Genomic DNA, 72,089 nt, shown 5'->3' with positions numbered 1-72,089 from the left:
CTGTTAGTATCATGTTCATGATTGCTTTAACCTGCTAATGACATGTTGTTGTTTGTCTTGACTACTTTTGGTTATTGTGAGCTTGCAAGTACATTCAATGTACTGACCTGGTGTGTCATGCCAGTTTGCAGGCCATTCCTGGTTTGCTTGCTTGTTTGGTGTGGTTCCTGTGTTCGCGAGCTAGGATAAATGTTCCAGCCAGAGTCCCTGCGGATTGGAGTCCATCACCGTCATTCGTTGTTCCACTGCCAGTAGTTGTTCCGCTGCCTCAAGTTGTGATAGAGGCAAAGGTGTCCCGATGTTTCGATGAGATGGTGGCTATCGTTTTCTGTGGGAGTCGACCTTGACGATCCGACTACGAACGTGCGAGACGTCGCGCCTTAGCAATCGCTAAACCAACTTCCGAGGGGTTATTGACCACGCCGGAGCACGATCAACCTGACCACGAGGGCCTGTTTCCTGCGAGCAAACGAAGAACAAGCAAGAAGCTGAGATTGCAATCTGGATATTGCGAATATAAGATGAAAGCTTTATTGATCAAGGTGGGGTTCTGTGACGTCTTGGTCTGGTCGTTGGACACAAACGAAGTACGCGAAGTTGCAGCTATGGCGAACTTTTAATCTAAACAAAACCCAAAGTCTAAACGACGCCCTAAGGGCTGTATATATGGAGGAAGAGAGAGGAATTTCGTGGCCCTTGAGGGTGGGGTCCGAAACCAACCCTAACTCTTGTTTCCCCACACATACGGACTCTAAAAATAGCCTATACTTAAGTATTTCGAAATTACATGGGCCTGGCTCCATTAATAAGGTGACACAGCACCTAGAATAGCCTATGGACGAATATTATGAAGTGGCATCTTGTATATTTCGTCCAAGGCTTCATGCACTCCTTATGGCGGCTTCAAAGTCCTGAAATCATCACTTGTAACTCCGTTCTTGATCCCCTTGCGCATACCATCAACTCCATTCGTATTCTTGCTCCAATGTTCATCCTTCTCCAAGCTAGGACCTTCATTTGTAAGCAAAACAAATGTATCCAATTTAGGCAGCATCATAATCTCATGAACATTAGAATCATTACCAAGAAACGAAAGTACCTGGTAATTTAATTGGCGTGCGCGAGCTCTAGTAATTGGTCCAGTATATGTAACAGTAGGGGCTGTGGGTGTAACAATGGTATTGATGTCCTCATCATCCTCCCCTTCTTGAAATGAAGTCGTCCTCGACGGAAGCTCATCTTCCTCACCCAAATAAGGCTTCAAATCTGCAATGTTAAAAGTGGGACTAACCCCAAAATCTGCAGGTAGCTCAAGTTTATATGCATTATCATTTATTTTCTCTAAAACCTTAAAAGGACCATCAGCACGTGGCATTAGCTTTGATTTGCGCAGATTAGGAAATCTATCTTTACGCAAATGTAACCAAACAAGATCTCCAGGTGCAAACACAACATGTTTTCTACCCTTATCTCCAGCAAGTTTATATTTAGCATTCATACGCTCAATGTTTTCCTTAGTTAACTCATGCATTTTTAAAATCAATTCAGACGTTCTTTAGCATCAAAATTAACCTTCTCCGAAGATGGAAGAGCAACAAATCAATAGGTGCACGAGGTAGGAAACCATACACAATTTCAAAAGGGCACATCTTAGTAGTAGAATGCAATGAACGATTATAAGAAAATTCAACATGAGACAAGAATTCTTCCCACATTTTCTTGTTATTCTTCAAAACATCCCTAAGCATAGTAGACAATGTCTATTGACTACTTCAGTTTGTCCATCAGTTTGGGGGTGACAAGTAGTACTAAAAAGCAGCTTAGTCCCCAACTTAGCCCATAAACATCTCCAAAAGTGGCTAAGAAATTTAGTATCACGATCTAAAACAATAGTATTTGGCACACCATGTAAGCGAATAATTTCACGAAAGAACAAATCAGCAACATTAACAGCATCATCGCTTTTATGACATGGTATAAAGTGTGCCATTTTCGAGAACCTATCCACGACAACAAATATGCTATCCCTCCCCTTCTTTGTTCGAGGTAAACCTAAAACAAAGTCCATAGATATATCCTCCCAAGGAACACTAGGTACAGGCAAAGGCATATATAAACCATGAGGATTGAGTCGTGACTTAGCTCTTTGACATGTAGTGCAGCGAGCAACAAAACGCTCAACATCCCGTCTCATCTTTGGCCAAAAGAAATGTGTAGCAAGTATATCCTCCGTCTTCTTGACGCCAAAGTGTCCCATTAATCCTCCTCCATGCGCCTCCTGCAATAACAAAAGACGAACGGAGCTAGCTGGAATGCATAGCTTGTTAGCACGAAACACAAATCCATCGTTAAGAACGAACTTGTTCCAAGTTCTCCCCTCCTTACAATTCTGCAATACATCTTTAAATTCAGCATCATGAACATATTTATCTTTGATGGTCTCCAAACCAAATATATTAAAGTCAAGTTGTGAAAGCATAGTATAACGACGAGACAATGCATCAGCAATAACATTTTCTTTACCCTTCTTGTGTTTAATGACATAAGGGAAAGTCTCAATGAATTCAATGCATTTAGCATGTCTACGGTTCAGTTTTGCTTGACTTTTAATGTGTTTCAAAGATTCATGATCAGAATGTATAACAAATTCCTTGGGCCATAAATAATGTTGCCATGTTTCTAAGGTCCGAACAAGAGCATATAATTCTTTATCATAAGTAGAATACTTCAGACTAGGCCCACTCAATTTTTCAGAAAAGTATGCAACAGGTTTTCCATCTTGTAATAACACACCTCCTAATCCAATTCCACTAGCATCACATTCAAGCTCAAAAGTCTTATTGAAATTAGGAAGTTGGAGTAAAGGAGCATGTGTTAACTTATCTTTCAATACCGTGAAGGCTTGTTCCTGTGCGGTACCCCAAACAAAAGGTACATCCTTCTTTGTGAGCTCGTTGAGAGGTGCAGCAATGGTGCTGAAATCTCTCACAAAACGCCTATAGAAACCAGAGAGGCCAAGGAAACTCCTCACTTGTGTGACCGTTTTGGGCTGCGGCCAACTCTCAATAGCTTCAATCTTGGCTTTATCAACTTCAATTCCCTGTGGAGTAACAACATAGCCAAGAAAAGATACTCGGTCGGTGCAAAAGGTGCACTTTCCAAGGTTACCAAACAAACGTGCATCACGTAGAGCAATAAAAACAGCACATAAATGTTCCAAATGGTCCTCCAAAGATTTGCTATAAATCAATATGTCATCAAAGTAAACTACCACAAATCGTCCAATGAAGGCACGTAAAACTTCGTTCATTAACCTCATGAAAGTACTAGGTGCATTAGTTAACCCAAAAGGCATGACTAACCACTCATATAATCCAAACTTAGTTTTAAATGCTGTTTTCCATTCATCTCCCAATTTCATACGAATTTGATGGTAACCACTACGCAAATCAACTTTGGAGAATATTGTAGAGCCACTCAATTCATCAAGCATATCATCTAGCCTAGGAATAGGATGACGATAACGAATAGTAATATTATTAATGCCTCTACAATCAACGCACATACTGCGACGTACCATCCTTTTTCGGCACTAAAATGATAGGAACAGCACAAGGACTAAGGGATTCGTTATATAACCTTTGTCGAGCAGCTCCTGGATTTGACGCATAATCTCCTTCGTCTCCTCTGGATTGGTACGGTATGGTGCATGGTTGGGTAATGATGCACCGGGAATTAAGTCAATTTGATGCTCAATCCCTCGAATAGGTGGTAATCCCGGTGGCACGTCTTGTGGAAAGACGTCGGCGAACTCCTGCAAAATGTTAGTGACAGCAGGAGGCAAAGAGGAAGGCACGTCCTCGAATGAAAATAATGCCTCTTTGCACACAAAAGCGTAGCAAACAGATTTGCTAAAATCTAGATCTTCAATATCAGATTTGGTGGCAAGTAAACATGCACTTTTCAATTTAATTTCAGAAGCAACACTAGATGGTTTATTATTAGGCTTCATTTGTTGCTCAAATTCTTTTGCCACAATCTGATTTTCACTCTTAGTTTTCTCCTGTTTTGCTTTATTAGCTCTATTAATATCATCTTTCAAAATGGAATCAGGAGTCATAGGAAGCAAAGTAATATTTTTATCCTTATGAACAAGAGTATACTGATTGTTTCTACCATGGTGAATAGAATTTTTATCAAATTGCCATGGTCTACCAAGTAATAAGGAACATGCTTGCATAGGTACCACATCACAATCAACATAATCAGCATATGTAGAGATACTAAAATGCACACGAACAGTACGTGTTACCTTAACCTTGCCGCTGTTGTTGAACCATTGGATGTAGTAAGGATGTGGATGTGGTCTTGTGGTGAGAGATAGCTTCTCCACCATCTCGATGCTAGCCAAGTTGTTGCAACTCCCTCCATCTATGATCACGCGAACAGAACGTTCCTTCACAACTCCCTTTGTATGGAACAAATTATGCCTCTGATTTTGCTCAGCTTGTGTAACCTGCACACTCAAAACACGTTGAGCAACTAAACATTCATACCTGTCAGCATCTTCAGGAGCCATGTATTGCGTCTCATGATCAGAATCGTCTCCACCGTGTTCGTCACGTGTAACAAGAGCCAAAGTCTCCTCATCATAGTCACTAGCGGACTCATACCCACCATCCTCAGTAACAATCATCACACGCTTAGATGGGCATTCTCTCGCATAATGACCTCCACCCTTGCAACGTCGACAAATAATATCATGTGTCTGCCCTGTTGATGCCATGGATGAAGAAGAGCTCTTTGCAGGCCCAGAAGGTGTGCTCTTGGCAGATAGTGGTGATTGTGCCTGCTTTATTGTATCACGGTTGGAGGTGGCAGCCGACGGAGGCGCCGGTGAAGCAGAACGTGTGGAAGTAGATGATGCACGTGGTGTCCATGAAGAAGGTCGACCTGCAGAAAAGTTAGTCCGCGCCAATGCCTGTCGATCCTGCACTTCACGTTCAGCTTTACAAGCAAGATGGAATAAACGAGTGATATTAGTATACTCCTTATACTCTAGGATCGTCTGAATCTCTCTATTTAATCCACCCATAAAACGTGCAAGCATAGCTTCATTCTCCTCAACAATACCACATCTAATCATGCCAGTTTGCAATTCCTGATAATATTCTTCTACAGAATTTTTTCCCTGTCTTAAGCGCTGCAATTTTTGAAGTAATTCACGTTGATAATATGGTGGAACCCAACGAGTACGCATAGCAGTTTTCAAAGCAGCCCAAGTAGCAGGAATGGGATATAATCTACAATGCTCAGACCACCAAACACATGCAAAGCTAGTGAATGCACAAACAGCAGCAGGAACACGTCTCTCCTCGGGATATTGTAAACATGTAAATCGTTGTTCAGTTTCTAACTCCCAAGTAAGGTATATATCAGGAACATATCTACCCTCAAATGGTGGAATATTCAATTTTAGTTTAGGGAGATGGTCATGATCTCGTACCTGAGGGTGAGCCCTACCATTGCCATTATTTGCATGTGGACGACCTGATGGTTGCTGTGCTGGTGGTGGCACGTAGTTCTGATTTTGATCAACCTCATCCTCGTAATCGCTAGCAAAATCATCCTCCGCATCAGCAGCAGGAGCCACAGAAGTAGCAACAGCAGCACCAACAGTTTGGCCAGGTGCAAGAGGGAGACGGCTCGCTCGGCGGAGGGCTGTTTCACGATGTGTAGGTAGTCGTCGTTGTTGTTGTTGTAGAGGTGCGTTAGGTGCAGCCGGTGGTGGTGGTGGAAGACGCGCGAGCAATTCATTAAACCTGTTATCGAGCTTTGTTTCGAACGTCTTCTCCATGTCAATCTATCTTCTCCATGGCCTCTTCAAATCTGTTTAGCACATCCTGCACCTGTCCATTCATCATTTGCTGAAATTTATCATGCAACTCCTGATTCGTCATGTTCTCCCAGTCAGTCTCGTCGGCTTGTGATCCTGCCATGGTTAGCAACAATAGAAAACACACAAGAATATGATCCTACAGAATACTAACAAGAGGTGGTGGTGGCGGGTGTCACAAATCCGTCAAGCAAATCTCAAATTCTTACCAGTTCTTACCCAGCAGCAGGCGGTGATCGGCAACCGTTGTAGTCAAAACTCTCAAAAGCTTGGATAGAGCGATTGCCAGGGAGAGTCAAACGCACGACGTAGAGGTATGTGGAGCTGGGAAGGCTTATAGTATGGTAGCAAAAAGGGTCAGCAATAATCAATTCAGAGATGCAAAGTTGAATAAACGCTCAACGACGGTACTGTGCTGGTCCTAGGCTAGACCGTGCTAGAGACGCGAGCCTAGAACACTAACAAAATCACGGCGCTGCACGTAAATAAGGGAAAAGCACACTCTGGAACTTTTTTTTTCGCTTTTTTTTTTGCGCTCCTTTTTTTTTTGCGCTCCTCTTTTTTTTTGCGCTCCTCTTTTTTTTTGCGAAAAATTACTATAATGGCGAGTGTCTCAAAACTCTTCCCTCGTCAAACTGATAGATGGGCACGAAATTTTTTTTTCCACTTTTTTTTCGGAAATCAGGGCAGCGACGACGAAAAAGTGCGACAAAAAATCACTATGATGGCACGTGGCTCAAAAGACTCAGAAAAGCCTAAAAATAGGATAGGGAAAAAAAAATTTTGCCCGAGAAAATTTTGGCCTAAAAACTGCCCGGGGGTCTCCAGACTCTTTTTTTTTTTTTTTTTTTTCCGAGACCTACGCAGGCAAGGAAACACGAATCGGAATTGAGATTGATCTCAAGAACAAACCTAATATGAGAAGAACTCGGATTGGTGGTGGATATATGGTTGTGGTATATGGCAGCGGTGGTGGTATATGGTAGCGGTGGTGGTATATGGATACAGATTGGTGGTGGTATATGGATACGGATTGGTGGTGGTATATGGATAGATTCAGAGCGGTGGCGGATAAGCAAAAGTGGTAGATGGGCGATGATGATGGTGCGGCGGCGGCGTGACAACTTATGACCAGAACTCGAAACTCTAAAAGACTAGACTCTAAGACCAGCAACTTGACACGACGATGCAACCGCAAATTCAACAAAGCAAAAACCCTAAAAAGATTATGCAAAGGCTCAGATTGGTTCGGATATGATGAACTAACCCTAATTTTTTTGTGTGGCTTTTTTTAGACTGTAGGTATGAAGAACAGACTCGATCTAATCTACGAAAAACTGTAAAAATCTCACCGAGCACCTAGAAATCTGATACCACTTGATAGGGGCTAAGGTGTCCCGATGTTTCGATGAGATGGTGGCTATCGTTTTCTGTGGGAGTCGACCTTGACGATCCGACTACGAACGCGAGACGTCGCGCCTTAGCAATCGCTAAACCAACTTCCGAGGGGTTATTGACCACGCCGGAGCACGATCAACCTGACCACGAGGGCCTGTTTCCTGCGAGCAAACGAAGAACAAGCAAGAAGCTGAGATTGCAATCTGGATATTGCGAATATAAGATGAAAGCTTTATTGATCAAGGTGGGGTTCTGTGACGTCTTGGTCTGGTCGTTGGACACAAACGAAGTACGCGAAGTTGCAGCTATGGCGAACTTTTAATCTAAACAAAACCCAAGTCTAAACGACGCCCTAAGGGCTGTATATATGGAGGAAGAGAGGGGAATTTCGTGGCCCTTGAGGGTGGGGTCCGAAACCAACCCTAACTCTTGTTTCCCCACACATACGGACTCTAAAAATAGCCTATACTTAAGTATTTCGAAATTACATGGGCCTGGCCCATTAATAAGGTGACGCAGCACCTAGAATAGCCTATGGACGAATATTATGAAGTGGCATCTTGTATATTTCGTCCAAGGCTTCATGCACTCCTTATGGCGGCTTCAAAGTCCTGAAATCATCACTTGTAACTCCGTTCTTGATCCCCTTGCGCATGCCATCAACTCCATGCGTGTTCTTGCTCCAATGTTCATCCTTCTCCAAGCTAGGCCCTTCATTTGAAAGCAAAACAAATGTATCCAATTTAGGCAGCATCATAATCTCATGAACATTAGAATCATTACCAAGAAACGAAAGTACCTGGTAATTTAATTGGCGTGCGCGAGCTCTAGTAATTGGTCCAGTATATGTAACAGTAGGGGCTGTGGGTGTAACATGGTATTGATGTCCTCATCAGGTCCAAATTTGTTCTATGATAGATGGGCCCCTCGGTGTGTAGTTTGTAGCACTTTAATTTGTGGGTCGAAATTTGTTCCATTATAGGTGAAGTATCGCTGTGTAGTTTTGTAGCTTATTTGTAATAATTAAAGAGAACAACAAAGTTTTTTTTGCAAAAATACCATGTTGTGATGTGGAAGGTGAGAAAGGACATGCGAGAGAGCAATGACCGAGCTAGAGGGAAATCAATTGGGGGAGGTGCGGCGGTTGCACCGGTGTTTGGAGTAGTTGTGGGCCGAATGCTACGAAAATATAATATAAATGCAACAGAATAGATGCCTTCACAAATTAATCCAAGGTTGGAGTCCCCCTCGCAATGTAAATAGCTCCGGCTCTGCGAGGATAGAGAGGTAGCTTCAATGTGTGGAAGATACGGCGTGAGAAAGCGAGGTTAATCGAGACACAGATAGATAGAGAGACAAAGTGAGTGTGGTCCGGCATTCGTTGAAAAGATATATATGCTCTGGAGAGATATTGTCTGATTGAGCTTTTTGGGAAGGGTGAGGGCTGTAAGATAGAGATTGAGAGATGATCCAGTCACAGAAATGTAGATATATTTTGTGCATGGGAGGAAGCAAGGTCAATCGATTACATATATAAACAGAGAGAGATTGAGCGAGTGTGGGTTGTCGTGCGAGCGAAAGAGTGAGACGGGTTGGAGAGAGTGACCTAGATAGACAATGTGCGTGCATGGAGAGGGAGGATCTAGATAGGCAATGCATGTATCTAGCGAGAGAGGGTGGGAGGGAGAGCGAGAGAGCTCGGCATGGAGTGCAATGGTGGGTGTGTGAGGTAGATACATTTGGTAACAGAGTGGGAAAAGGGGGTTGTGTAGTTGAGAGAGTTAGAGATCGAAACATGGAGAGAAAGAATGAACGCGTGTCAGAAACCGATAGCTTCCTAAGGTGGTTAGGAGAGGAAGATTGATCAATATAGGAAGTACGTAGCGTGTGTGCCGGGGGGGGGGGGCTAAATACAACATTTGAATGTAGATAGTACGAGACTTAATATCGACATTTCAATTTAGTGTACATTGTAAGATTTGAATTGAGGACCATGCATATGGCTTCTGTAATTATTTCGAATTTATGCCATACTAGGTTTGGAAAAGTTGACATTGACTCAATTGATGTGCTATGTTGTAGGTCATATGTTTGAATCCATCCAAAGTTTTCTCACTACCATGGTGTTCATCTTATACATATGAATTCGTATTAAAAAAGTAGTGTGGATACCATGAAAAGCCAAATCCACGTTAGAATTGGAGATCGCTATGTGACACACACTCTAATTCAAATAACTCCTCATTAATTAATTTATAGTATCTCATTTTGAATGACTAATTATTTGCAAGGAAAACACGGGCATGGTAATACATATGAATTTGTTTGCAAATGAAAGAAGATTGGTTTGCATTCTCAAATGTAGGCGCACCAGACAAACTAGGGTCGTGTCGTGGTGGTCGCATGTGTCCTACGGATGCTAGCACCCAGCCACCCACCCCCTCCCTCACTCCCTCCCCCGACCCCCCAAAAAAGAATGACGACAAAATAAGTTCGCGCTTCCACACTTTGGATTGAAATATCTGGCGGCCCCAATTCCATCCCTACAAAATCTCCCTTCTCCATCGTCCCCTTCCGCACCAGAGCGCTTAAATCCCTAATTCGCCGCAAACCCAAGAAAATTTCGAATCGCCCCTTGTCTCATCTCTTTCCCCACCTCTGTGCCGGATGACGACGATGAATACGAGGGTCGTGCTTCACCACCGCACCGGAGCTACCTCATCTACGCCCTCGTCCACCGCACCAGGTGGTCCACCAACAACGTCGGCCGCCGCAACCGACGTGCCTCACAGACACCGACTTCCACCGCATCAGGTGCGCTTCATTGATGCTGTCTCCCACCTCACTGGGGCTACTTCCCCGAGCACATCATTGCACCTCCCCCCGAGGCCATTGGGACTTCACCAACGGTCTTGTCCACTGTCGGTGTCAAAACCGGCGGATCTTGGGTAGGGTGTCCCGAACTGCGCGTCTAAGGCGGATGGTAACATGAGGCGGGGGACACAATGTTTACCCAGGTTCAGGCCCTCTCGATGGAGGTAATACCCTACTTCCTGCTTGATTGATCTTGATGATATGAGTATTACAAGAGTTGATCTACCACGAGATCAAAGAGGCTAAACCCTAGAAGCTAGCCTATGGTATGATTGTTGTTGTCCTATGGACTAAACCCTCCGGTTTATATAGACACCAGAGGGGGCTAGGGTTACACAGAGTCGGTTACAAGGGAGGAGATCTACATATCCAAATCGCCAAGCTTTCCTTCCACGCAAAGGAGAGTCCCATCTGGACACAGGATGAAGTCTTCAATCTTGTATCTTCATAGTCCAACAGTCCGTCCAAGGGATATAGTCCGGCTGTCCGAGGACCCCCTAATCCAGGACTCCCTCAGTAGCCCTGAACCAAGCTTCAATGATGATGAGTCCGGCGCGTAGATTGTCTTCGTCATTGCAAGGCGGGTTCCTCCTCTGAATACTCCATAGAAGATTTTGAACACAAGGATAGTGTCCAACTCTGCAAAACAAATTCCACATACCACCGTAGAGAGTATAATATTTTCACAAATCTAATCTGCTGACAACTTTTCATAACGTGACATCACGCCATGGCCCCGGTTATTATTCAAACCGTTTTTCTCAACCAGCTACTGCACATATTGCGAGGCGGTTTTCTTGGCACGTCTTGTCGAAGCAAAGATCGTGTCCCCTTATCCCGGGATCCTCATCAATACGGGCGTGGGTAACCCAACCACGCCATCAATCACGATGCTTGGGGAATAAGTGAGTTTTAACAGGCAAGTGGGGAGGCACGCAGTTTCTACCGCCCTTATAAAGGGATAAGGACTCCTCTTTTTACCCACGCCTTCTTCTTCCCTGCCTATCCATTCTCGCGCACTCGAGCTCCAGCGGCCAAGTTCGCATCTTCTCCGCAAAAACACTCCGAACATGTCCGGAGCGGGAGGCAAGTGGATGGCCTCCTCCATTACGGAGGAGAACATCACGAAGCTCTGGGAAGCCGAATACCTGGCCACAGATATCGCGCACCGGCTCCCTGGCGCGGGGCAGATAGTTCCTACCCCTGAGCCCCATGAAAGGGTTGTATTCCTTACCCATTTCGTCCGCGGGCTGGGATTTCCCCTCCACCCATTTGTTTGCGGGCTCATGTTCTACTACGGGCTGGACTTCCATGACCTGGCCCCCAATTTCATCCTCAACATCTTGGCGTTTATCGTCCCGTGTGAGGCTTTCCTCCGCATCAAGCCCCACTTCGGCCTGTGGCTGAAGACCTTCAATGTTAAACCAAAGGTGGTGGTCAGCCAGCAAGTGGAGTGCGGAGGCGCCATGGTGGGCAAAATGCCCAACGTCACCTGGTTCGAAGGATCCTATGTGGAGACCGTGAAGGGGTGGCAATTAGGGTGGTTCTACATCACCGAGCCGCGCGACACCAACTGGGTGGCGGCCCCCGAATTCCGATCCGGCATCCCCATGTGGCTAACCTCCTGGAAGGAGAAGGGCTTATCTTGGGGTTCATCGGTGGAGCTGACCGGACTCTAGAACTATGTTAAAAACATTATAAGCAAGAACATCAAGCTTGTCAATGTGGTCCAGGTCATGCTCTTCCGCTGGATCCTCCCGTGTCAAAGACGGGCATTCAATATGTGGGAGTTCGACTCGGCAAGGCACCAGACGCTGCGAGAGCTCTTCGACACGACGCACCAGGACATCTGGAGGGTGCTATTCAAGTCTGCCGAGGTACCTCCTCCCCTTACAGAGCAGCGCGAACTCAGCGCAAAGCGCCCTTCTAATCTGGTAAGCTCCTTATATCCCATAAGGCGTTTCTTTCCCTAGTATAATTATGTGAGGAACCTGAGCCTCCACATTATTTGACAGGAATGGGTCGCGACAGCGGAGCGGATCAACTGTCCGGCCCCACTGCCTGAAGATCCAGCAAGCACTCTCCTGACGGAGATGCTGGTTCCGGGGCCCTATGAGGCGCCGGAGAAGAAGGCCAAGAAGAAGGCCGCGGGGACCAGGAAAGGTCTTCGGCGCAAGGTTGTATCGGACTCGTCGTCCAATAACACCGAGACGCCCTCCTCCCACGAAGACGAGGAGGAGGAAGAGGAAAATTCTCCCCCTCCAGCCGGGGGAGATAAGAAAAGGAAGGCCACCCCATCCGTGGAGGCCGAAGGGTCCAAGAAGGGAAGAGCCCTCCTTCCGGACCGCTCCACCACGGCCGCATTCAACGACGAGGAGTGGTTGCCCAGGGACAAGCCCCTGGCGAAGTCGTAAGTATCCGGATACCATAACAGTTCTGGTATATTTCATTTTATTGTTTCTTATCATGCCGAACATGATCATGCAGCCCACCCAAGGGCCGTCTCGACATATCCTCTTCGGATGGGTCTCTGGGCCTGTCGGAGATGAACAGTGATTTGCTCCCGACCGCCTCCTCCCCCCGCCCTACGGACGATGCCGAGGTGTTGTCCCGAAGGGCACCAAGCCAAGGGAAGGTAGTTCTGGGGGCACCCCAAGGCGACCTCCCAAACGCCGGGCGCATGGGAGGCAAGGCTCCCATGGGCCCTAATGACGGGGGCAGCAAGCCCGGACCCGGGCCAAATCCTGCACCGGAACCTCCAGTGGTTCCGGACTCTGTCGGGCGACCCCTCTGAGGGATATAGGCGGGGGCACGATCAGGACATGCCCCGCATTGTGGCTTAACCGCACTAGGGGCTGCATACCTTTGTCATTCCTTTTCTCTTTCAGGGCCTAACTCTCTAGAAGCCCTCTCCGGCAATACAATTGCTGGACACATTCCGGAAGCAACAACCAAGGCGGCAAGAAGCTAAGATGAACACGGGAACCGCCAGATGACAATCGTGCTACACCCGTCTAGGACACGGCACAACGGAGACACAGGCGCAGACATGCAGCAGGGACCCGCCCAAAGGTTTCTTGCGTAAACCTTTTTTACTGTCTCTTGTTGCTCACATCCTCCGGATACTCCACACAACCGAGAAGGATGCTAGTGTTATTGGCATGTGGCCACGCCAGGATTTTGCACGTACCTAGACACATGGGGTTTCTTATTAAGGGCATTGTTTGGCCCGGTATATGTTATAAAGACCGAACACCTTAGGGAGTGTTCGGCGTCGCGAGTTTGGCCCTATATGCGTCAGCTCCGAATCATGTCTTTGGTCAAATGTTGGGTTTGCCTGGCTCCCACGTTTTGGTACCTTATGTTCCGTTATATCGGCTAAGGTAGCACTGGGAGAACTACTGCGATTGTGCCCTGGTTCATCCGGATGAGCACCTCAGTAGAGAAAGCCGAAAACTGATTGTCATGATATAGCGAGAGACTGGTCAACCACTCGATGACTCATCGGAATCTTCAGGATTCCTCCGCATTAACAAAGGGCCGTTTTCCGGTCATGTACGTATGTGCCCCGTATTCGAACGAGCGCGGAAGTACCAGGGGCTATATAGTAGCCTCACTGTCAAACTCCTATGGCTAAGTGAAAGTGTTAAAGCAATATAGTCCGATTGCCTCGTTCGTTGCGCTATCACCTCCTTAACGGACCAAGACGTTGGATCAAGTGTGGATATAAATTTTTTGCGAACAACCTCGCATTATATGCGTGGGGCGGAAGCCGATGACTGCAAACTTTCAGGTTATATACATATATACATAAACAGCCGCACATGAGGCATCATAGTACTTTTGGGCAAAAGTATAAATACAGCCTTGATAATTCAATAAAACATTGTTTTTACAATGGGAATACATGTCACTACAACATAATATTCTTTGAGCACCGAGCCTCTATAGAACGAGCACCTTCAAGAACTTCTTCAAAGTAGTGCTCGGCAGCCACTCGGCCTACGGCCGAACCCTGTGTCGCAATAGTGGTGGCCTCCATCTCCGCCCAGTATGTCTTGACACGGGAAAAGGCCATCCGCGCACCCTCTATGCACGTCGTTCTCTTTACAGCATCGACGCGTGGCACAACACCAAGGAATTGTTGCACTAAACTAAAGTAGCTATTCGGCCTTGGCCCTCCCGGCCACAGGTGATCCACAACGGACCTCATGGCAAGTCCGGACAACCTATGGAGCTCGGCCCACTCATCCATTCGCTCATTCAACAACAACGGATGGACTGGAGCATGAAACTGTGACCAGAAGAGTTTTTCCACTTCGTGATCTTTCCGATCCTTGAAGTACTCTGCCGCATCAGCAGCACTTGTAGCCAAATCCACATAGGCGTCCGCAGAACTCCATAGCCTGTACAGAGGTGCATACTTCGGATCTCCGAACTTAGTCCGCAGCAAGAAGGGCTTCCCAGACACGATATATGCAGCTTGATTCAGCTCCTTCTTCTTTGCTCTAATTTTGGAGCAGGCTTCCTTGGCAGCCACCAGGGCCTTCTCCAGGTCTGCCACCTTCGCCCGGTTTTCTTCTTCAAGAAGCTGGTAATGGCCAGCGGCATATTTTTAACTCTACAACCATCTTGGCTATTTTTTCCTTGCTCTCGCAATGCGCAGCCTGTTCGGCCCTTATCTCTTCGGCCGCCTTTAGAGCGGCCGCATTGCTACTCCTTGCTTGCTCCTTGGCTCGGGCAAGCTCTGCCCGAAGGGTCTCCACGATGGCAGCTCCATCTGCAGTCACAACATATTAAAGATACTGGCATGATGCTCCTCTCACTATGTGTTGATCACCGGAAAAATCATTTACCCTGTGCCTCGTCGAGCCGCTTGTTGACAAGCATGATGTCGGCATCTGCCGCATCCAATTGCCGCTTTAGCTTGGCAAACCCATCAGTCCGGCTAGCCACCGGAGCTTCAGCCACCTGCACATCAAGGCGGTCTGGTTATTACCTGGGACTATGATCCTCTGTTTGCCGCCGTTTTCGATGACAACCAGAGTCTCAGGGGCTACTATCTGCATAGGGCACACCGAACATATGCAGTACTATAAAAAACATACACTATTTCACGTACCTCGAAGCCTTTCAGCAGACTCATAAAGGCTTCATGCAAACCGCTTTCAGCGGATGAAATCCTTTCAATTACCGTACCCATTAGCGTACGATGCGCTTCCGAGACGGCCGCTTGCCCCAGAAGATCCTTCAGCACGTCCGACCGCATACTGTACGGACCCTTGCTGTCGCTCTCCTTAGGAGCCGGATACTGGGGATCCCGGGTAGCCAAAGGGTTATCCTCTGGCCTTAGTGGATCCGGAGATACCCTTCACGACGACACTTCAAGGTCGCCTACTTCACGAGGCGGGGTGTCGGGGGGAGGCGTTTCGCTCTCCATCATCTCCGGAAGAAGATCCCTTGAAGACGAACTCTGTCGAGATGGGCTATGATCCGGACTACAATTTATAAGCACTGGTTATTGTCTTCGGAAGTAAGGTAGGATATTTCCACTATTAAGTACTTTTCGACTACTTACAGCTCGGTAGAGGGCTGATCCCCGCACGGACATTGTGCGGCAAGAATACCCTCCGAGGCAGGACCCTCTGATGAAGATTCGTTCTCCCGTTTGGAAACCTTAGTTTCCAGATCTTCAGAGGTAGTCCTCTTCCTTCCCAGAGGAGCGAGAATGTCAGATTCTTCCCTTTGGCTGTCCTCCCTCGCGGAGGCGCTCATTCCCCCGGCTGGAATAAATAGCGAGTGAGGCCCGCTTTCGCCCTCTCTATTCCCCCCATCATCTTCCTTTGAGGGCACTGGATACGGCGCCGGCTCGAGCATCTTGTCCAGCACCGGATTGTCTAAGCCCTCAGGAAGGGGGGACGAACACCTGATCATCATTGCCTTTGTTATCCAGTCCTGGTTAAAGAGCGGCTCTTTAGAATGATGCCATGATAAATAAAAGGACAGCAGGTTCGGCATGGGTTTACTTACCTGGGCAGCGGGGCGGTTGCAGCTCAGGCCCACGTCCTTGGTGGTGTCCGGACTGTCTATTTGGGGTCCGAAGAACGATTTGTACATCTCTTCGTGCGTCATGCCGAGGAAATGCTGACTAGCTCGCGGTCCTACCGGGTTGAATTCCCACATGCGGAGGGGCCGGCGTTTGCAAGGCTGGACTCGACGAACTAGCATAACTTGCATTACCATAACCAGACAGAAATCTCTATCAAAGAGATCTCGGGTACGACTTTGTAGTATTGGCACGTCCTTGGTTGGACCCCAGCTCAGCCCCCTGCTGATCCATGACATCAGTTGTGGTGGGGGGCCCGAGCGAAAGGTGGGGGCAGCTACCCACTTGGCACTTCGGGGAGCTGTGATGTAAAACCACTCCCACTGCCACAATCCGGACACCTCTAGGAAGGAACCCTCAGGCCATGGAGCGTTAGCGATTTTGCTTATTAAAGCGCCTCCGCACACTGCGTGCCGCCCCTCGATCATCTTCGGCTTCACATCGAAGGTCTTGAGCCACATGCCGAAGTGAGGGGTAATGCGGAGGAAGGCCTCACATACGACAATAAATGACGAGATGTGAAGAAGGGAATCCGGGGCCAGATCGTGAAAATCCAGCCCATAATAGAACATAAGACCCCTAACAAAGGGATCCGGAGCGAGGCCTAGTCCTCGGAGGAAGTGGGAGATGAACACGATGCTCTCGTTGGGTTCGGGAGTAGGGACGACCTGCCCTCGGGCGGGCAGCCTATGCGAAATTTCGATGATCAGGTATGTGTCCTCTCTCAACTTCTTGATGTCCTCCTCTGTGACGAAGGAAGGCATCCACCGACCTTGAAGGTTGGATCCGGACATAGTTGAAGGTCCGACGCACCTGACCTGAGCTCTGGGTGTTAGAACTTGAGGCGGGGGAAGGATTCTATTGAGCACGGGAGGAAAAAAAGAAAAAGGCTCGTCCCCTTTCTAAAGAGGGTGAATATCAAGCGTCCTCCTCGTGGCCATTGGGACTTGCCTAAGATCTAGGAGTCATACCAACAGGCATGGTTGGGTTACCCATGTCTGTATTGATGAGAATCCTGTGATAAGGGGGACACGATCTCTGCTTTGACAAGACGTGGCAAGAAAACCGCCTTGCGTTATGTGTGGAGCTAGTTGAGAAAAGCGGTTCGAATAAAGACCGGGCCATGGCGTGATGTCATGCTGTCAGAACGTGTCAGCAGATTAGATTTGTGGAAATATTATTCTCTCTACAGTGGTATGTGGAACTTATTTTGGAGGGCCGGACACTATCCTTGTATTCAAAACTCTTCCATGGTGTGTGCGGAGGAGGAACCCGCCTTGCAATGCCGAACACAATACAGCATGCCAGAATCATCATCATTGAAGCCTGGTTCAGGGGCTACTGAGGGAGTCCTGGATTAGGGGGTCTCCGGACAGCCGGACTATATCCTTTGGCCGGACTGTTGGACTATGAAGATACAAGATTGAAGACTTCGTCCCCTGTCCGGATGGGACTCTACTTGGCGTGGAAGGAAAGCTAGGCAATACGGATTTGTATATCTCCTCCTTTATAACCGACCTTGTGTAACCCTAGCCCACTCCGGTGTCTATATAAACCAGAGGGTTTTAGTCCGTAGGACAACATACAATCATACCATAGGCTAGCTTCTCGGGTTTAGCCTCTCTGATCTCGTGGTAGATCAACTCTTGTAACACTCATATTATTAAGAACAACCAAGCAGGACCTGGGTAAACATCGTGTCCCCTGCCTCCTGTTACCATCTGCCTTAGACGCACAGTTCGGGACCCCCTACCCGAGATCTGCCGGTTTTGACACCGACACCCTCACTAAGGGGGGCGAGCCGTCTATGCCGATGGCCTCTGTCCATACAGAGGCACCTGACAACTTGCTGGAAGCGCTTCACGGCGCTCCCATTGATGAAGAGCACCGCACTGTCATGAGTGCAGTGGTAGAGAAGGTTAAGTCCGCTAAAAGCGGACTGACTGAAGCCTGTGCCAGCCTCCTAACAGGCTTTGAGGTAAGTAATCAATTTATAAGAAAATTTTATAGCATAGATAGTAGCCCCCGATGCTCTGTTTGGCGTTCGCAAAGAAAGGCCGAACAGAGGATCAAATAATAATCACAGGAGTCTAATCAGAATGTGTCTTATGTGAATTAGCAGGCTTGCTGCTGGCCGCTGCCGCTCGCACTGCGGAGGTCTCCGTACTGAAGCGGGACCTTGAGCGGTCCGAAAAAGAGCTCGGCCTTACCAAGAGGCAGCTCGAAGAGAACAAAGGTAAGTAATACCCGTCCGTATATAGATAAGGAATAAAAAAAGAATGTGGTTGTTAAGTCACGGAATCATCATGAATTTTGCTAGGGGCCGCGACCGAAGTGGCGGCCCTGAAGGAGGCGCTGTCCGAGGCCGAAGACAAAGCGGCCAAGGAGCACACCGAGCGCGAGAAGCAAGAGGCTCGGGTCGGCGAGGTGCAGCAAGAGCTCCAGGATTTCGTCAAAAAATACGAGTCCTTGGAGCGTGACTCTAAGACGCAAGGGTCTGAGCTTGCGAAGGCCCTTGAGAACACAAAAAATGCCAAGGCCGAAGCCCACAAGGCCCTCCAGGAGCTTCAGGCGGTCCAGAAGATAGCGACAGGTAAGGAATACATTATGCAAAGCAAGCATGTGAAGGAAACTTTCCTTTTACTTACCCGAGTTCGAAGCTCTGCAGGAGCGTTCGCAGATCTTCCCCGCAGTGTGTCCGATGCCGCGGAATTTTACCGGGCCGAGGAAGGGAGCTCGATGGAGAAGTTGTTCTGGTCTCAGTATACTGGGACCGAACATCTGATGCCCTTGAGCGACCAGTTGAAGCAACTGGTCGAGCTCCACAAGGCGGCCGAACAGGCCATGAAGGACCTCATAGTCCGGATGTGGCCTGGCGAGTCCCTGCCTGGCAGCTACTTCGGCCTGGTGAGACGGCTTGTGAATGCCTGCCCACGACTTGAAGTCATAAAGCGGTCCGTCTGCATTGAGAGTGCGCGCAGGGCTTTTGCCTGAGCGAAAGTGCACTGGGCAAAGATGGACGTCGAGAAGCTGGTGAAGGAGGGGCCACTGGAGGGCAAGGAGCATCGCTGCCCCGAAAAGTATTATGACAGCGTCCTGAAGGGTGCCCGCCTTGTGGCGGAGGAATGTTCTAAGGATGTAATATTTGAATGAATGTACTCATGTGATCCTATAATATGAAAACGAGTTCATCTGCGCTATATAACGCTTGTGGATTTAAAATATTACCTTCTGTGCGACCGTTTATAAAATCTTAGAGTTGGCTAGTCGTCGGCTTTTGCCCCCATGTAGCTAGTACTGAGGTGTTCGGGATAAATCTGATCACTCTTTATCCCAGTTTTGGGTCCTTCGAAGGAGGTGTTCAGCACAATGAACCAGGCAATCGGACTATAAAGCTTTATCACTCTCACTTAGCCATAGAAGTCTACAATTTTAAATTTTGGCGAAGCCCCTAGTATTCGGAAGGCCGAACATGGGGCGCTATGAACGTCTAAATCGGATAAGGCCGACTCCTCGCCTGAAGCGGAAAAAATCTTTTGGGATTTGGGACCTCTCGAGCAGCGACCAGCTCTCGCCGCATCATGACAGTCAGTTTTCGGCTTTCTCTACTGAGGTGCTCGTCTGGAAGAACCGAGACACAAATGCAGTAGTTCTCCCAGTGCTACCTTAGCCGATATAGCGGAACGTAAGGCACCAAAACATGGGAGCCGGGCAAACCCAACTATTGACCCAAGACATGATTTGGAGCTGATGCATATAATGCTATAAGTTCGGGGTGCCGCACTGTGGAAAGTGTTCGGACTTTTCTTGCCGTCTTATGGGGTACACTGAAGCCCCTGGCGTACTGAACGTACCATAATGTACATGAGCAACTTGTCGTGAATAGACAAACAAGGAAAAAAACAAGATGAAGAAATGTAATAATAAGCTGACACTGTGCATGGTTATTTATAGGATACGTCAAAGCGTATGTGTATAAGTAGTACAATAAGGAAAAATAGGACTATCTGACATGTCCGATCCAAGGGTGAGCTGCGTGCGGGTATGTAAAACAGGTATAACGATCGGTATGAGAGACCACCTCAGGATTCCCTTGTACATCAAAGCTTCTTGCTCCCTTGGTGCTTCCCTCCCGTGATGGGTCCGATGATCTAGCTATCGGAGAGGGCCTCCAGAGAATAGGGTCTTGAAAGGAAGAAAATGATAAAGATATACTGGTCCCGAGGCGGTTGAACCGCATTGTGGGACGTGCCATAGCCATGCCTACGCCTATACCCATGGTATCTTTAGTGCATAGTTATGTACGCGGGTGCAAATTTCGTCGCTTGACTAGGACTAGGACAGAGGCCGAATTGCTAGGCGATCTCTGAATGCGCCTGGTGATTCTGTTGCAGGTTATTCCGGACTCACTTGAATGTGTGTGTGGACCTTGTCGCCGGATTGGCGGTTTGCCTGGAAAGGCTGCTTTGCACTTCTGTTGCAAGGGCCGCAGTGTGCTCCTCCATGTAGAGCAAGCGTTCTGTGTTTCCGTTAACTGTTATAACCCCGCGAGGTCCTGGCATTTTGAGCTTGAGGTATGCATAATGCGGTACCGCATTGAATCTAGCAAATGTTGTTCGTCCGAGTAGTGCGTGATAGCCACTGCGGAAGGGGACAATATCGAAGATTAACTCTTTGCTTCGGAAGTTATCCGAAGATTCGAAGACCACTTCCAGGGTGGTTGAGCCCGTTCAACATGCCTCTACACCTGGTATGACAGCTTTGAAGGTGGTTTTTGTGGGTTTGATCCCCAAGGGGTCTATACCCATTTTGCGCACCATATCCTGATAAAGCAGGTTCAGGCTCCTGCCACCGTCCATAAGGACTCAAGTGAGGTGGAATCCGTCAATGATAGGATCAAGGACCAATGTGGCAGAACCGCCATGACGGATACTAGTGGGGTGGTCCCTGCGATCAAAAGTGATCGGACAAGAAGACCATGGGTTGAACTTTGGGGCGACTGGCTCCATCGCGTGGACGTCCCTGAGTGCATGCTTCCATCCCCGCTTGGGGATATGGGTTGTGTATATCATGTTCACCGTTTTCACTTGGGGAGGAAATTTCTTCTGTCCTCTCGTGTTCGGCGGCCGAGGCTCCTCCTCGTCGTCGCTATGCAGCCCCTTTTCCTTCCTTTCGGCATTCAACTTGCCGGCCTGTTTGAACACCCAGCATTGTCTGTTGGTGTAGTTGGCTGGCTTATCGGGGGTGCCGTGAATTTGACACGAGCGGTCGAGTATGCGGTCCAAACTGGACGGGCCCAGATTGTTTCTTTTGAACGGCTATTTCCGCTGACCGGATTTAGAGCCACTGAATCCGGCATTGACTGCCATGTCTTCATAGTTATCGCCGTTGTTGCGGCGCTTGTATTTGTTGCGACGTGGCTTGCCGTTGCTGTCTCTGGCATCCGATGTGCCAGGGTTGCTTGCTATGTTGTTGCTACGGGCCAACCAGCTATACTCGCCCGCGCAGAAGCAGGTCATGAGTGTTGTGAGGGTTGCCATGGACTTTGGCTCCTCTTGGCCGAGATGTTGTGCGAGCCACTAGTCACGGATGTTATGTTTAAAGGCCGCTAGGGCTTTGGCATCCGGACAGTCCATAATTTGGTTCTTCTTGGTTAGGAACCGTGTCCAAAATTTCCTGGGTGACTCTCCGGGTTGTTGTGTTATGTGACTTAAATCATCAGCATCCGGTGGTCGCACATAAGTGCCCTGGAAGTTTTCCAGGAATGCGTTTGCCAGGTTCTCCCAACTTCTGATGGAGTTTGCTTGCAAGCTATTTAGCCAATGCCGAGCTGGTCCTTTGAGTTTTAACGGGAGGTACTTGATGGCGTGTAGATCATCCCCGCGGGCCATGTGAATGTGGAGGAAGAAATCCTCTATCCATACCGCGGGGTTAGTAGTACCATCGTATGATTCAATGTTCACGGGTTTAAACCCTTCTGGGAATTCATGATCCATTACTTCATCAGTGAATCATAGGGGGTGTGTGGCGCCTCTGTGCCGGGCTATGTCACGACGCAGTTCGTACGAGTCTTGTCTGCTGTGTTCGGCCCGGACGGATTTGCTTTTGGTATATCCGGCATGACGGTCGTTGTCATGTGTTGGGGCGCGCCCTCGTGATCCGAAGACCGATCTTTTGTGTCCTGCTTTGTTTTCCAATACGTCTTGCAGGTCCTGCGTGTTACCCCGGGCCTTGCTGTTTTTGTTTGACTGGCGACGGGGTGCGAGCTGGACTTCGGGCTTATATGCCACTTTGTCCCGGCCACGAGGTGGCTGGTCTGCCGCATTATACGCTGGAAGCACATGCTTTAATGCTTCCTCTTCAAGTTGGGGTAGCAACCTGCGCTTTGGGAAACTTTTGATTGGGCGCTCGAGTTCGTGTTCCTCAGCTACCAGGACCTCATTCCATCTATCCGCTAGCATATCTTGCTCAGCTTGAAGCTGTTGTTACTTTTTCTTCAGGCTTTTTGCTGTGGCGATAAGCCAACGCTTGAAGCGCTCCTGTTCGACGGGATTCTCAGGCACGATAAATTCTTCGTCGCCGAGGCTCACCTCGTCTTCGGAGAGAGGCATGTAATTGTGATCCTCTGATTCTCCGTCTGTTGCCTGTTCCTTAGGGCTGGCTTGCCCATCCTCCTGCTCAAAGCCTTGCTGGAGGGGATTGTGTGTGCGTACTCCTTCTTTCTCAGCCCTGGTTGACCTATGCCTGCTTGCCACAATGGTACTACCGCTCCATCTATGGTAGGACCGCCCAGATGCGGGCTACAGGCTGCATAACGGTTGGATGTGTCCCCGCACTATATAAAGGGGTCTTCTTCTCCAAGAAGACTTACCGCTTTTCCCCCAAACTCCATTGTTGATCCACAAGCTCATTTTCGCCTGAAATCTCTCCCTAGCCAATTAAACTTGTTGATTTTCTAGGGATTGGTTGAGACGGCCCATATCTACACTTCCACCAAGAGAAATTTGATTCCCCCCTAATCCCTTGCAGATCTTGTTACTCTTGGGTGTTTGAGCACCCTAGACGGTTGAGGTCACCTCGGAGCCATATTCCATTGTGGTGAACCTCTGTGGTTTCATTGGGAGCCTCCAATTAAGTTGTGGAGAGAACCCCAACCTTGTTTGTGAAGGTCCGGTTACCGCCTTCAAGGGCATCAATAGTGGAATCACGGCATCTCGCATTGTGTGAGGGCATGAGGAGAATATGGTGGCCCTAGTGGCTTCTTGGGGAGCATTGTGCCTCCACACCGCTCCAACAGAGACGTACTTTGTGACGCCCCCGATTCAATCGTACACTAATCATACACGCAAATGTGTATGATCAAGATCAAGGACTCACGGGAAGATATCACAACACAACTCTACAAATATAATAAGTCATACAAGCATCATATTACAAGCCAGGGGCCTCGAGGGCTCGAATACAAGAGCTCGATCATAGACGAGTCAGCAGAAGCAACAATATCTGAGTACAGACATAAGTTAAACAAGTTTGCCTTAAGAAGGCTAGCATAAATTGGGATACAAATCGAAAGAGGCGCATTCCTCCTGCCTAGGATCCTCCTAAACTACTCTTGGTCGTCGTCAGCGGCCTGCACGTAGTAGTAGGCACCTCCCGTATAGTAGGAGTCGTCGTCGATGATGGCATCTGGCTCCTGGACTCCATCATCTAGTCGCAGCAATCGGGTATAGAAAGGGGGAAAAGGGGGAGCAAAGCAACCATGAGTACTCATCCAAGGTACTCGCAAGCAAGGAGCTACACTACATATGCATGCATTGGTATCAAATGGAAAAGGGGTAGCGTATGTGGACTGAACTGCAGAATGCCGGAATAAGAGGGGGATAGCTAGTCCTATCGAAGACTACGCTTCTGGTAACCTCCATCTTGCAGTAGAAGAAGAGAGTAGATGGTAAGTCAACCAAGTATCATCGCATAGCATAATCCTACCCGGCGATCCTCCCCTCATCGCCCTGTGAGAGAGCGATCACCGGTTGTATCTGGCACTTGGAAGCGCGTGTTTTATTAAGTATCCGATTCTAGTTTTCATAAGGTCAAGGTACAACTCCGGGTCGTCCATTTACCGAGGGACACAGCTATTCGAATAGATAAACTTCCCTGCAGGGGTGCGCCACATTTCCCAACACGCTCGATCCCCTTTCTCTGGACACACTTTTCCGGGTCATGCCCAGCCTCGGAAGATCAACACGTCACAGCCCTACCTAGGCACAACATGGAGGTCAGCATGCCGGTCTAAATCCTATGGCGCAGGGGTCTGGGCCCATCGCCCATTGCACACCTGCACGTTGCGAACGTGGCCGGTAAGCAGATCTAGCCTCCCTGATACAAGAGCAGGTGTTCCAGTCCAATCCGGCGCACGCCGCTCAGTCGCGGACGTCAAGAAGGCTTCGGCTGATACCACGACATCGAGTGCCCATAACTGTTCCCGCGTAGTTGGTTAATGCGTATAGGCCAGTGGCCAGACTCAGATCAAATAACAAGATCTCGTTAAGCGTGTTATTTTTAAGTAACCGCGAACACCGGCCAGGGCCAGGCCCACCTCTCTCCTAGGCGGTATCAACCTGCCATGTTGCTCCGCCACAAAGATCCACCCAGCGGGCCGTCGGGACAAAGGTCCTTTCAGCCCCCAATCCGTGAATCACTCGCAGGTACTCTACGAGCCGACCCGACTTTAGTCACCACATTTATCATGTATAAAGTATATAGTATATACCCATGATCACCTCTCGAGTGATCACGGCCCAATAGTATAGCATGGCAGACAGACAAGAATGTAGGGCCACTGATGATAAACTAGCATCCTATACTAAGCATTAGGGTTGCAGGTAAAGGTAACAACAGTAGTAGCAAGGATAGGCTATGCATCAGGATAGGATTAACGGAAAGCAGTAACATGCTACACTATTCTAATGCAAGAAGTAGAGAGAAGAGTAGGCGATATCGGGTGATCAAAGGGGGGGCTTGCCTGGTTGCTCTGGCAAGGAGGGGTCATCTTCGATGTAGTCGAACACACGGACATCGGCAGCGGTCTCGGAGTCTACCAGAAAGGAGTAACGGAGGGGGAACACAATAAATAACAGAGCAATCAAATGTAACACAAAGCATAACATGGCAATACGCGGTGCTAGAGGTGACCTAACGGTGGGATAAGTGATACCGGCAAAGGGTGAAAACAACCGGGAAAATATCCCCGATGTTTCGCGTTTTCGCATAGATGAATCGGAGGGGGAAAGTTGCATGTTCTCTATGCTAGGGATGTCTGGTGGACGAACGGGTTGCGTATCCGGATTCGTCTCGTCGTTCTGAACAACTTTCGTGTACAAAGTTTTTCCATCCGAGCTACGGTTTATTTTATATTAATTTTAAAAGATTTAAATCATTTTTGGATTTATTTAATTGTTTTAAATCAACATTATCCAGAATAGTGTTTGCTGACGTCAGCATGATGTCAGCATGACGTCAGCAATCAACAGGGGGTTGACTGGGTCAAACTGACGTGTGGGTCCCGCTCGTCATTGACTAGACTAACTAATCATGATTAATTAGTTTAATTAGTTGTTTAGTTTAATAATCAAAATTAATTAAGTTAATTAATTCTTTAATTAAGTAATTAAGGGGCCTGGGCCTCACATGTCATTGGCCTGAGGCCATAGTGGGTTCGGCACTAGCGGTTGCCTGGAGCGGGCGCTGGGTACCCGCCCAGATCGACAGGGAGGAAACGGCGCTGCCGCCGGCGGCCACAGCGACGAGCGGCCGATGTGGCGCTGGGGTCGGAGCTGCATGCCGGTGCGGTGTAGTAGCAGGGCCGCCGCGGGACGGACATGGGGCGGCGGTCCGGGTAGTCGACGAGTGGCCTGTGGGGGCGTGTGAGGTGGACGAGGCTGTGGCCACGGCGGGGCGACGGGCGAGCAGCGGGGCTTCGCGAGGCCGCGGCAGAGCAGCCAGGTGCGGCCGAGGCCATGCGGGGGAGGCGCGGCCGGGACGAGCTACCGGCATCCAGTTGCAGTGTGCAGCAGGGAGTGGGGGAAGAGGCAAAACGCGACGGCGGAGCAAGCGAGCCACATCGGTAGGAGGGTGGCGCTGGCAACACGGAGGAGGCGCCCACGAGGAGGACATAGTCGATGCGCACGGGCGCAGGAGCCAGCGTGCGCGGGGCGACGGTGAGCGCGCGCAGTCGGCCTGTGGTGACCAGATGGGGGGAGCGAAGAGGGCAGAGGGGGGAATAGGCACAGGGCCTCACCGGCGGTGTAGACGACCAGGGGCGGCGAGGCTCGAGGGGGTCCGGTGAGGGGGAAGCCGGGGACGACCGGCGAGGTAGCGAAGGGGACGGCGACACGCGCCGGGGGGCGATGCGGGGATGAGGTGAGGTCGGCGGGGTCTGACAAAGAGGAGGTCGAGGACGGGACGGCGTCGGCATGGACTACAGGTGGCGACGGCGACGGGGCCGTGCCGTGCGAGGGAGGAGGAGAGGCTGGGGGGCGACAGGCCGTGCCCCGTTTCCGATCTGGTCGGGGGAAGGAGACGAGGGAGCGTGAGGGGTTCATGGGGGTAGTGGGGGTCGTGCGAGACAAGTGGGGGGATCATGCGGGAGGAGTAAAGTGGCACTAGGGTTAGGGCGCTCGTGGTGGGCGGCTGGGCCGGCCAGCTAGGCCGGCTTTGGCCAACTGGGCCAGTCGGCCCACTTGGGGGGAGGGGAGTCTAGTGTTTTTTTCTTTGTTTGAGTTTTAGTGTTTATTCATTTTTCCTTTCTCATGTTTTCTTTTAACTTCTTATCTATTTTATTCTTATAATTTATAAAGTGGATCCCTAAATCACTGTTACAACATAATCCAATGCCACAAAAAGTTTTACCCCAAACAAAATAGTTTAGTATTTTATAAAATATAAAAGGCATCTAATTAATGGGTTTAGCTACTGTTTTAATTAGTTTAGTGCACTAAATCTTTTTACAAAAATGTGGTTCCTCCACCTCTATGACTTAGGATTTATTTGTCCCATTTTGAACATTTTAGTTTTAACGTTTGAAAACTTTTGATGTCTGCCTTTCTTTAAATTTGAATTTGGACAGGATTTGAACCTACGCAAGTTTAGCAACAGTAATACCACTGACGTGGTAACGTTTAGCAGACGGTTACTGTAGCTTAACTCTCCAGGCGTTACAATTCTCCTCCCCTACAAGAAATCTTGTCCCAAGATTTAGGAGGGGAAGTGAGGGGGAAAGATCTGGTTACGAAATTCTAACGAATCTTCTCGGTCTTGATTGCCCTTCTTGAAGAGGTCGATCCATTACTTTGATGTCTTCCTTTCTCTGCTTCAGGTCAACATGATGTAGTACGCATCCTTTCTTCGGGAACTCCGTCGTACTTACGAAAGAATAAGGGGGTATACCGGAAGAATGGACCTCTGCAAGGTAGACTATCTAGTAGATATCATCGGGGAAGGTGGCAGAGAGTAACTCTCGAATAGAAACTTAAGAAAATATCGAGAGCAAAGTAAGGAGGTATCATTGGAAGTTTCAAGCAGGTAGGCAGTCGTTCGTTGCCTGAAACAAAGTGTGAAAGGGGTCTAGAGCAACGATAATAAGCATTGCGTCTGATACTAGAATAGATTATCTATAGGACGGTGACTCGTGAATTACATGTGAAGTTAAGTCCAAAGGATACTTCAATATCAAGGATGTACAAGAGAGTCAGGTTTCGATCTTGGGACCTATGGGTTATGGGCCCACCATGTGGGTTAAAAGTAGGAAGGGCGGTGACGTCTTGCACGATCATGTAAGCAAGGCATGTCAGGGAATAGTCTGTCAGTTATGTCGGCAACAACATCGGTACCAAGGGCGATGGATGAAGAGAACCATTTCCTGCTCGTTGAACGAGGCGGACCAATAGGCAAAGTTCTCGTCCATCGGTGGTTACCGGAATGTCACCAACATTATAAACAGGGTCTCACTGACAGAGTTGTATACTGAGGTGTTTACATAAGCAGTGAATTATTACTGCTTAGATTATATAGATCACGAGAAAGGTCAAAGAAACCAATGGAAAGGAAAATGTGTTTAAACACACAATTCAAGGGTATATCCTTCCCAAGGACAAACAAAGCAATGATATCCATGACAGGATATAACGTAGAAAACCCTTTAGGAAAGGGGGGAGAAATATCATGACATTACCCATACAACAGTGTTTGGGTAACTAATAAAGAAATCTTAGCATTGTGCTTCAAATGTTCTTATTGAAAATCGGAGTACCACATACATGCATCGGGATAGCATTGACAAGATCATCAGGTGAAGGTCAGACTTCGGATACACAAAGGATTTATTAGGAACAAATTATAGAATAAGTCTTCAATTTCCTCATGGAAGAAGGGTTTAACATTGCCAAAAGGAAACTGTAACAATAGGTCCTCCGGCCAGGGGTGCTAGGGACGACATCACCTTACCGGGTCACATGAAGACCAATGTTATAACTCTTGGAAATATGTCCCATCCATCATATCTGACCGAGATTCAGATCGGAGTGGTGTCAGGATATATCAGACTCATGATGCCTGAGAAGTAAAGGTGCAACAGAATTTGACGAGATGACATAGCAAGTTTCTTGGGAAATGAACTATGGAAGCGAGTTTTGAAACAAGAGTTCATCATTAAACCAAGGAGAGGATGAGGAGGTAGCTGATGAACTCAGTGCCAATTCACTGAGATTTCCAAAAGATGGATTCCCGAAATTAGGTGAACAAGGAGATAACATTTGTCAGATCAATGATATAATAAGGTATGCTCGAGGAAAACATAGACAGTTAAATATTGGTTGAAAGGTGCACCCAAAATATGGGCTTAGGTAGTATGATCAATGTTAGAATGGTGATTCGATAATCAATTGTATAAGAATGACATATCAACCATTAACTTCAAAGAAGTAGGGTTGCTAGAAGTACATAATCAAAGCAGCATCGTTCACTTGTTGGTATCCCGGTTAGAATAACACGGGGACAAAGAAAGAATGGTGATGGTGAGAAGTATCACTATTTCAAGAATTCTTAAGAGGTGGAGCAATTCTCACAACATTCTTGGCATAACCGATGGTAATACTCCAAGGTAGAACATAACACAAGCTGGATCGCAAGTTGCATCCATATCATGAACAAGTTTATGATGAAAGAAAGATAAGGATGTTGTCGAAGGTAACTCAAATTATCAAGGGACGAGGATGGTACTTACCATCATGAATTCGGATGATATCCTGGAAAGAGTCAAAATGTTGATGATGATCACGACAAATTTGTCGAGAGGTTTCATGAAGGTGTAATCGATCATCGACGACATAAAGCAAAAGGAATGATGTAGTGAAAGATTATTGGAACTAAAGATACGACACAAACTCGGAATCAAGCTTGTTGCTCAAGGTGAAATGATGTGACGAGGAAGATCGACGTAAGCTTAGATCATCGTCGAAAATTGTGCTCCAGGAAGGACCATGTAGCATAGTTAAAATTTAGCACGATAATGATATAGCCGACCAGGCTTGGGATGAATTGAAGGATTATTAAACTCGTAAGCAACAAAAATTACTTAGAGTTATTGAATCAAGGTGCGGGCTCAATTCACTATTCGGTGTTCTCAGTTGACGACAACCCAGAACCCAGGAAAATTGGAATCGATGAGAAATAATAGTTGAAGAAGAACCCATAATAAGTTATGCAGTTCTATGATATTCTTGACATAACAGAGTGTAATACACGACGGTAGATCAAAGTAAAGGTTCGACAGGTGCAATGATCTGTAGAAGACAAGTACTTCAACTTGTCCGAGAAATGGTATTTAAAAGAGAATATGGCCGGAACCACGATTGCAAAGGATCAATTCACAGATACCAAATGATATTATACCAAGGGAATAGTTATTATTACAAGAAGCTTCCATGATAGGATATACATCGTGTCCATGGGCATGAACACAAAGTTCAAGGTCGACTCCCACTTCTTCAATGTATAACCTTCCATTCACCTCTCACTTTCGAAGAAGTTGTAGTGTTGAAATTTTATCTAGCAAAATACCAGAAGAGTATGACTCGTGAAAAACTTTTGGTTCACACAAACAAAGGAAGGCATAGGTTCAACCCATCGGGGCGTCTTAGAAACATATACCACAAGCTTCAAGAGTAATTATCACTAGCTCGAAAGCAGAGCAATGGTTGAGAAAATAGAGGGTACAATTTTGCAAAGGCATTATGTATCCTAGGAAAGTCTCACAAGGTTATTGAATATGAAGGATGTTGTCGGATAAAATCCAATAAAGGATCTGGTGGTCCACAAAGGATTTGATGTGAGTATCGGCACACAACCAGAGGAAGAATCAATGCAAAGACATTGGATTATAGAAACAACTGACTAACTCAGAGCTCAAATGTAAAGGAGTTATGATTTCCAAATCAAGGGATCAGAACAAGCACTCTAATTAAGAATGGATAAGTTGAATAGACTTAGGAGTGCATTCGACGACAACTTGATTGGTCGAGGACCAGCTCATGTTCAAAATGACGCCTGAGCCGGAAGGATGAATGCTAGGATCTGGTTCAGGATTGCGAGCATTCACAACATATTGAATCAACAGACTCAAAATGATAATGACAATGAATGCCAATAAGATTACCAGACTTATGGGATTAATCATAATGCAGGAAAGCAAGAATTTCAAGAGCAATAGGTTACTGAGGATTTTCGGGAGATTGAATAGCATTTCGAAGACTTTTGTGGCCACAAGAACAACTGGGAAGAAACAAATCCTCGGTAAGTGTGAGGATTAATTTATAGATGTATTCAGGCGACAAGGAACTACAAGGCAGTAAGCACAAAGTTTTCTCGGAGCAATAGAGAGAAGTACGGGGTATATTGTAATAACAAGATCAACTGGGAATAAAAGTTAGAACGACGGGTGTATGTATTTATCCATAGGGATATTTTGGTGGTACGGAATTGCAAAAGCAATGGGCACAAAGTCTTGAGAGAACATCTAACAGTATCTTCGGAATCTTCTGATGCAACAGGCGATTATCTGTAATAATGGGCTCTCCGGGTGGATGTGATCATGAGATGCTAATGTTAGAGGTACCAAAATCTTTAACCCGAAGAGAAGAGAGAACAAAGTCCCAGAGTATAGACGAGGAATAAAAGATCCTAATGCCACCCAATGGCGACGTGGGCCCATGGGCCGCACAGCCAAGTTAGTAAAATAATTTTCATCGACTAGACTCAACTTCGGCCAAGGAGTGTGGAAGGGGAATTCCTACAGGCAGTAGGCTCTGATACCAACTTGTGACGCCCCCGATTCAATCGTACACAAATCATACACGCAAACGTGTACGATCAAGATCAGGGACTCACGGGAAGATATCACAACACAACTCTACAAATATAGTAAGTCATACAAGCATCATATTACAAGCCAGGGGCCTCGAGGGCTTGAATACAAGAGCTCGATCATAGACGAGTCAGCAGAAGCAACAATATCTGAGTATAGACATAAGTTAAACAAGTTTGCCTTAAGAAGGCTAGCATAAATTGGGATACAAATCGAAAGAGGCGCAGGCCTCCTGCCTGGGATCCTCCTAAACTACTCTTGGTCGTTGTCAGCGGCCTGCACGTAGTAGTAGGCACCTCCCGTGTAGTAGGAGTCGTCGACGGTGGCGTCTGGCTCCTGGACTCCATCGTCTGGTCGCAGCAATCGGGTATAGAAAGGGGGAAAAGGGGGAGCAAAGCAAGCATGAGTACTCATCCAAAGTACTCGCAAGCAAGGAGCTGCACTACATATGCATGCATTCGTATCAAATGGAAAAGGGGTAGCATATGTGGACTGAATTGCAGAATGCCGGAACAAGAGGTGGATAACTAGTCCTATCGAAGACTACGCTTCTGGTAACCTCCATCTTGCAGCAAAAGAAGAGAGTAGGTGGTAAGTTAACCAAGTATTATCGCATAGCATAATCCTACCTGGCGATTCTCCCCTCGTCGCCCTGTGAGAGAGCGATCACCGATTGTATCTGGCTCTTGGAAGGGCGTGTTTTATTAAGTATCCGGTTGTAGTTGTCATAAGGTCAAGGTACAACTCTGGGTCGTCCTTTTACCGAGGGACACGGCTATTCGAATAGATAAACTTCCCTGCAGGGGTGCACCACATTTCCCAACACGCTCGATCCCCTTTCTCCGGACACACTTTTCTGGGTCATGCCCGGCCTCAGAAGATCAACACGTCGCAGCCCTACCTAGGCACAACAGAGAGGTCAGCACGCCGGTCTAAATCCTATGGCGCAGGGGTCTGGGCCCATCGCCCATTGCACACATGCATGTTGCGAACGCGGCCGGTAAGCAGACCTAGCCTCCCTAATACAAGAGCAGGCGTTCCAGTCCTATCCGACGCGCGCGGCTCAGTCTCTGATGTCAAGAAGGCTTCGGCTGATACCACGACGTCGAGTGCCCATAACTGTTCCCGCGTAGTTGGTTAGTGCATATAGGCCAGTGGCCAGACTCAGATCAAATACCAAGATCTCGTTAAGCGTGTTATTTTGAAGTAACCGCGAACGCCGACTAGGGCCAGGCACACCTCTCTCCTAGGCGGTCTCAACCTGCCCTGTCGCCCCGCCACAAAGGTCCACCCAGAGGGCCATTGGGACAAAGGTCCTTTCAGCCCACAATTCTTGAATCACTCGCGGGTACTCTACGAGCCGACCCGACTTTAGTCACCACATGTATCACGTATAAAGTATATAGTATATACCCCTGATCACCTCCAGAGTGATCACTGCCCAATAGTATAGCATGGCAGACGGACAAGAATGTAGAGCCACTGATGATAAACTAGCATCCTATACTAAGCATTAGGGTTGCAGGTAAAGGTAACAATAGTAGTAGCAAGGACAGGCTATGCATCAGGATAGGATTAACGGAAAGCAGTAACATGCTACACCATTCTAATGCAAGAAGTAGAGAGAAGAGTAGCCGATATCTGGTGATCAAAGGGGGGCTTGCCTGGTTGCTCTGGCAAGGAGGGGTCATCTTCGATGTAGTCGAACACACGGACATCGGCAGCGGTCTCGGAGTCTACCGGAAAGGAGTAACGGGGGGGGAACACAATAAATAACAGAGAAATCAAATGTAACACAAAGCATAACATGGCAATACGCGGTGCTAGAGGTGACCTAATGCAGGGATAAGTGATACCGGCGAAGGGGGAAAACAACCGGGAAAATATCCCCGGTGTTTCACGTTTTCGGACAGATGAATTGGAGGGGGAAAGTTACGTGTTCTCTATGCTAGGTATGTGTGGTGGACGAACGGGCTGCGTATCCGGATTCGCCTCGTCGTTCTGAACAACTTTCATGTACAAAGTTTTTCCATCCGAGCTACGATTTATTTTATATTAATTTTAAAAGATTTAAATCATTTTTAGGATTTATTTAATTATTTTAAATCAACATTACCCAGAATAGTGTTTGCTGACGTCGGCATGACGTCAGCAGTCAACAGGGGGTTGACTGGGTCAAACTGACGTGTGGGTCCCGCTCATCATTGACTAGACTAACTAATCATGATTAATTAGTTTAATTAGTTTTTAGTTTAATAATCAAAATTAATTAAGTTAATTAAGTTAATTAATTATTTAATAATAATAATAATATTTTTTAATTCATTTTTTATAAACGTTTTGGGGCCTGGGCCCCACATGTCATTGCCCCGAGGCCATAGTGGGTTCGGCACTAGCGGGTGCCTGGAGCGGGCGCTGGGTACCCGCCCAGATCGACAGGGAGGAAACAGCGCTGGGTGCCGGCGGCCACAACGACGAGCGGCCGAAGCGGCACAGGGGCCGGAGCTGCGTGCCGGCACGGTGCAGCAGCAGGGCCGCCGCGGGACGGACATAGGGCGGCGGTCCAGGTAGTCGACAAGCGGCCTGTGGGGGCGCATGATGCGGACGAGGCCGTGGCCACGGCGGGGCGACGGGCGAGCAGCGGGGGGAGGGGGGGTGGACGAGCAGCAGGGCCCCGTGAGGCCACAGCGGATTAGCCAGGTGCGACCAAGGCCGTGCGGGGGAGGCGCGGCCGGGACGAGCTACCGGCATCCAGCTGCAGCATGCAGCAGCGAGCTGGGGAAGAGGCAAAATGCGGCGGCGGAGCAAGCGAGCCGCAGCGGTAGCGGGGCGGCGCTGGCAAGACAGAGCGGGCGACCAGGGGGAGGACGCAGTCGATGCGCGCGGGCGCAGTAGCCAGCGTGCGCGGGGCGACGGGGAGCGCGCGCGGTCGGCTCGTGGTGACTAGACGGGGGGAGCGAAGAGGGCAGAGGGGGGATAGGCATAGGGCCTCACCGGCGGTGTAGACGACTAGGGGCGGCGAGGCTCGAGGGGTTCGATGAGGGGGAAGCCGGGGACGACCGGCGAGGTAGCGAAGGGGACGGCGACATGCGCCGGTGGGAGATGCGGGGATGAGGCGAGGTCAGTGGAGTCTGACGAAGAGGAGGTCGAGGACGGGATGGCATCGGTGTGGACTACAGGCGGCGACGGCGATGGGGACGTGCCGTGCAAGGGAGGAGGAGAGTCCGGGGGGATGACGGGGCCATGCCCCATTTCCGATTTGGTCGGGGGAAGGAGATGAGGGAGCGTGAGGGGTTCGTGGGGGTCATGCGAGACGAGTGGGGGGGCTCGTACGGGAGGAGTAGAGCGGCGCTAGGGTTAGGGTGCTCGTGGTGGGCGGCTGGGCCGACCAGCTAGGCCGGCTTTGGCCAACTGGGCCAGTCGGCCCACTTGGGGGGGGGGGGTCTAGTGTTTTTTTCTTTGTTTGAGTTTTACTGTTTATTCATTTTTCCTTTCTCCTGTTTTCTTTTAACTTTAAATCTATTTTATTTTTATAATTTATAAAGTGGATCCCTAAATCAGTGTTACAACATAATCCAATGCCACAATAAGTTTTACCCCACACAAAATAGTTTAGTATTTTATAAAATATAAAAGGCATTTAATTAATGGGTTTAGCTACTATTTTAATTAGTTTAGTGCACTAAATCTTTTTACAAAACTTTGGTTCCTCCACCACTATGACTTAGGATTTACTTGTCCCATTTTGAACATTTTCGTTTTAACGTTTGAAAACTTTTGATGTTTGGCTTTATTTAAATTTGAATTTGGATAGGATTTGAACTGACGCAAGTTTAGCAACAGTAGTACCACTGACGTGGTAATGTTTAGCAGACGGTTACTGTAGCTTAACTATCCGGGCGTTACATACTTCCCCTCAAAAGGAAGGAACTTCGGTAACACATCTTCGTCTTCACCGGCTCCACTCTTGGTTATCTCGTGCCTTTACTTGTGCAAGCTTATTTGTGTTATATCCTTGCTTGCTTGCGTGCTTGTTGTTGTTGCATCATATAGGTTGCTCACCTAGTTGCATTTCTACACAACCTACTTTGATGCAAAGTTTAAATTGGTAAAGAAAAGCTAAAAATTGTTAGTTTTCTATTCACCCCCTCTAGTCAACTATATCGATCCTTTCAATTGGTATCAGAGCCTCGTTTCTTTACTAAGGACTTTGTCGTTCGAAGAGTATGGTTAACATCGTAGACGGTGTGGAGGAGCACTCCAGTGTGACTCCGATCTCGTCTACGGGCGATGGGGGAACCGCAGTCTCTCGTGAGGAATTCAATGTGGCTTTGGAAACATTGAAAACCTCCATGACAACCGAGGTTGAAAGCATGTTTAATAAATTCATATAAGGGCTTAAACTATCCACCGCACCGTTGAAAGTGAGTGATCCCACTAACAAGGTGACGGATGCTAACTCCGACAAGGGGGAAGCTACGAGTGAAAAGATTCCTTCTTCTAGTGGTAAAAATGGCACCGGCATCTTTGCCCATGTGGAACCTCCACTTGTTTATGGTGGACCGATTCCTTCCAGTCATTTGAATCATGCTGGTCCTCCCCCTAAGATTGTGAAAAATGAGGACTTTGATTCTTGGGTCTATCGGTTTAAGCATCATTTAAATCATGTGAATACTAATCTTTGGAGAATCATTGGAGAAGGTTTCTATCCACATGACTGACGCAACTTCACTCCAAGAGAAGCCGCTGATAATCAATTCAATGAGAATGCTCTCTTCATCATCCAATATGCAATTCCACCCGAAGATCTTCCTCACCTCCGGCCCTATGCCATGGCCAAAGATGCATGGCACCAAGTTGTTTCCCTCTACCCGGGAAGCGCAAGCATTCAACGCTCCAACTACGAAGTGGTGGAAGATGAAGCCACGAGTTTGCAATGAAAGAAGATGAAGAACCTCGTGAGCTTTATCGAAGAGTAACCAAACTCACAGCTTCACTCCGAGATCATGGGAGCAAGGACACGGATGACAATTGGGTAAAGCACAAATTCTTCAAGGCAATGATGCCTTACCACAAGGCCATGTCCTCCGTCATTCGTCAAAGGTCGGACTTCCACACCTTGTCCTCAAGTGAAGTGTTGGATGAGTTTGTGGCTATGAGCATCTTGGACAAGACCGCTGACAATGCGGTGCTTTGCTCTCAAAGGGCAAAGAAGCCCAACCTTGCATTGAAGGCCAAGGTTTGTGTTGAAGAAGAAGAACAAGAGGAAGAACAGGAAAGCAACCCCGAAGATACCAAGTATGCCTATCATGAACACATGGCACTTGCTTCAAGGCAATTTTGGAGCAAGAGAAACAAGAAAAACTCAAGTGGCACGAAGAGCAAGCAACGTGTGAGGACTTGCTATAATTGTGGCAATGTGAGCCATTTTGTTGCGGAGTGCCCATATGAGAAGAGGGAAGACAATGGTGGCAAGCTCATCCGAAAGGACAAAGCCAAGTCTTTCCCAAACAAGAGCAACTTCACCAAGAAGACTCCTCACAAGGCGTTGGTGGTACAAGAAGAGTACCATGAGGATGATGATGATGATGATGATGATGAAGATGGTGAGTCAGTTGCCATGGCCTCCGTTGCCATTGCAACAACTCCACGGGTGTCTCTCTTCGACTCACCTAATGAGAACATCACCGCCAAGTGCCTCATGGATAAAGCCACCAACAAGGTAACCCCCAACATCAAAACTACCATCATTAATAATCCTTCTTTGACGGATTGCATTGATGAACATGCGGGGTCTAATGTGGAGGAGAATGAGTTTGAGCCTTTTATGAACAAACTCAAGGGTAAATCCAAGAAGCACTTCGTTGCTCTCTTGGAACAACTTGGTGAAGCCAATGACATGATCGAGGCTCATGAAGATACCATCTCTAAGATGGAGGGTCATAGTCGTGACTATGCCGATGAGATTTCGGATCTTTCCAATGCTCTTGAGGAAGAGTGTGGTCTTCGTTTGGCTCTTGAGGAGTCACACAACGATGATCATGCGAAATTAAAGAAATATCTTGATCATGCTCTTGTTGTATCTCGTGTGCTAAATCCCGAGAAGGCCAAACTTGGGGTTGATCTTGATAGACTCAAGGTGGAGTTTGATATACTTGACAAGGCTGACAAGGCCTTGAAAGGTGTTCATGCTAGCCTCAAGGAATCTCACGATCAACTCCAAGTGAAGCTAACCAAGGAGGAAGCCACCTTTCCTCATATGGTGTTAATTGATAATGCAAATGCTACTAACCCTTGTTGTGAGCATGTGCATCTTGTTGAGGAAAATGCTAAGTTGAAGGAGCAACTTGAGAAAGGCCTTGTGTCATGCATACAAGGTGAGAAGAACCTCAACGACCTTTTGAGCAATCAAAAGGAAGTTGTGGCCAAAGAAGGGATTGGGTTGACACCCATGCCAAAGAACAAGAAGAAGAATGACAAGACCAAACGACCTCCCCCTCTCAAGCAAACCTTTGTGAAGGATGGAGAGGGTGCTTACAAGGAGAAGAAGAACAATGTGAAGGGTGGTGGTGTCAAAGAAAGGCAATGCCACCCCGTCCAACAAAGCTGGCGACTTTAACCCTTCTTATGTGTTTGTGTCGTGCTAGTGATGGGCATGTTTATGCAAAATTTGTTGGTTCTCCTTATGAGTACATTGAATGGTCTATTTGGGTTCCTAAGACCCTTGTTACTAACATCAAAGGACCCATTACAAAATGGGTACCTAAAACCAAGCATTGATTTCTTGTAGGTGTTTGCTTCCGGTGGGGGATCATGGTTGTTCGATAGTGGAGCTACGAATCATATGACCGGAAGCGAGGACTTGGTGGTGGATGTGCACAAGATTCCATCTATGCCCACCAATGTCGAATGGGGTGATGCCTCGTCTTCTAAGGTATTGGGACTTGGCAAGGTTGTCATCTCTCATGATCTCACGATCGAGAAGGTCATGCTTGTTGAGTCCCTTGCATACAATTTACTTTCCGTTCATCAACTTGCACTCATGGGCTTTGCCACTTTCTTTGATATTGATATCATGGCCCTCTTGTGGAGCAAGGCTCTTAATGTAGCCTTTGTTGGCCATGTCGAGAACGGTCTCTATGTGATTAACTTTTCGGAGCGACCCACTAAGACCGCGACATGCCTAATGGATAAAGTTGACGTGGGATGGCTTTGGCATCACTGTCTAGCTCATGCCAATATGAGATCTTTGCAAAGTCTTCTCAAGGGGGACCATGTCCGTGGACTAACAAATGTTAGTTTTGCTAAAGATCGTGCTTGCAGTGCTTGTATCGAAGGAAAGCCACATGAGAAGACTCACCCTCCCACGACTATCATTTACTCGAAGAGGCCTTTGGAGCTCCTTCACATGGATCCCTTTGGGCCTCCATCCTTTGATAGTCTTGGGGGAAGAAAGTATTGCTTGGTGATTGTGGATGACTATTCAAGATACACGTGGGTATATTTCTTCAAGAGTAAGAGCGAGACCCAACAAACTGTCATTGACTTTGCAAATGAAGCTCAACATCAACACAATGCAAAGATCTTGACAATAAGAAGTGACAACGGCATCGAGTTCAAGAATTACACCTTGGATGAGTTTCTTAGTGATGAGGGGATCAAGCATCAATATTCCGCACCATACAACCCTCAACAAAATGGTGTAGCGGAAAGGAAAAACCGGACGTTGATGGATGCGGCAAGGACCATGATGGCGGAGTTCAAGTCTCCATACAACTTTTGGGCTGAAGCCATCAACTCCGCTTGTCATGCTTCCAATCGGCTCTACCTCCGCAAGGGTTTGAACAAGACTCGGTATGAGATACTCACCGGTAACAAGCCCAACCTCAAGTACTTTCGGGTGTTTGGGTGTAAGTGTTTCATTCTCAAGAAAGGTGTTTGGTTGTCTAAATTTGAGGCTAGAGCTTATGAGGGCATATTTGTTGGTTATGCTACAAACTCTCATGCTTACCGTGTCCTCAATAAGTCCACGGGACTTATTGAGGAGATGTGTAACATGGAGTTTGATGAGAATAACAGCTCCCAAGTGGAGCAAAGTGGCACTTGTGATGTAGGTGATGAAATTCCTCCTCAAGCCATAAGAAGAATGGGAGTTGGTTTTATCCTACCCATTGAGGAACCCCTTGTGGCCGAAGGAGAAGGACAGTGCTCCACTCAAGTGGAGCCATCACCAACCCAAGGTCCACATGCTTCCGAAGAACAAAGTGAAGGCCCTCAACCTCATGAACAAGACCAAGGGCAAGATCAATCTCAAGACAGTGTTGAATCACCAAGTGATGCCCAAGGTCAAGTTCTCTCCTCCAAGCAAGTTCAAGATCAAGAGCTACCTCCAGATCAAGAACAAGCTCAAGACGGCACTCAAGATGATCATGTGACCGCTCCTCGACTCACCCTCGAGGAGGAATTGGAGCGTCGTGCCGCCAAGATTGCATCCAGGCTCTCCACCAAGGGTCATCTCATGAAGAATGTGCTTGGAAGCATTCAAAAGGGGGTAAGCACTCGTAGACAATTGGCAAACTATTACGAACATCACGCGTTTGTCTCTTGTGTTGAACCCCAAAAGGTATATGAGGCGCTCGAAGATCTGGGTTGGCTAAATGCCATGCATGAAGAACTCAACAACTTCAAGTACAAAAAGGTGTGGAGATTGGTGCCAAGGCCAACGGGGAACCACAGTGTCATTGGAACCAAGTGGATATTCAAGAACAAGCAGATGCTCATGGGACCATCATTCGCAACAAGGCAAGATTTGTGGCACAAGGCTACTCCCAAGTCGAGGGTATCAACTACGGTGAAACCTTTGCTCCCGTTGCACGCCTTGAATCCATTCGTTTGTTGATTACATATGCTTCTCATCACAACTTTAAGTTGCAACAAATGGATGTGAAAAGTGCTTTTCTTAATGGTCCTATTAATGAGTTGGTATATGTCAAGCAACCCCCCGGGTTCGAGGATCCCTACTTTCCTAATCATGTGTATCAACTTGATAAGGCACTCTATGGCCTTAAAAAAGCGCCACGTGCGTGGTATGACCACCTTAACGAGTTGTTACAAGATCATGGATTTGAAGTTGGGATGATCGACCCCACTCTTTTTAATAAGAAGGTCAAAGGGGAGTTGTTTGTGTGCCAACTATATGTTGATGATATTATCTTTGGTTCCCCTAACAAAGCTTTCAATGAGGAATTTACCGCTCTCATGACCTCTAAGTTCAAGATGTCTTCGATGGGAGAGTTGAAGTTCTTCCTTGGATTCGAAGTCAAACAAAGAAGAGAAGGAACCTTCATCAACCAAGCCAAATACACTCAAGACATGCTAAAGAGATTCAAGTTAAGTGATGTCAAGACGGCTTCCACTCCAATGCCCACCAAGTGCCAACTTGACATTGATCCCAATGGTAAAGCGGTGGATCAAAAGGTATATCGCTCCATGATTGGCTCCTTGCTTTACCTTTGTGCATCTAGACCGGATATCATGTTGAGTGTGGGAATTTGTGCACGGTTTCAAGCCGCACCTAAGGAAAGCCACTTTGTGGCGGTCAAGCGAATCTTTCGATATTTGGCTCATACCCCAAACTTTAGCTTATGGTACCCAAGAGGAGCAAACTTCAAGCTTGTAGGATATTCAGACTACAATTGGGTGGAGACAAAGTGGATAGGAAGTCCACTTTCAGAGGGTGCCAATTTCTTGGTTGCTCTTTGGTGAGATGGTCTTCCAAAAAGCAAAGTTGTGTGTCTCTCTCATCCACCGAAGCGGAGTATGTGGTGGCCGGTAGTTGTTGTGCACAACTCTTATGGATGAGGCAAACTTTAAAGGATTACGGTGTCATTTGTGACAAAGTGCCTCTTTGGTGTGACAATGAAAGTGCCATCAAGATTTCTCTCAACCCGGTGCAACACTTCAAGACGAAGCATATTGAGATTCGGTATCATTTCATCCGGGATCATATTAGGCGAGGGGAGATTGAGCTCAACTATGTCAACACTCATGATAACCTTGCAGATATTTTCACGAAGCCCTTGGATGAAGCAAGATTTCGCGAGTTAAGGCATGAGCTAAATATCATTGATTCGAGCAATGTGACTAGAACCCTTGCACACCCCACCACACTCATCTTGATGTCTAGTTTAGATGTAGGCGTGGACATAGGGGGAGTGTTGTTCTCTCAATGAACTCTTCCTCCCCCCATTATGCATAAATTGATCGAGTCTCTCACATTATCCATTTTTGATAGTTCTTGTGCTTCAAAGACGAGTTTTGGTCATGGGCCCAAGGATAATTCTTCACGGCGCCATACCATTTGCTCAAACATAGGTGGCCTCGGCCACCGCTCTCTCTTCTCAAGAGTTTGTCTGTGTGTTGTTTCTTGTTGCTTGTGCTTCTCTCTTTTAAGTGGTTGTGTTTTGGTTTGGTCATGTTCGAGTTTGGCTTGTCGTGTCTTGTGTGGTCCTTCTGTTTTTTTGCTAGTCAGGCGTAAGCCATCTTTTCCCCTTGTTCCTGCTTTGGGATGCCTGAGCGGTACTACCACGGCAGCAGAGCGGTACTACTGCGGCAGCAGAGCGGTACTGCCGCCCGACCGACACGGTACTACCGTGGAGTGGTTAACTGGGTGTTTCGTGCTCCAGATCTGCACTAGGGCGGTACTACCGTGCCTTGCGCGGTACTACCGCTTGGGGCTGGGCGAGTGGGGTATGTATCGGGTAGGGGGAGTTTCTACTCCTCCATACCCGTTCAGTTTGCCCCATCCCCTCGTCCTCTCCTCTCTCAGGCGACTCCCCAAGCACCGGAGGCTCGCCGCCGGGCCGCCGGATTCAGGTCGGCTCCCTTGTTTTTGTCCGGTGGAATCTTTCCCCACCCTCTCCTCGTGCCATGGATGCCGGTATTGCCCCCGTTCTTCTCTCCCTTGGTTCTCCTTCTTGGATCTAGGTTTTAGGGCTATACTCGTTGCATCCTGAAAGCGCAACTATCCCTAGGTGGTTTTGGTAATTCATAACAACATATAGCTCATTGAGCTAATACTATTCCAAGATGATTATTTCAGGAAAGCTCAATGATTGGCATGGCATGGATGTGAAAGTGGAACCCTCAAAATGCTAAGTAAAAAGGATTGGCTCAAGCTCAAAAGCTCAAGACTCTTCATTTTATATTTTAGTGATCCAAGATCACATTGAGTCTTTAGGAAAAGCCAATACTATCATGGAGGGATGAGGTGTTGCTTAATGAGCCTCTTGCTTCATGTGCTTAGTGATATGCTCCAAAACCCTCAACTACTTTGCCATATCCACATATGACCTAAACCCTAAGCCAAACTCGGTCCTGCCGATTCTTCCTATCCGGCGCCACCGAGTTTCACTTGTCATTAGCCACTGCCAAACCCTAGCAATTCGGTTCTACCGATAAGGATCTCGGTCTCACCGAGATGGGATTGCAAACTCTTTCTGTTTCCTTTCGTAACTTTTCGGTCCCACCGAAAGAGCGAATCGGTCCCACCGAGATTGCAATGTAAACTCAGTGTTTCCCTTTGTAACTTTTCGGTCTCACGAGTCTCACCGAAAGAGCAAATCGGTCCCACCGAGTTTGCCTGACCAACTCTCTGGTTAGCTAATTACCAAAATCGGTATCACCGAGTTTGTGTAATCGGTCTCACCAAGATTACGTTATGCCCAAACCCTAACCATATCGGTCCTACCGAGTTGCATGTCAGTCCCACCGAAAATCTCTAACGGTCACTAGGTTTACCTTTTCGGTCCGACCGAGCTTGTTGATTCGGTCCCACCGAGATTGGAAAACTGTGTGTAACGGTTGGATTTTGTGTGGAGGCTATATATATCCCTCCACCTCCTCTTCATTCGCAGAGAGAGCCATTAGAACACATACACAATTCCCACACATATGTTCTGAGAGAGAACCACCTACTCATGTGTTGAGACCAAGATATTCCATTCCTACCATATGAATCTTGATCTCTAGCCTTCCCCAAGTTGCTTTCCACTCAAATCTTCTTTCCACAAAATCCAAATCCTATGAGAGAGAGTTGAGTGTTGGGGAGACTATCATTTGAAGCACAAGAGCAAGGAGTTCATTACCTACACACCATTTGTTACTTCTTGAAGAGTGGTGTCTCCTAGATTGGCTAGGTGTCACTTGGGAGCCTCCGACAAGATTGTGGAGTTGAACCAAGGAGTTTGTAAGGGCAAGGAGATCGCCTACTTCGTGAAGATCTACCGCTAGTGAGGCAAGTCCTTCGTGGGCGATGGCCATGGTGGGATAGACAAGGTTGCTTCTTCGTGGACCCTTTGTGGGTGGTTGCTTCTTCGTGGACCCTTCGTGGGTGGAGCCCTGTGTGCACTCGCGCAACCGTTACCCTTGGGTGGAGCCCTGTGTGGACTCGCGTAACCGTTACCCTTCGTGGGTTGAAGTCTCCATCAACGTGGATGTAGGATAGCACCACCTATCCGAACCACGGGAAAAACATCCGTGTCTCCAATTGCGTTTGAATTCTCCAAACCCCTTCCTTTACATTCTTGCAAGTTGCATGCTTTACTTTCCGCTGCCAATATACTCTTTGCATGCTTGCTTGAATTATGTGATGATTGCTTGACTTGTCCTAAATTAGCTAAAATCTGCCAAGAACTAAAATTGGGAAAAGGTTAAGTTTTTATTTAGTCAAGTAGTCTAATCACCCCCCCCCTCTAGACATACTTTCGATCCTACAAGTGGTATCAGAGCTTTGGTCTCCATTTGCTTTGATCTCCATAGCTCTTGGTGGTCATAGCCTTGGTTTCACAACCTAGGAGAGTATGGCGTCTAGCGAGGGAAATTATCACCGTAGAGGTCCTTACTTTGATGGTACTAATTTTGCTAGTTGGAAGCATAAAATGAAAATGCATATTCTTGGACATAACCCCGCCGTTTGGGCTATTGTGTGTGTTGGCTTGCAAGGTGACTTCTTTGATGGGAGAGAACCAAACCGTGAAGCTACCGCGGATGAGTTGAAGATGTTGCAATACAATGCTCAAGCTTGTGATATTCTCTTCAACGGATTGTGCCCCGAAGAATTCAAAAAAATCAGCCGTCTTGAGAATGCGAAGGAAATTTGGGACACTTTGATTGATATGCACGAAGGTACCGACTCCGTCAAGGAATCCAAGTTGGATGTGCTTCAAAGCCAACTTGACAAGTTCAAGATGAAGGATGGTGAAGGTGTCGCTGAAATGTACTCTAGGCTTGCTCTCATCACAAATGAGATTGCCGGCTTAGGAAGTGAAGAGATGACCGATAGATTCATCATCAAGAAGATTCTAAGAGCCTTGGATGGAAAATATGATACCGTGTGCACATTGATCCAAATGATGCCAAATTACAAAGATCTCAAGCCAACGGAGGTGATTGGAAGAATTGTTGCTCATGAGATGTCACTTAAGGATAAAGAGGAACTTCACAACAAATCAAGTGGTGCCTATAAAGCCTCATGTGAAGCCCCTACATCATCAAGTGAGAAACAAGACTTCAATGAAGAATTGAGCTTAATGGTGAAGAACTTCAACAAGTTCTACAAGAGTAGAAGCAAAGATAGAAGCTTCAAGTCAAGGTCCTACAATGACAAAAGATCTTCTAGTCGAGAGCGAAACTGCTACAGTTGTGGAAGACCCGGACACTATTCCAATGAGTGTACGGCTCCCTACAAGAGAAGAGAAGATTCTCCAAGAAGAAGAAGCAAAGAATCACCACCAAGAGAGAGAAGGAGTAGAGATGATCGTTATGAACGAAGATACTCACGGAGAAGCAAGGATTCGGAAAGGAAGGAAAAATCATCAAGGAGCTACACAAGAAGAAGGCATCAAGCTCATGTTGGTGAATGGGTATCCGGCTCCGACTCCGACAGCCACTCCGAGAGAAGTTATCACTCCGACTCCGAAGATACTCAAGATGAAGGTGTTGCCGGTCTAGCACTGGTGTCAACCAACTCCTACGACATATTTGACTCACCAAATGAAGGAATTGTAAGATGCTTCATGGCCAAAGGTCCTAAGGTAACACACCCCGAGTACGTTGATTTCAATAGTGATGAAGATGACTTGTTAGGTGATGATTTGCTTGTTGACAACTCTAGTGATGAATACTATGATGAAAGACCAATTAATCATGCTAATCAAGATAAAATGAATGACAATGATAAGGAGAAGATTGAGGCTCTAACTAAATAACTAAAAACTCTTAAGTTAGCTCATGACACTATCTTCAAAGATCATCGAGAACTTTTAAGAGCTCATGAGAAATTACGCTTTGAAAAGCTCAATCTTGAGCAAGAGCATGAGTTCTTAAAGGCAATCAATGATGATCTCCGCAAGAAAAGTTCTTCTTACATTGCCAAGCGTTTACTCTTATCTACTTACATGCCTCAAGTCAAGTCTAGTAACAAGAAAGATTCTTCCTCTAGCAGTAACAATGATCATGCTAAATCCAATATTGTTGCTTCTAGTAGTTCTCTTGATTCCACTAATGATTCTCTTAGCCAAGTTACACTTGAGCAAGAAAATAGCTTATTGAAGGGAATCATAGAGAAAGGAGTGTACAAAAGCCTTGCCGGGAGTAAGCAATTCGAGGAAATTGTGCGCAAGCAAGGAATGCACCGGAAGAATCAAGGTGTTGGTTTTGAACGAAAGTTCAATGCCAATGGAGTTGAGTGGGAAGAAGATCAATACCCCAAGACAAAGTTTGTCCCTCAACAAGAGAAGCATGATGCTTCTTTCAAGGGGACACAAGCTCAAGATGATCTTCGACCACAAGACTACAAGCAAAAAGGCAAGGACAAGCTTCAAGAGGAAATTGATGCATTTGAAGAAGCTCCTAAGACCTTAGTCAAGTGGATTCCCAAGACTACTTCAAGTTCCACTTCATCAAGTACGACTACAACTCCAAGGATTCCCATCAAGATGATGTGGATCCAAAAGAAGAAGAACTAGAGAGTTCTTGAGGGTGACTCCGCCAACATACTTCACTCTCATCATTTTGGCAAGAACAAGTGCAATCAACTTCCACATCTTGCACTAGTTCAAGGAGTCACAAACCCTCTTGTTGGTAAGACAAGGGACAAGGTAACCTAAAAGTTTTCATGGACATCATCTTGTGTGTGCATCACTCTATGTCTATGGATATCCTTGTTTGTTCCTTGTGGGACTAACCCATGTAGGTATTGAAAGTGCAATTCACTCAAATGGATAGCTCCAAGTGATCTACATCAACATTGAGCATCCACATCTTCAACGTCTACATGAAGTCATCATCGACAAAACCCAAGGTTAGTTCATCCCTCTTAGGGGGGATATCACATCTAGGGGGAGCTTTACTCTAAGACTTGAGCTAAAGCAACTCTAAAGATGTGAACAAAACAATGCTTTATGTAAAAGTGGTAACCCCACTTGAGCTTAAACGATGAGTATGACCTATGATCAAGTGTTCTCACTTGACTCCTAAGTCAATATACTCATATATAGATGACCTAGTCATCGCAAATTGCTTGATAGTTGCTAGAATTGGTTGTGCATGCCTTGTCACATATTTCATTTGCCATCTTATTGTGTGAGCATGCTGGTTGCATATTTTACTCATTCGAGGACATCCACTTGTTGTTTTGATTGTTTGGTTTTATCTTCTTTTGCCAAGTGGATGGACAAGAATGCCTAAGAACCTCCTCTAGCTATCTATGCTTTTCTCGTCTCAAACTCTATTCATGCTGCATCACAAAATTTGATCAAGTCAGATTCGAACCACTCTGTGTGAGGAGCGCTCGGTGTCCCCGATTCGTCATACACTTCAACTTCCAAAACCTCTTTATGATTCTCGGTCTGACCGATACTCCACTTTTGGTCCTACCGAGATCATTAAGTTGATCTAGGTTTTCGATCTCGGTGCAACCGATTTGAACATTTCGGTCACACCGAGTTTCAGTAACTGCACGCAGTTATGAATCTCGGTGCCACCGAGTTGTTCCACTCGGTCACACCGACAGGGTCGGGCTATATATAGTCACGGGCAAAATTTTGGAAATTTCTCTGAACCCCTTCGCCCGCGCGATAGCCTACTCTGCCCTCGTGGTCTCCGGATCGTCTTCTCGCCGCCAGCCGCCTCCAGTCGCTGGTCTCCGTCACCGTCAACAGGAATTCTGCCCCGCCGTTGCCGCCGTAGCAAGTCCCCGCTGAACTAGGGTATGGACTTGATCTTTGTGCTATTCTCCAATCTGATTCCTAGCACATTGTGTTCTTCATGATTCTTGCCACGACTGAAACACTCCTATCCAGTCAAAACGCCCGTAGATTAGCTTTGATTCGAAAATTCTAGGTTTAGGTTTCCGCCGAAACCATCTCGGACCCACCGAGTTGAAAAACTCGGTCCCACCGATTTGGCTTATGCTATTGCACAAGTGAGACTCGGTCTGACCAAGAATTACTTATCGGTGTGACCGATTTTGGAACTCTGTGAAACCCTAGCAGTCTCGGTGCCACCGAACTGTGACTCGGTCCTACTGAGTTCACTAGTTTAGGTTCCAAAACTGCTTCGGTATCACCGAGTTTGAAAATCGGTAGATCCGAGATGATTTCAGTGGGAAACTAAAACTAAGTTTTTGGATCATTCTTTTTGCAAAAATCTCTGCATTTTGTGATGCTCATCCTTTCTACCTCATCTATAATCTGTTCACAGGGTCAGCAGTCAGAGTTTGCAGCATGTCAGACCAGAGTGATAGCCAGAATGTGTCAGAACAGCAAGTGGTGATGAGTGAGGGCACTAGTCCCTCCAGCTCTTCTAATGAAGGCAGCAGGAGCACCCCTAGCAACTTGCCAAAGGCTGCCACAAGACAGAGGAAGAAGAGGACTTCATATTCCGAAGATGAAGACTATGTGGCAGAGGAAGAGGCCACTTCCAAGAGAGTTGAGCCAGCTCAAGGCACTAAGCCAGGCCTGAAAATCAAAAGGCCAGCAGGCAGGCAGCCAATGTCAAAGGCCAGAATGTCAACTGAGAAGCCCATAGAGCTAGTTGCAGCTGAGAGCAAGAAAAGAAAGGAAAGGGTGAAGAAGACTGTGGCTAGAGTGCTTGGCAAAGCTTCCATCATGGAAGAGGAAGAAGAAGAAGAGGTAGCTGCACCAGCACCCAAGGCACCCAAGCTGATGGGTGATGCCATAAGATCAGGGGCTACTGCATCTAAGCCCAAAGCTGCCTCCAAGACCAAGTCTGCACCAAAGAGGAATACAAGGAGCATTCCTGCAGCTGAGAAGAACAAGGCCCCAGTGTCTGAGACTGTTGTTGAAGAAGAGGAAGAGAATGTCCTAAGGAAGCTCAAGACCAAGATCCCAGACCACAACGATGCTCATCCCATGGATGAGGACATGAAGCTCAGGAGAGATTCAGGGCTGAGGAAGTGGAGAGAAGCAGACCCGTATGCTTCAAGGAGAAGGACAGCAGTTGACTACAGGTTTCACACCAAAGAGCAGCAGGATTTTTATGAGACAGTGCTGCTAGATAAGAAGCCCATTGTCTGTGATATGCGATGGGTTGATTGGACATACATCAAGGACAATGAGGAGCACTATCCTGGAGTGCAAGACAGATTCATAGCTTGTGGAGTAGCTGACTTTGTTGGGCAGAAGCTCACAAAGTGGAACGAGGAACTTATCATGCAGTTCTACTCCACAGCTCACTTTTATCCAGATGGGAGGATCACATGGATGTCTGAGGGTACAAGGTACCAATCCACAGTTGCTGAGTGGGCACAGATCATAAATGCCCCAGAGGAGCAAGATGACGACTTGGATATCTATGCCAAGAAGAAAATGGACCACAACTCAATGTCAAATATGTACAAGGAGATCCCAAATGAAGCACTTGATACCTTCGAGTTTGGCTCAGTACATTACCTTCTGTCAGGGCTCCCGACTATCAATTGGATCTTGAGGCACACCTTATTGCCCAATTCAGGTGATCACAAGATGATCAGAGGCCATGCTATCAACTTGCTACATGTGTTTGATGTGCCTCAGAAGTTCAAGGTGATGAGCCTCATAGTGGAAACTATCAAAAGGACTGCAGCAGATCAGAAGAGGAGTTGCGGATATGCCCCTCAGATTCAGGAGCTCATCAACTCCAAGATGGGCACAGGCATATATTTATTGGACAAGGAACATTTGCCCATCCGTCCAGATTTTGAGAACAATGAAGTTGTGATGACTGAGAACGAGCCATCGTCTGCACAAGCTTATGCAAAGAAGGAGAAGGCGAGGAAGGAGAAAGCTGCCAAGATGCCAACTCAAGAGGAGGCATCTGAGTATTTCTTGAAGACTAAACAAGAGCAGCTTGGTTACTTGATTGCATCCACGCTGAGGATTGAGCAAAGTCTGGCCACCCTCACTCAGAATCAGCAGAGCCTAGAGAGAATCATGGAACAGAAGTTCTATGACTTGGATGTCAAAGTAACGGAAGTTCAGTCTGCAGTGGAGCAGCTCCAGGAGGACATGCAGGAGAGGAGAGGCAGGACTACTACTCATGCCTTTGCCAGAGTGCCAACAGGTCCGAGGTCGTCTGCCGTGCCAGTTGCTGACACAAGAGCCACCACCTCAGCACCAGCCACAGCCTCAGTTCCACCAGCTCCAGCATCTACTTCAGCTCCAACTCCAGCGTCTACTTCAGCATCTACCGAAGCCTTTGTCCTTGGAGTGATCCGGACTCCACCACCACCTGAAGATCAAGCCTGAGCGTCGATCTAGTGCTATGCATTTTCTAGGAACTTTTTGGTAACTTGTTGCCAAAGGGGGAGAAGATGTATAGATCATAGGCTTCGAGAGAGAGAGTGTTGCTTTTCTCTCTTGCTTTATTTGGTGGTTTTTCAAACTTGTTTGCTTTTGAGTGCTTGAGATACTACGTCTTTATTTGTGAGACATTGATGATCATGTGTTTGATCATAAGCTACACTTAATGCTTGCTTAATGCTATTATCCTATCTATCTTATGTGATCATTCATTATTCTTGGTGATGAGTGCATGTATTTCATTCTTATCATTTTTAGCGCTCCACCAAGATGTATGTGACATGGAAGAGTAACCCATGACTCTAACTCCTTGTGCATTTGCAGTCCAAAGCAAATTTTAAATATGCACAAATTTAGGGGGAGCTCTTACTTGTCACATACTTCTCAAAGCGGCGATATATTTCATGCTTATTATCATTTGTCGAAGCTTTGATCTATATGTTGTCATCAATTACCAAAAAGCGGGAGATTGAAAGTGCAACTATCCCTAGGTGGTTTTGGTAATTCATAACAACATATAGCTCATTGAGCTAATACTATTCCAAGATGATTATTTCAGGAAATCTCAATGATTGGCATGGCATGGATGTGAAAGTGGAACCCTCAAAATGTTAAGGAAAAAGGATTGGCTCAAGCTCAAAAGCTCAAGACTCTTCATTTTATATTTTAGTGATCCAAGATCACATTGAGTCTTTAGGAAAAGCCAATACTATCAAGGAGGGATGAGGTGTTGCTTAATGAGCCTCTTGCTTCATGTGCTTAGTGATATGCTCCAAAACCCACAACTACTTTCCCATATCAACATATGACCTAAACCCTAAGCCAAACTCGGTCCTGCCGATTCTTCCTATCCGGCGCCACCGAGTTTCACTTGTCATTAGCCACTGCCAAACCCTAGCAATTCGGTTCTACCGATAAGGATCTCGGTCTCACCGAGATGGGATTGCAAACTCTCTATTTCCCTTTCGTAACTTTTCGGTCTCACCGAAAGAGCGAATCGGTCCCACCGAGATTGCAATGTAAACTCAGTGTTTCCCCTTTGTAACTTTTCGGTTCTCACCGAGTTCCACTCGGTCTCACCGAAAGAGCAAATCGGTCCCACCGAGTTTGCCTGACCAACTCTCTGGTTAGCTAATTACCAACTTCGGTCTCACCGAGTTTGTGTAATCGGTCTCACCGAGATTACGTTATGCCCAAACCCTAACCATATCGGTCCTACCGAGTTGCATGTCAGTCCCACCGAAAATCACTAACGGTCACTAGGTTTACATTTTCGGTCCGACCGAGCTTATTGATTCGGTCCCACCGAGATTGGAAAACTGTGTAACGGTTGGATTTTTTGTGGAGGCTATATATACCCCTCCACCTCCTCCTCATTCGATGAGAGAGCCATCAGAACACACACACCATTCCAACTCATATGTTCTGAGAGAGAACCACCTACTCATGTGTTGAGACCAAGATATTCCATTCCTACCATATGAATCTTGATCTCTAGCCTTCCCAAGTTGCTTTCCACTCAAACCTTCTTTCCACCAAATCCAAATCCTATGAGAGAGAGTTGAGTGTTGGGGGGACTATCATTTGAAGCACAAGAGCAAGGAGTTCATTACCTACACACCATTTGTTACTTCTTGGAGAGTGGTGTCTCCTAGATTGGCTAGGTGTCACTTGGGAGCCTCCGACAAGATTGTGGAGTTGAACCAAGGAGTTTGTAAGGGCAAGGAGATCGCCTACTTCGTGAAGATCTACCGCTAGTGAGGCAAGTCCTGTGTGGGCGATGGCCATGGTGGGATAGACAAGGTTGCTTCTTCGTGGACCCTTTGTGGGTGGTTGCTTCTTCGTGGACCCTTCGTGGGTGGAGCCCTGTGTGCACTCGCGCAACCGTTACCCTTGGGTGGAGCCCTGTGTGGACTCGCGCAACCGTTACCCTTCGTTGGTTGAAGTCTCCATCAACGTGGATGTAGGATAGCACCACCTATCCGAACCACGGGAAAAACATCCGTGTCTCCAATTGCGTTTGAATTCTCCAAACCCTTCCCTTTACATTCTTGCAAGTTGCATGCTTTACTTTCCGCTGCCAATATACTCTTTGCATGCTTGCTTGAATTATGTGATGATTGCTTGACTTGTCCTAAATTAGCTAAAATCTGCCAAGAACTAAAATTGGGAAAAGGTTAAGTTTTTATTTAGTCAAGTAGTCTAATCACCCCCCCTCTAGACATACTTTCGATCCTACACATCCCTCAATTTAGTTGTTGAATCAAGGCTTAGTAAGGACTTGGGAGACTGCTAGACTAGGGTGTTTGTCGATTAGGTGTAGAAGTATGATCTTGTGCATCTCCGGTAGTACCGGATCTTGCCGCGGTAGGTGTCAGCCCGCTGACAACCGCTCTAGCGGTACTACCGCTGTACCCTAGCGGTACTACCGCTTACCAGCGGTACTACCACTTTGGTGCACGTTACTACCGCCCTGAGATGCCATTGCTCCTGTTTCTATACCTAATTCTCTTTTTGGCCGTCGTCTTTCCCTGGCTTATGCTCTCTTGCTTTTGTGGCCTTTGTGTGCGTGTGCTTTTAGGTGGTAGTAGCTCCGGGCATCAGGCTCGTCGCAGGAATCCAGACCGTGCAACAGGTTCCAAGTGCTTTCGCTCGTCAGATGCTCCAGAGTCTGCTGCTGGCGGTGGTGAGGGTGTCTCTTCTGAGCCGCCAAAGCGCAAGGCCAAGGTTCCAACATCGAAGATATCCGCTGGACGCAAGCCTGCTAATCTGATGTCTGCCATGGAGTTTTGCACCAAGAGGAAGCACAATCCCTATCATGTGGTTCAAGAGCCTGCTCTTCAGAGGCGTCCATTTTGGAACAGGTTTCAACAGTCAATCTACCACGATGTCTTGAAGAAAAAGAAGAACTTGTTTATGAAGGTCAAGTCTATCGATCTCACACACATGGAGAAGGACCTGCCATACTTTGGGAATGCTCTGCAGAGGTGTGAGGAGTTGGACATCAAGAGGATCATCACCTTCAACAAAGACTTTGATCCCGAGCTCGTGGCCCAGTTCTTTGCCACCGTTCACTTTGGGCATGATCCGGCCCATACTTTGTCTTGGATGACCAATGGTCGTCATTTGTCCACACCATGGAAAGATTTCATGGTCAGCTTGATGTACAATGATGAGGGTGCCCATACCCCACTTGGGTTTCACCCTCATAAGGAGATTGCCGCTACTCACAAGGAAAAGCTTTGGCCCTATTCTACCAGGAAGGTTCTGAGACTGGAAAGGTTACTTATGAGCTCTGGCCCTTTCTAGACATCATGCATCGGATCTTCCGGAACTCCCTATTCCCTCGGATTGGCAACTTGGATCAGGTGCACTCTTACCTTGTGGCATGCTTCTGTTCTGTCAAGAACATCAGGGCTCTCAGCAGTTGCTGGATGTGTCACAAGTGATGTGGTCTCAACTTCGCTCTACTGTCATGGAGCGCAAGTGCATCATCTATGGGCCCTATCTTATGCAGCTTATCGAGGACACTTGGGCAGCCAAGTTTCCAAATGAGGAGCTTGTCACAAACAACATGGTGTCTCATGACACTCTCAAGCTGCGTTAGAAGGAGAAGTGGAGTTCGTCTACTCCGGCACCTCCTGTGCAGGAGACTGTCCTATCTGATGATGAGGAGGAGGATGGTGATGGGCCGGAGTATGTGCCCCCATCTGAGGAGCCCTCTTGGGCGAAGAAACTCAAGGATAAGATGAAGCGTATGTTCTGCTTCTAGGCCAATGGCCACTACAAGGCTCACAAGGAGGCCAAGATGGCTCGTCATCGTGACAGGGCCATTATGAGATAGGTTGGCCTTGAGGTTGCTGATGGCTCTGAGGAGCGGATCACTGATGAGGAATCTTGGATTAGAGTGCATTGCCCGTGGTCTGACACTGAGGAGGACATCGGAGTTCGTGCATCTCCCCGTACTGCAGAGGTCTCTAAGGAGGAGGAGGAGGAGGAGCATGACTGGTGATGCCATGGAGACCTACTACCATCGTGGGTCGTGTCGTCCCTTTTGGTGTCTTGCTGCCAAAGGGGGGAGTTAGGGATTTGCCTTAGGTCCTGTGTTGGCGTGTTCGTGTTCTCGTGTCTCGTGTTCGTGTTCTCGTGCCTCGTGTTCGTGTTCTCGTGTTCGTTGTGTTCGTTCGTTTTCGTTCGCTTTCTTTCGGCTGTGAGCAAGACCATATGGTGTAAGACATATGTGAACTACCCTATCCTATCTACTTTAGTATCAAGTACCCTATTATATTGTGACATGCTTCATCTTCAGCATTTATATTATTGCCCTCATGCTCGTCCTTGCTTAGTTGTATTTGTTGTTATTTTCTTATGCAAGGATGTTGCGTGCCTACAAAATATAGGGGGAGTTTGATCCCAAAGATGTGCACATAGCCTTTCATGCTAATTCCTTGGTGCACACCTCTAGGGGGAGCCCGTCTATATTTTGTTAGAAGGGGGTTTGCTTATTTTCAGTCACTTTTTGTGCAAATCCTGTGTTGTCATCAATCCACCAAAAAGGGGGAGATTGTAAGGACATATTTATCCCTCAAGTAGTTTTGGTGATTGATGATAATATGTTTGCGGACTAATCATGTGCACTAAGTGTTTCAGGTGATCTATTATAATGGCACTTTGCGATTGTTCCCCTCGAGGACTTCACTTTAGACGGGTTATTTTCCTTCGTTTCTTTTCGGTGGAATTGAGTCGTAGGGATAACCGTACTATAAAGAGGGGATCCGTTTCGGAAGAGTATGGGTGGAATCATCACATACACATTTTCCTTGCACCCTCGTTGTCTTCCTGCCTGTTGGTGTTTCCGTGTTGTGTAAAACAAGGGGTGCCTTGTGCTACGCGGTAGTACCGCGGCCAGGGCGGTAGTATTGCCGATCGGCGGTAGTACCGCTGGTACTACCGCCCCTGCTGTGGTCTTGAGTTTTTCATGTCAGTTTTTCGTAAAAGACCACACAGGGGGGCGGTAGTAGGGACGGTAGTAGGGCGCGGCAGTACCGCTTGTTTAAGCAGTAGTACCGCTCCTACGTTCGCTCCAACTGCCGCAAAACTCGTTGCCCTCCTCTTTTTTTCCAGCGGCTGTAGGGACCAGCAGTACCGCTCACTAGCGGTAGTACCGCCCACAAGGCGGTAGTACCGTTCGTGTGTGCGTACTTCTTCTTTCTCAGCCCTGGTTGACCTATGCCTGCTTGCCACAGCAGCAGTACCACTATGGCAGCGGTACTACCGCTCCATCTACGGTACTACTGCCCAGTTGCGGGCTGCGGGCTGCATAACGGTTGGATGTGTCCCCCCCCCACTATATAAATGGGTCTTCTTCTCCAAGAAGACTTACCCCTTTTCCCCCAAACTCCATTGTTGATCCACAAGCTCATTTTCGCCCGACCTCTCTCCCTAGCCAATCAAACTTGTTGATTTTCTAGGGATTGGTTGAGACAGCCCAGATCTACACTTCCACCACGAGAAATTTGATTCCCCCCACTAATCCCTTGCAGATCTTGTTACTCTTGGGTGTTTGAGCACCCTAAACGGTTGAGGTCACATCGAAGCCATATTCGATTGTAGTGAAGCTCCGTGGTTTCGTTGGGAGCCTCCAATTAAGCTGTGGAGAGATCCCCAACCTTGTTTGTGAAGGTCCGGTTGCCGCCTTCAAGGGCATCAATAGTGGAATCACGGCATCTCGCATTGTGTGAGGGCGTGAGGAGAATACGGTGGCCCTAGTGGCTTCTTGGGGAGCATTGTGCCTCCACACCACTCCAAGGGAGACGTACTTCCCCTCAAAAGGAAGGAACTTCGGTAACACATCCTCGTCTTCACCGGCTCCACTCTTGGTTATCTCGTCCCTTTACTTGTGCAAGCTTATTTGTGTGATATCCCTTGCTTGCTTGCGTTCTTGTTGTTGTTGCATCATATAGGTTGCTCACCTAGTTGCATTTCTAGACATCCTACTTTGATGCAAAGTTTAAATTGGTAAAGAAAAGCTAAAAATTGTTAGTTGCCTATTCACCCTCCCCCTCTAGTCAACTATATCGATCCTTTCAAATGGGATCCAAGGTTTGGAGAAGAATCTTCCCCTCGATCACCACTCCCACCTCTGGGGCATTCTCAAAAGCATGTCTAGCCACCGCCAAGGATTCCAGAGCATGCCCGGCAGCGGGGCCCCGTCCCTCCATAATGGCGATCTTGGCAGCCTCGTCCGCGGTAGCTCTCCCTATGTTGGCACTTCTTCCAGCAGTTCCGGATCTTCGGCCTGGAGGACTGCAAGCGAAAGGGTAAGAAAATGACAAAAAGATAGAAGCTTTAAATCGCCATGGTGTATGGAGAAGCGATATATACAAGAAAAAGGGGAAATGACCGGAAGTAGAGTACCAGGAGAAGCTTGCCGAACAGGGCCTCAGTTTCCCTGGCAGCATTAGCTACTCATACGTCTCCAACGTATCTATAATTTTTTATTGTTCCATGCTATTATATTATCTGTTTTGGATGTTAATGGGATTTATTTTACACTTTTATATTATTTTTGGGACTAACTGATTAACTGGAGGCCCAACCCAAATTGCTGTTTTTTGCCTATTTCAGTGTTTCGCAAAAAAAGGAATATCAAATGGAGTCGAAACGGAATGAATCCTTCGGGAACGTGATTTTTGGAACAAACGTGATCCGGAGGACTTGGAGTGGACATCAAGCAATCAACGAGGCGGCCACGAGGCAGGGGGCGCGCCTACCCCCTGGGTGCGCCCTCCCCCCTCGTGGGCCCCTCGTGGCTCTACCGACCTACTTCTTCCTCCTATATATGTTAACATACCCCGAAAACATCCAAGAGCACCACGCAACCCTATTTCCACCGCCGCAACCTTCTGTACCCAAGAGATCCCATCATGGGGCCTTTTCCGGAGCTCTGCCGGAGGGGGCATTGATCATGGAGGGCCTCTACATCAACTCCATGGCCCCTCCAATGATGAGTGAGTAGTTTACCTCAGACCTTCGGGTCCATAGCTAGTACCTAGATGGCTTCTTCTATCTCTTTGGATCTCAATACAAAGTTCTCCTCGATTCTATTGGAGATCTATTCGATGTAATCTTCTTTTGCGGTGTGTTTGTCGAGATCCGATGAATTGTGGGTTTATGATCAAGTCTATCTATGAACAATATTTGAATCTTCTCTGAATTCTTTTATGTATGATTGGTTATCTTTGCAAGTCTCTTCGAATTATCAGTTTGATTTGGCCTACTAGATTGATCTTTCTTGCAATGGGATAAGTGCTTAGCTTTGGGTTCAATCCTGCGGTGCTCAATCCCAGTGACAAAAAGGGAAATGACACGTATTGTATTGTTGCCATCGAGGATAAAAAGATGGGGTTTATATCGTATTGCATGAGTTTATCCCTCTACATCATGTCATCTTGCTTAAGGCGTTACTCTGTTCTTATGAGCTTAATACTCTAGATGCATGCTGGATAGCGGTCAATGTGTGGAGTAATAGTAGTAGATGCAAGAAGGAGTCGGTCTAGTTGTCACGGACGTGATGCCTATATACATGATCATACCTAGATATTCTCATAATTATTCGCTTTTCTATCAACTACTCGGCAGTAATTTGTTCACCCAGCATAATACTTATGCTATCTTGAGAGAAGCCACTAGTGAAACCTATGGCCCCTGGATCTATTTTCCATCATACAAGTTTCCAATCTATTTTATTTTGAAATCTTTACTTTCAATCTATATCATAAAAATACCAAAAATATTTATCTTATTATCATTATCTCTATCAGATCTCACTCTTGCAAGTGGCCGTGAAGGAATTGATAACCCCTTTATCACGTTGGTTGCGAGGTTCTTATTTGTTTGTGTAGGTACGAGGTGACTCGCGCGTGGTCTCCTACAAGATTGATACCTTGGTTCTCAAAAACTGAGGGAAATACTTACACTGCTTTGCTGCATCACCCTTTTCTCTTCAAGGGAAAACCAACGCATGCTCAAGAGGTAGCAAGAAGGATTTCTGGCACCGTTGCCAGGGAGATCTACGCCAAGTCAAGACATACTAAGTACCCATCACAACTCTTATCCTTCGCATTACATTATTTGCCATTTGCCTCTCGTTTTCCTCTCCCCCACTTCACCCTTGCTGTTTTATTCGCCCTCTTCTCCTTTCGCCCTCTCTTTCCGTTCGCTTTTTCTTCGCTTGTTTGCTTGTGTGTTGGATTCCTTGCTTGTCACGATGGCTCAATATAATACTAAATTGTGTGACTTCTCCAATACCAACAATAATGATTTTATTAGCACTCCAATTGCTCCTCTTACCGATGCTGAATCTTGTGAAATTAATACTGCTTTGCTGAATCTTGTCATGAAAGATCCGTTTTCCTGCCTTCCTATTGAAGATGCCGCTACCCATCTAAACAACTTTGTTGATTTGTGTGATATGCAAAAGAAGAAATATGAGGATAATGATATTGTTAAACTTAAGCTATTTTCGTTTTTGCTTAGAGATCGTGCTAAAGCTTGGTTTTCGTCTTTGCCTAAAAATAGTATTGATTCACGGAATAAGTGCAAAGATGCTTTTATCTCTAAGTATTTTCCTCCCGGTAAGATCATCCCTCTTAGAAACGATATTATGAATTTTAAGAAACTTGATCATGAGCATGTTGCACAATCTTGGGAGAGGATGAAATTAATGATACGTAATTGCCCTACACACCGATTGAATTTATGGATGATTATACAAATTTTTTATGCCGGATTGAATTTCGCTTCTAGAAATCTTTTAGATTCGGCCGCGGGAGGCACTTTTATGGAAATCACTTTAGGAGAAGCTACCAAACTCTTAGACAATATTATGGTTAATTATTCTCAATTGCACACTAAAAGATCTACTAGTAAAAAAGTTCATGCAATTGAAGAGATTAATATTTTGAGTGGAAAGATGGATGAACTTATGAAATTGTTTGCTAATAAGAGTGTCCGTACTGATCCTAATGATATGCCTTTGTCTACTTTGATTGAGAATAATAATGAATCTATGGATGTGAATTTTGTTGGTAGGAAAATTTTTGGTAACAATGTGTATAGAGGTAATTTTAATTCTAGGCCGTTTCGTAGTAATTCCTCTAATAATTATGGTAATTCCTACAACAATTCTTATGGAAATTATAACAATATGCCCTCTGATTTTGAATCTAGTATTAAGGAGTTTATAAGTTCGCAAAAGAGTTTCAATGCTTTGATTGAAGAAAAATTGCTTAAGATTGATGAGTTGGCTAGGAACGTGGATAGAATTTCTCTTGATGTTGATTCTTTGAAACTTAGATCTATTCCACCTAAGCATGATATCAATGAGTCTCTCAAAGCTATGAGAATTTCCATTGATGAGTGCAAAGAAAGAACCGCTAGGATGCGTGCTAAAAAAGATTGCTTTGTGAAAGCGTGTTCTTCTAGTTTAAATGATAATAAGGATGAATATCTAAAAGTTATTGATTTATCCCCTATTAAATTCTTGTTTTGCAATATGAATCTTGATAATGATGGGACTGGAGATGAGTCAACTTTAGTTAGAAGGCATCCCAATGATTTGGAGTTTTTAGATCTTGATGCAAAAATTGATAAAAGTGGGATTGGAGAGGTCAAAACTTTAGATAGCAAGGAACCCACTATCTTGGATTTCAAGGAATTTAATTATGATAATTTCTCTTTGATAGATTGTATTTCCTTGTTGCAATCTATGCTAAATTCTCCTCATGCTTATAGTCAAAATAAAGCTTTTACTAAACATATCGTTGATGCTTTGATGCAATCTTATGAAGAAAAATCTTGAGTTGGAAGTTTCTATCCCTAGAAAACTTTATGATGAGTGGGAACCTACTATTAAAATAAAAATTAAAGATCATGAATGCTATGCTTTGTGTGATTTGGGTGCTAGTGTTTCCACGATCCCAAAAACTTTGTGTGATTTGCTAGGTTTCCGTGAATTTGATGATTGTTCTTTAAACTTGCACCTTGCGGATTCCACTATTAAGAAACCTATGGGAAAGATTAATGATGTTATTATTGTTGCAAATAGGAATTATGTGCCCGTAGATTTCATTCTTCTTGACATAGATTGCAATCCTTCATGTCCTATTATTCTTGGTAGACCTTTCCTTAGAACGATTGGTGCAATTATTGATATGAAGGAATGGAATATTAGAATTCAATTTACGTTAAGTAAAGGCATGGAACACTTCCCTAGAAAGAAAATTAAATTACCATATGAATCTATTATGAGAGCCTCTTATGGATTGCCTACCAAAGATGGCAATACCTAGATCTATCTTCGCTTTTATGCCTAGCTAGGGGCATTAAACGACAGCGCTTGTTGGGAGGCAACCCAATTTTATTTTTATTCCTTGCTTTTTGTTCCTGTTTAGTAATAAATAACTTATCTAGACTATGTTTTGGTTGTTTTTTTGTGTTTAATTAGTGTTTGTGCAAGTAGAACCGTTGGGAAGACTTGGGGAAACTCTTTTTGATCTTGCTGTAAAAAACAGAGACTTTAGCGCTCAGGAGAATTGCTGCCATTTTTTACTAGAGAGTGCTATTTAGTTCATTATTTTTGAAGATGATTAATAGATAAATTCCTCAAGACCAGAAATTTATTTTATAATTTTTGGGGTTCCATAAGTATTCGAAACCTACAGATTACTACAGACTATTCTGTTTTTGACGGATTCAGTTTTTCGTGTGTTGTTTGCTTATTTTGATAAATCTATGGCTAGTAATAGAGTTTATAAACCATAGAGAAGTTGGAATACAGTAGGTTTAACACCAATATAAATAAAGAATGAGTTCATTACAGTACTTTAAAGTGGTGGTTTGTTTTCTTTTACTAACGGAGCTCATGGAGATTTTCTTTTAAGTCTGGTGTTGTGAAGTTTTCAAGTTTTGGGTAAAGATTTGATGGATTATGGAACAAGGAGTGGCAAGATCCTAAGCTTGGTGATTCCCAAGGCACCCCAAGGTAAAATCGAAGGACAACCAAAAGCGTAATCTTGGGGATGCCCTGGAAGGCATCCCCTCTTTCGTCTTCGTCCATCGGTAACTTTACTTGGAGCTATATTTTTATTCGCCACATGATATGTGTTTTGCTTGGAGCATCTTGTATGATTTGAGTCCTTGCTTTTTAGTTTAACACAATCATACTTGCTGTAAACACCTTTTGGGAGAGACACACATGAATTGGAATTTATTAGAATACCCTATGTGCTTCACTTATATCTTTTGAGTTGGATAATTTTTGCTCTAGTGCATCGCTTATATCTTTTAGAGCACGGCGGTGGTTCTATTTTATAGAAATAATTGATCTCTCATGCTTCACTTATATCATTTTGAGAGTCCTTTAGAAAAGCATGGTAATTCACTTTGGTTATAGATTTTAAATGCTAAGAGAAGTTGGATGCTTGATAGATGGTTTTGAGATATAAAGGTGGTAATATTAAAGGTGTGCTAGTTGAGTAATTGTGAAATTGATGAATACTTGTGTTGAAGTTGGCAAGTCCCGTAGCATGCACGTATGGTAAACGTTATGTGACCAATTTGAAGCATCGGGTGTTCTTTGATTCCTTTCCTTATGAGTGGCGGTCGGGGACGAGCGATGGTCTTTTCCTACCAATTTATCCCCCTAGGAGCATGCGCGTAGTGCTTGGTTTTGATGAGTTGTAGATTTTTGCAATAAGTATGTGAGTTCTTTATGACTAATGTTGAGTCCATGGATTATACGCACTCTCAACCTTCCATCATTGATAGCCTCTTCAGTATCGTGCATTGCCCTTTCTCACCTTGAGAGTTGGTGCAAACTTCGCCGGTGCATCCAAACACCGTGATATGATACGCTCTATCACACATAAGCCTCCTTATATCTTCCTCAAAACAGCCACCATACCTACCTATTATGGCATTTCCATAGCCATTCCAAGATATATTGCCATGCAAACTTTCCACCGTTCCATTTATTATGACATGCATCATCATTGTCATATTGCTTTGCATGATCATGTAGTTGACATCGTATTTGTGGCAAAGCCACCGTTCATAATTTTTTCATACATGTCACTCTTGATTCAACGCAATCCCGGTACACCGCCGGAGGCATTCACATAGAGTCATATTTTGTTCTAAGTATCGAGTTGTAATTCTTAGGTTGTAAGAAAATAAAAGTGTGATAATCATCATTAGAGCATTGTCCCATGTGAGGAAAGGATGACGGAGACTATGATTCCCCAACAAGTCGGGATGAGACTCCGGACAAAAAATAAAAAAAGGGAAAAGAGGCCAAAAGAAAAAAGAAGGCCCAAATAAAAAAATAAAAAATGAGGAAAAAGGGACAATGTTACTATCCTTTTTCCACACTTGTGCTTTAAAGTAGCACCACGATCTTCATGATAGAGAGTCTCTTATTTTGTCACTTTCATATACTAGTGGGAATTTTTCATTATAGAACTCGGCCTATATATTTCAATGATGGGCTTCTTCAAATGCCCTAGGTCTTCGTGAGCAAGCGAGTTGGATGCACACCCACTTAGTTTCTTTGATGAGATCTCATATATTTATAGCTCTAGTGCATCCGTTGCATGGCAATCCCTACTCCTTGCATTGACATCAATTGGTGGGAATCTCCATAGCCCATTGATCAGCCGCGTCAATGTGAGACTTTCTCCCTTTTTGTCTTCTGACACAACCTCAATCATCATATTCTATTCCACCCATAGTGCTATGTTTATGGCTCACGCTCATATATTGCGTGAAAGTTGAAACAGTTTGAAAAGGCTAAGTATGAAACAATTGCTTGGCTTGTCATCGGGGTTGTGCATGATGAGAGCATTTTGTGTGACGAAAATGAAGCATGGCCAAACTATATGACTTTGTAGGGATAAGTTTTCTTTGGCTATGGTATTTTGATAAGATATAATTGCTTGATTAGCATACTTGGAGTATTACTATTTTTATGTCAATAATAAACTATTATCTTGAATCTTTCGGACCTGAACATTCATGGCACAATAGAGAAAAATACATTGAAGAATATTCTAGAAAGCATTCCACATCAAAAATTCTATTTTTTGATCATTTACCTACTCGAGGACGAGCAGGAATTAAGCTTGGGGATGCTGATACGTCTCCAATGTATCTATAATTTTTGATTGTTCCATGCTATTATATTATCTGTTTTGGATGTTAATGGGCTTTATTTTACACTTTTATATTATTTTGGGACTAACCGATTAACTGGAGGCCCAACCCAAATTGCTGTTTTTTGCCTATTTCAGTGTTTCGCAAAAAAGGAATATCAAACGGAGTCGAAACGGAATGAATCCTTCGGGAACGTGATTTTTGGAACAAACGTGATCCGGAGGACTTGGAGTGGACGTCAAGCAATCAATGAGGCGGCCACGAGGTAGGGGGCGCGCCTACCCCCTGGGCGCGCCCTCCCCCCTCGTGGGCCCCTCGTGGCTCTACCGACCTACTTCTTCCTCCTATATATGTTAACATACCCCGAAAACATCCAAGAGCACCACGCAACCCTATTTCCACCGCCGCAACCTTCTGTACCCAAGAGATCCCATCATGGGGCCTTTTCCGGAGCTCTGCCGGAGGGGGCATTGATCATGGAGGGCCTCTACATCGACTCCATGGCCCCTCCGACGATGTGTGAGTAGTTTACCTCAGACCTTCGGCTCCATAGCTAGTACCTAGATGGCTTCTTCTATCTCTTTGGATCTCAATACAAAGTTCTCCTCGATTCTATTGGAGATCTATTCGATGTAATCTTCTTTTGCGGTGTGTTTGTCGAGATCCGATGAATTGTGGGTTTATGATCAAGTCTATCTATGAACAATAATTGAATCTTCTCTGAATTCTTTTATGTATGATTGGTTATCTTTGCAAGTCTCTTCAAATTATTAGTTTGATTTGGCCTACTAGATTGATCTTTCTTGCAATGGGAGAAGTGCTTAGCTTTGGGTTCAATCTTGCGGTGCTCGATCCCAGTGACAAAAAGGGAAACGACACGTATTGTATTGTTGCCATCGAGGATAAAAAGATGGGGTTTATATCGTATTGCATCAGTTTATACCTCTACATCATGTCATCTTGCTTAAGGCGTTACTCTGTTCTTATGAGCTTAATACTCTAGATGCATGCTGGATAGCGGTCGATGTGTGGAGTAATAGTAGTAGATGCAGGCAGGAGTCAGTCTACTTGTCATGGACGTGATGCCTATATACATGATCATACCTAGATATTCTCATAATTATTCACTTTTCTATCAATTGCTCGACAGTAATTTGTTCACCAACCATAATAGTTATGCTATCTTGAGAGAAGCCACTAGTGAAACCTATGGCCCCCGGGTCTATTTTCCATCATACAAGTTTCCAATCTATTTTATTTTGCAATCTTTATTTTCAATCTATATCATAAAAATACCAAAAATATTTATCTTATTATCATTATCTCTATCAGATCTCACTCTTGCAAGTGGCCGTGAAGGGATTCACAACCCCTTTATCGCGTTGGTTGCGAGGTTCTTATTTGTTTGTGTAGGTACGAGGTGGCGGGTGGTCTCCTACTGGATTGATACCTTGGTTCTCAAAAACTGAGGAAAATACTTATGCTGCTTTGCTGCATCACCCTTTCCTCTTCAAGGGAAAACCAACGCATGCTCAAGAGGTAGCAGCTACAGGGCCATGAACTCCATCCTCTGTCACGGCAGTCGCGGCAACCCCCTGTGTGGTCTTAGAGGGCTTCTCCAGGGGTTCTCCGATAGGGTCGAAAAGAGGAGCCTACCCTTCTAGGAGGGACTCATCCTGTGTCATCTCTCCGCCTCCTCCAGCTGAGGAGATGGGAGGCTCGTCTCCGTCACCTCCGACAGAAGGGCCCAACCCTCCACTTTCGGGCCGGTGGCTGGACTGGGGGCTTGGAACGGGATCCTCCGTGTTGCTCCCCGCCAAGCCCAAACTCTTTGCAGTGTTCAGCGACCCAGCATGCCGGAGCCTCTTCGACCGGTGGATGATGGTTTCCGTATCCTCCTCCAGCTCCCTGGCCACAATAGCAAAACGAGAGGTCAGTCAGCAAAAATAATCAAGTACACTGAAGCTATTTACAAAAAAGAGGGGGGGATCTTCCTTACTCCTCATCAATGAGCACGGAGTTCAGATCGAACTCCATGGGCGGCGAGGGTGCCCTGTCTCTCTTTTGGGATGGGGGGCGAAGCTCTCCGACAGCTCTAAGTTCTGCTGAGGCGCTGGGGGCTCCGATGAAGACAAGCTCTGCGAAGAACTCGAGCCGGAATGAGAATTGGAATCAACTTCCACATCCACCGATTGCTTGGCGGGGGAAGCCTTGATCCCGGCAAGGCGAGGAGACTGGAGAAACACCACGTCTGTCTTGGTGTTCTTGGTGGTGGTCTTCTTCACCCGCTTGGTGGCAGACGCTGGATTTGGAGCCACCGGTCCCCGGCTAGCAGCACACCTGCAAGGACGCTGATCCAAAATCGTCTCGGGGGCTTGAGGTCCAGCCGCAAGCCACTCCGCCTTGGGCTCCGCCACCTCACCAATCACCTCCTTCTCTTGGAGCTCTGTTGTCGTGGTGTCTAGAGCCTCAAGCTCGACAAACTCGTTCCCGACATGAACATCCCTGACAAGATCTTCCCCGGCAGGCCCTTCTGTGGCCCGCGCTTTGCCGCCACCATGAAAGGAACCCTTGTCCTCAGCTTTCCCTTTTCTCTTCCCGGCGTTCGCGGACCTTGCCATCACTGCAATCTGGGCAGCCATGTCCTCCTTAATCCTCCTCTTGATAAACGCATCCTCCACGGAGGAGGTATGTTTGTACATCTTGGGCTCGACCCTGACGACCTTCTCCACTAGAGTACTGGACCACTCGAGTTCTTCGTCAAGGGTGGGCAACCGCCAATCACCTGCCACCCCGTGAGCATTGCAATCTGGCATCCACTTCAAGATCTAATCCCGGGCAGAATTGACATTCAGAGGGATGCCATTTGCCAGGAGCTTGAACAACTCAAAGCAACCAATTGGGCGCATAACCAGGCATGGCCATAAACACACAAGTTGTTGGCCAAGCCTGGGAGCAATATCATACTTTCCCCGGCATCACCATACAACCAGGCAGGTCTATCCCTCCTCTGTAGTGGAGAGATACGACGGAGGATAAAGTCTGCCCCCACATGCTCGATGGTTAGCCCGACAGTCTTGAAGCGGGTGATCCTGTTTATTGCCGGGTGAATCCTATGATTGGTGAGGCCGAATGCGCTCCATTCCTTGCTGCACCCGACACAAACTGTCCATGCCTCACAAAACTTTGGAGCTTCCTCATCCTAAATCCAGCACCAGTCTCCTCTCCACTCTTCCCACCTCTCACGCTGCATACCAGAAAAATAATCCTAGGATTTCCTTGCCACCCATGGCATCCAACTGATGTTTCCGGAGCAGTGAACTTTGTTCTCCACACATGGGACAAAGTAATGCCTAAATAGATCAACGTTGGGGGCGACTCCAACAAAATTTTCGCACAAATGTGTGAAGATGGCCATGGTCGCCATTGCATTTGGCGTAAAATCAAGAAGGTGGAATCCATAAATCGTCATCATCGCCTCAAAGAATTTAGAGAAAGGGGAACAAAGACCGCGGATGAAATACACACAGAAGAAAAGGTATGAGTTTGGCGGATCCTTGTACCTGTGCCCTTTCGGGACTTCCTTCCCCATAGGTACCCGTACCTGGCTTCCAGAACCGGGCCATCCAGATTCGACGGGAAGAAGACACCATCTCCCCTCCGCTTCTTGTCCAGCTCGATCGCCCTCTTGCTTCCCTCGGCAAGCACTTCCTTCGCCGTGGCCATCTGTTTCCCTTTCGTCGCGGTTATCTTCCCCATTTGCTCGGACGCCGGTGCGAATGGGGGAGGAAGTCAGGTGGGGGAGTGGTGGTGGATGGGGGAGAGTTGCTTTGTGTTGTGGAAGAAGATGATGGGAGGATAGGACAGGCGACCAACGAACCATGCCACTCCGCGTTTTCCTATCTTAAAGGGAAAAAAGTCGTGGATCGAGCGTGGAGCGGAGGCGTGACACTTCAGAAAGTTACCGTTTACATTAACTTCAACAGTCCCATGACCCCACTACAGGAAATATGCCCTAGAGGAAATAATAAAGTTGTTATTTTATATTTCCTTATATCATGATAAATGTTTATTATTCATGTTAGAATTGTATTAACCGGAAACTTGATACATGTGTGGATACATAGACAAAACACTGTGTCCCTAGTACCTCTACTAGACTAGCTCGTTAATCAAAGATGGTTAAGTTTCTTAACCATAGACATGTGTTGTCATTAGATGAACATGATCACATCATTAGGAGAATGATGTGATGGACAAGACCCATCCGTTAGCTTAGCATTATGGTCATTCGATTTTATTGCTATTGCTTTCTTCGTGTCAATTACATATTCCTTTGACTATGAGATTATGCAACTCCCGGATATCGGAGGAATACCTTGTGAGTTATCAAAGTCACAACATAACTGGGTGATTATAAAGATGCTCTACAGGTATCTCTGAAGGTGTTTGTTGGGTTGGCATAGATTGAGATTCAGATTTCTCACACCGAGTTTCAGAGAGGTATCTCTGGTCCCTCTTCGTAATACACATCATAAGAAGCCTTGCAAGCAAAGTGACTAATGAGTTAGTGGTAGGATGATGTATTATGAAACGAGTAAAGAGACTTGCCGATAACGAGATTGAACTAGGTACGAAGATACCAACGATCGAATCTCGGGCAAGTAACATACCGATGGACAAAGGGAATAACGTATGTTGTCATAACGGTTCGACCGGTAAAGATCTTCGTAGAATATGTTGGAGCCAATATGAGCATCCAGGTTCTGCTATTGGTTATTGACCAAAGAGGTGTCTCGGTCATATCTATATAGTTCTCGAACCCGTAGGGTCTACACGCTTAACGTGTGATGATGATTTTGTATTATATGAGTTAGGTGATTTGGTCACCGAATGTTGTTCGGAGTCCTGAATGAGATTACGGACATGACGAGGAGTCTCGAAATGGTTGAGAGGTAAAGATTCATAGGACGATAGTTTTCATACACAGGAAGTGTTCCGGGGGTACCGGGTACATATCGGGTCACCGAAGGGGTTTCGGGCAACCCCCGACAAACTATATGGGCCTAATGGGCCAAGAGAGGGACAGACCAGCCCCTAAGAGGCTGGTCCGTGCCCCTATTGGCCGAAATAGGAGGGGTAGGAAAGGAGGGAAGGGAGAAGGGAAGGGGAGGATTCGGCCTCCCCCTTTCCTTCCCCTCCCCCTCTCTTTCCTTCCCCTCCGATGCATATGGAAGGAGGGGAGGCCGACTTGGACGAGGCACCCAAGTCGGATCCCTCCTACTTGGGGCACCCCTTGCTTCTCCCCTCCCTCTCCCACCTAGATATATGTGGGGGGCACCGCTAGAACACACAACATTGATTCCTAGCCGTGTGCAGCGCCCCGCCTCCATAGTTTACGCCTCCGGTCATATTCATGTAGTGCTTAGGCGAAGCCCTGCACGGATCACTTCACCATCACCGTCACCATGCCGTCATGCTGATGGAACTCTCCCTCGACAATTTGCTAGATCAAGAGTTCAAGGGACGTCATCGAGCTAAACAAGTGCAATACTCGGAGGTGTCGTACGTCGGTGCTTGATTGGTCGGAATGAGAAGAAGTTCGACTACATCAATCGCGTTGTCAAATGTTTCCGCTTTCGGTCTATGAGGGTACGTAGACACACTCTCCCCCTCTGGTTGCTATGCATCTTCTAGATAGTTCTTGCGTGAGCGTAGGATTTTTTTTTTAAAATTGCATGCTACATTTCCCAACAGTGGTATCAGAGCTAGGTTTATGCGTAGATGATATGCATGAGTAGAACACAAAGAGTTGTGGGCGGTGATTGTCATACTGCTTACCACCAATGTCTTATTTTGATTCGGCGGTATCGTTGGATGAAGCGGCCTGGACCAACCTTAGATGACCAGGTTCATGAGACCGGTTCCACCAACAGACATGCAACTAGTTTTGCATAAAGGTTGCTGGTGGGTGTCTGTTTCTCTAACTTTAGTTGATTTGACTGCGGTCAGTCCTTGTTTAAGGTTAAAACAACAAACTTTATAAATCATCGTTGTGGTTTTGATGCGTAGGTAAGAATGGTTCTTGCTAGAAGCCCATAACATCCATGTAAAACTTGCAACAACAAAGTAGAGGACGTCTAACTTGTTTTTGCAGGGCATGTTGTGATGTGATATGGTCAAGACATGATGTGATATATGTTGTTTTATGAGATGATCATGTTTTGTAAAAGTTATAGGCAACTGGTAGGAGCCTTATGGTTGTCGCTTTATTGTATGAAATGGGAATGCCATGTATGATGAGGACATCAATACCATTGTTACACCCACAGCCCCTACTGTTACATATACTGGACCAATTACTAGAGCTCGCGCACGCCAATTAAATTACCAGGTACTTTCGTTTCTTGGTAATGATTCTAATGTTCATGAGATTATGATGCTGCCTAAATTGGATACATTTGTTTTGCTTACAAATGAAGGTCCTAGCTTGGAGAAGGATGAACATTGGAGCAAGAACACGAATGGAGTTGATGGCATGCGCAAGGGGATCAAGAACGGAGTTACAAGTGATGATTTCAGGACTTTGAAGCCGCCATAAGGAGTGCATGAAGCCTTGGACGAAATATACAAGATGCCACTTCATAATATTCGTCCATAGGCTATTCCAGGTGCTGCGTCACCTTATTAATGGGCCAGGCCCATGTAATTTCGAAATACTTAAGTATAGGCTATTTTTAGAGTCCGTATGTGTGGGGGAAACAAGAGTTAGGGTTGGTTTCGGACCCCACCCTCAAGGGCCACGAAATTCCCCTCTCTTCCTCCATATATACAGCCCTTAGGGCGTCGTTTAGACTTGGGTTTTGTTTAGATTAAAAGTTCGCCATAGCTGCAACTTCGCGTACTTCGTTTGTGTCCAACGACCAGACCAAGACGTCACAGAACCCCACCTTGATCAATAAAGCTTTCATCTTATATTCGCAATATCCAGATTGCAATCTCAGTTTCTTGCTTGTTCTTCGTTTGCTCGCAGGAAACAGGCCCTCGTGGTCAGGTTGATCGTGCTCCGGCGTGGTCAATAACCCTCGGAAAGTTGGTTTAGCGATTGCTAAGGCGCGACGTCTCGCACGTTCGTAGTCGGATCGTCAAGGTCGACTCCCACAGAAAACGATAGCCACCATCTCATCGAAACATCGGGACACCTTTGCCTCTATCAAGTGGTATCAGATTTCCAGGTTGCTCGGTGAGATTTTACAGTTTTTCGTAGATTAGATCGAGTCTGTTCTTCATACCTACAGTCCACGAAAAAGCCACAAAAAAAAATTAGGGTTAGTTCATCATATCCGAACCAATCTGAGCCTTTGCATAATCTTTTTAGGGTTTTTGCTTTGTTTGAATTTGCGGTTGCATCGTCGTGTCAAGTTGCTGGTCTTAGAGTCTAGTCTTTTAGTTTCGAGTTCTTGGTCATAGTTGTCACGCCGCCGCCGCACCATCATCATCGGCCCATCTACCACTTTTGCTATCGCCACCCGCTCTGAATCTTATCCATATACCACATACCACCACCACATATAACCACCGCTGCCATATACCACCAACCATATTATCCACCACCAATCCGAGTCTTCTCATATTAAGGTTTGTTCTTGAGAATCAATCTCAATTCCCGATTCGTGTTTCCCTTGCCTGCGTAGGTGGAAAAAAAAAAAAAAAGAGTCTGGAGACCCCTGGGCAGTTTTTAGGCCAAAATTTTCACGGGCAAAAATATTTTTTCCCTATCCTATTTTTAGGCTTTTCTGAGTCTTTTGAGCCACGTGCCATCATAGTGATTTTTTGTCGCACTTTTTCGTCGTCGCTGCCCTGATTTCCGAAAAAAAGTGAAAAAAAAATTTCGTGCCCATCCTATCAGTTTGACGAGGGAAGAGTTTTGAGACACTCGCCATTATAGTGATTTTTTGCAAAAAAAAAAAAGAGGAGCGCAAAAAAAAAAAGAGGAGCGCAAAAAAAAAAAAAAAGAGGAGCGCAAAAAAAAAAGCGAAAAAAAAAAGTTCCAGAGTGTGCTTTTCCCTTATTTACGTGCAGCGCCGTGATTTTGTTAGTGTTCTAGGCTCGCGTCTCTAGCACGGTCTAGCCTAGGACCAGCACAGTACCGTCGTTGAGCGTTTATTCAACTTTGCATCTCTGAATTGATTATTGCTGACCCTTTTTGCTACCATACTATAAGCCTTCCCAGCTCCACATACCTCTACGTCGTGCGTTTGACTCTCCCTGGCAATCGCTCTATCCAACTTTTGAGAGTTTTGACTACAACGGTTGCCGATCACC

Source organism: Triticum urartu, chromosome 2 (assembly GCF_003073215.2).
Source record: "Triticum urartu cultivar G1812 chromosome 2, Tu2.1, whole genome shotgun sequence".
In the NCBI taxonomy this organism is placed as follows: Eukaryota; Viridiplantae; Streptophyta; class Magnoliopsida; order Poales; family Poaceae; genus Triticum; species Triticum urartu.
Note: the sequence above shows the minus strand (reverse complement) of the source record.